The sequence below is a fragment of the Rutidosis leptorrhynchoides genome, chromosome 1 (assembly GCF_046630445.1).
Source record: "Rutidosis leptorrhynchoides isolate AG116_Rl617_1_P2 chromosome 1, CSIRO_AGI_Rlap_v1, whole genome shotgun sequence".
Taxonomy (NCBI): domain Eukaryota; kingdom Viridiplantae; phylum Streptophyta; class Magnoliopsida; order Asterales; family Asteraceae; genus Rutidosis; species Rutidosis leptorrhynchoides.
In genome coordinates, this window is record NC_092333.1 from 659,869,536 (window position 1) to 659,941,624 (window position 72,089).

Consider the following 72,089-nt stretch of genomic DNA (forward strand, 5'->3'; position numbering starts at 1 on the left):
AGTTTGGATCGGGCTAGATCTAAAAAAGATCGGAAAATATCCGGCGACTTTTGGTGTTCTTTGAGGCTGAAAATTTTGGTTTTGATTCGGATTATAATTCCGAACTTAGTATAGTTTGTAATTTCCGCTGATTTGAGGTAGTTGATCTTCAGTTACATTTTCGTCACTGAAGATCATGGCGGTGGGTTTTTGTGATGACGGGTTTGGGTGTTATGACCCTAAAGCCTCATTTCTGATGTGAAGGTTCAGGCAAGGCTGCAACCACAGAGCATACTACGAGTTTTTAAGGTCAGTTTCAGTTTTTTTTTTTTTTTTGGGCCGGAATTGTTGCCGGAAAATAGCTTGGATGCCGGAATTGTTGCCGGACTTAGGCCTTTACAGATCTTGATACCATATTAACTATAAGAGATAAAGAAAGAAAGAACTGTGTTATTGTCTATGCATGTTATACCGGTACATGAGACCTTCTATTTATAAAAGGTATACTTACATTAACAATCCCTAAACTATGGTTACAATGCTATATTATAATATAAGTAGTTGTCTAATATACTTGAATATATATGTAATTTTAGCACTCAATAGGGGATATATGTTTTTTTTTTTTTTTGCAAAAAAACTACGAACTTTTATAACAATAGGGTTTTCATCAAAATGATGAAACCTCGAAACAACTCAAAACAAATAGGGGATATATGTTATTCACTTTACTAAAAAATTCACCATTACTTTTCAAAGCCCTAAAAACTCTAGAAAGCCTACCTATCATCTCTAACCTGTAGCCTCTCACCTGTATAATAAATATGATAAGTCCCACATAAACCTTGGCCTTAATTATAACAAGTTCGATTCATTTAATTGTATATATTGGCTATATATAAAATTGCACCATTTCTCACATGACCTAAACTCACATAATATAGCTCTTATTTTCACTCTTTCAAATTTTATCACCAATTAAGGCCGGATTTACTCTGTTTCCAAATGGCATTGTCTTATAGGTACATTAATAATAATATTATTTGTTACTTTTATAGAGGATATATAGATACTTGTTGCAGGGTAATTGTAATTGTTTTGGTGCAGGGTTGTTATGGGTAGTTTTTCACGTGGATATGATCAGTTGCACTCAATATCTGCAGTTGGACGGTTTGCGATTAGGAAGCATGTCGGACAGTGTCATAATTTATCAAGCTCTAGTTTGATCAATTGCCCACCCTCTACAACATTAGTGAAAACCGACGATCCTCATATGTCTAAGTTCATGCAAGTTTATGATTCATTGAAATGGGACCTACTTCATGATTGTTCGTTGTTTGAGTTTGATGTTGATTCTCGTCAACGGGTCGAGCGGGTGATTGACTACAATGTACCTAGAGGTAAAATGACCGTCTTCATTCATACATTCAAATCATATATCGAGGATAAAATGAATATGACTTCCAAGCACTAGACTACCTGTTAAGTTGACTGTGATGTGGAGTCATTTTTAGAGTTTTTGGAGTGGGATGATTATGACGTGTCAAATCTTATCGTGTGTTATTCTTGCCCATCATACAAAAGCCCAATGCCTAAAAATATTCATAAAATGACGCTTCATAAGCAGGGGGGACCTACATTGTCACCGGTATCATGTGCTACCAGTGAAATACGTAATCCAATTGAACTTTTATTTATTTTTGGTTTTTAACCTGTAGATATTGTAATTTTTTTTAGTGACATCAATGAAATAAGTTATTTAGTAGAAAACCTTTTGGGCTTTTAACCAGTGACTACCATTTCTAAATCCGCTACTGGTCATAAGGGGCTTCGTGGGCTTCGAATTGCTCCACGTACGAGATGACGAAAAAATACACCCCATTAAGGGGTCGTGTTAATGTGATGCAGAGGCGAATCTAGTAGTATGCCCGTGGGGTCACGGGACACCAATAGATTGAAATTTTTTAGTAAAAATTACTCTTTAAATTGTATAAGACACCACCAAATTTAACTATAGGACTCCATATATTTTCCAGATTTATATGTTTTCTTTTAAATTGTATTGGACACCACTAAATTTAACTACTTGGACCCCATATATTTTTTTGAATTTTTAGTTTTTTAAAAGTAAACTATCAGTAAAATAACATTCAAATATAAGTGGTACCGAAAAAAATTCGGGACCCCATTGACCTATAATCCTGGAATCGCCACTAATGTGATATGATGTTTACGTATTTGCAGGGAAATTTATCAGCGCGCTCTGTAGTTGAGAACTACAAGATGCTAAAGGAAGAAGAACTAACAGATGATGAGTTTTTTCTAGCATGTTCCCTTGGATGGTGTAATGAATGGGTACTTATCTAACAACATAATGTAAATACATATCTTTTTAATCAACTTTGTATTAATTGTATTCTAATCGTTCATTATGATCTATGCTTGCTGCAGCTTCAAGCATATTTTCTTGTTATAGATGACGTAATTGATGAGTCTAATATGCCAAAGGTCAACCATGTTGGTTCAGATTGTTGGTTCAGTGTGCACGTCATAACACAAATCTATACTACCTCTTATATACAGACCTATGGGGTCACACACATTAGCATTTAGACACCAATTATTATATATTGATGATATATAATTATAATCTATAATTTGAAAAGTATAATTTTTTTAATTAAATAATTGTTATTTAATTAATTACTTGTCATCCAATTTTGACTAGAAATATATAATTAAATCAAATCTTTTGAAAAGATTTTTTGCTTCTTTTTGGTTTTCATAGGGCACATTTAAAATAAAGGATGCATTATTTAATTTGTCTTTAAACTAATGGACATGCTTTTTAAAAAAGTTAACAACTTCAATTGGATGTCCACATCCATATGAAAACAAGAAAGAAGAGAAAATTAAAATTGACTATTGATTTTCTAAATTCTATATATACAACACAAATTACGGCAATTGATGAGAGAGATAAGAGACACTCAAAATTATGACGATAGTTATTCTTTTGAGATGTGCATGAGGCACAATATAAAGAATAACAAGATTGCTTGTATTCGTGAGATATGGCACAACCTTTTTTTCTCATCATCGTCACTGTTAAAAGGTTTTATATAATCAATTGTTAGTTTGATTATATAACCAATCATAATATTGGAATTTGGCATTGTGTCAGTATAATGAAAGGGCCACGAAGATGTTTTTTATTTACTTGCTTTTCAAAGTAACAAAACAATATTTGATATTGTTTACGGGTTAATTTCGAACTAGCATTCGATTGGTGTTGATTGATGTGCTGTGTGGATCAACCATGGAGATATTTATACACTTTGAATATATGTTTCAATCTAGACGTGGACAGTTGTTTCTGCCATTCTCACATCGCTTGCTAAAGGTATATCTAAACTCCTCTTTGTGAATTATTTACTTGACAATTATTAGTGGTGTAATTGGATCTTGTTGGGATCGTTAATCGTGTGAATGTTTTACTTGAAAGTTTATAATAAAATAAATGTTGTTTATTTTAAAGTTAATAAAAGATGTTTATTTTTCATGTTCCGCTGCGTTTTTAAAATTTAAATGTACACACGGTTTTTCATCAGTGGTATCAGAGTCGCTTTTACACCGTTTTAATTGTTGGGTGTTTATTCTTTAGATCTAGCTTTGTGGTGTATTGGTGAAAGTCGAAACCTTTCTGGTTTTTAAATTCAACGCGGTTGATTTAGACTTAACCTCATGACGCACAAATATGATTGAAAGAATATCACTATTTTAAATTGTAGATTTAATTGTTATGGCTTGAATATTTATTATAATTGTTGATTTTTGTATTCCATGGTTACACACATGCATTGTAACCATGGACAAGTCATATATAGGTTTTAATAATGTAGTTATTAAAATTGTGATTGCATATATAGCCCGTAATGCCCCGACCTATGTGTTTGATTATATGTGATTGTTGATTACGGCAATATTATATCATGTTGATTATTTGATTTATTAGAAAGGCCATTTTGAAGCCAAAGTTGTATTATATTTATTTTTCATTTTCATAGTATTGTATTTAAGTTTATTTCAATTTGTAAAAGTACTAGTTTATTTGTATTTTCAAATTTAAATAAATGTAACAAGATGAAGATTAAAGATAAAGATGCAACACAGAGATTGGCTTAAAAGATGGCGAATAGATCAAGTTAACAACAATGGAGTTCGACAAGTTTTCACTTGGTTCTTGAATCAAGTGGGAGCTATAATTTTGTCCTTAGTTTGACCTCTTGATCTCATGTCCGCTCATGGGATCAAGCATAGGATTTTTGGGCTAGGCTATGTGTGTGTGATGCATGATTGTGTTTTATTTTTCGCATTTATATATATAATTGTTGATTATAGTATATGCTAAATGTTTTTGATGAAAACGTTAAATAAAACAAGTAATGAGTTTAAAAATTAAAATTGCTGATTTTAAAAGTTAAACGCTTACGAGTTTAAAATTGATGATTTTAAAACTCACATAATATATATGGGTGACATCTTTTAAAATTGTTTTAAAACGATACACGTTTGTGTATTTGTTATTTTTATCCTATAAAATAAATAACAAATTACACTCACAAACATATTGACATATGCAATTTGTTAAAATGTTTTTAACTAATAGTGTAGCGAATCTTGTGTGCATGCATTATTCGTTGACACGAACTTTTTCTAAAATACCCGTCAAATTTAAGTCATGTCATCCAATGAGCTTGCAAACACTCCTCGTTATTTTTCTGATCTAGTGAGACTAGGCTGAATTATAGCCACGAGGTGGATTTTTCGATCTAGTGAGACTAGCGTGAATTTCCACTGTTTCCAAATTGGATGACTTAATCGTATTCACGGTGAGACCTGAGTTCGAGGCAAGGATGGGACAAACATGCCAATAGATAATAATTGTTTGTTGGACTACACATATCTCAAGGTCCCATAAAGATCTAAGAGTTGCACTTGTAATGCAATTGGTACCCGCTACCTACCAATAGATTCCGTAAGTGCTAGCTGATTAACAGATGTGGCTATGAAACCTCTATGTGAATCTTAGGCTTTCGTAAATTAATTGTTTTTAAAAATATTATAAAAACTTGGGTAGTTAATTTATTAAAGCTCAATATCAAAAATACTAAATTGAATCTTATATCTGTTATATCTGTTATAGATGTCAGATAATCAAAACGTAAACCAAAACACACATCCTTCTTTGTTGGAGAAAGATAAACTCAATGTTCAAACTTCCTAGACTGGCAATACAACCTGAGAACTGTTTCTCAAGCATAAATGGAAGTCGAACAAAATTAGAACCTTATCCAATCCTCCGGTTTGCGCAGCTCATGCTGATCAGCAAAATGCTTATCGGAAGCTATTCGATGAGTATGAGAAGTAGGATGAAAGGGTGAAAAAGAATAAGCCGAACATTTTGTAGGAAGGAAATGAAAAATCATTTTCAGGAAAATTATTCCACCTTCCAAGAAGGAAATCCCAACAAAAGACGCCGAATGTTTCTATCGTGGAAAGGTTGGCAATTGGAGAAGGAAGTTGTCCTACCTACCAATCTGAGCTGAGAAAAGGTAATGCTGGTAAGACTAGCAAACTCAGGTATATTTCATATACAGTTATATACTTTTTCTAGTGATTCCTGGATCTTTGTTAACCAGTTGTGGCCTTCACACCTGTGACAATATGAAAGGAATGAGAAGAAGTAATACACTGAAGAAAGGCACACTAGATTTGCGAGTGGGTAATGGGAATCAAGCTTCGGGTCACTATGAGCATACTCTTGCAAGTGATCTTATTGTTTTGTTGGAACAAATGTTATAATGCTCCTAGTATTATAAGCAATATAGTTTGAAAGATGTTGGTTTTGAACTTGCATTTATGCACTTTGATATTTCAATTTCTAAGGATAATATTTTTTTTTTATCTTAATGCTTATCCAAGTGATGGTATTTTTGAAATTGATATGCATAGTGTGATTTCAAATGAGAATTCTATGTATACATGTACCGCCAAGCGATTCAAGCAACGCTTGAATAAGACCTATCTATGACATTGTCGTCTTGGTCATATAAACAACGCATTTCAAAACTCCATTCTTATGGACTTTTGGAATCAAATGGCTTTGATTCATTTGATGTATGTGAGTAATGTTTATGTGAAAGGATGACAATGGCTCTTTTCTCCAATTTAGGTGAAAGAGCTACATATCATTTAGGTCTAATACATATTGATGTATGTAACCTTTTTGAACAATGTCTAGAAATGGTGAATCTTACGTCATTACAATAACTGATGGTTATAGTATATATGGTTATGTTTACTTGCTGAAACATAAACATGGAATTTTTTGAAAGGTTTGAAGTCTTTCAAAATGACGTATAGAATCAGCTTAGAGAGACCATTAAATCACTTCACTCTGATGGAGGAAGTAAGTATATGAGTTAAGAGCTTTTGGACCACCTGTAGAATTGTGGGATTGTCTTACAATTCACTCCACCTCACACACCATTACTCAATGGTGAGTCTGAATGGAGGAATCGAACTTTACTTGATATGGTTTGATCTATGATAAGTTTGACTACTCTACCACCGTCTTTTTAGGGTTATGCATTAGAGTCTGCTGCAAGCATACTCAAAATGATTTCAACCAAGAAGGTAGAAAAGACACTATATGAAGTATGGCATGGGAAGATTCCCAAGTTGTCTTATTTGAAATTCTGGGGTTGTGAAGTTGTGATGACCCGGAAAATTTCGACTTATTTAAACCAATTCTCTATATGATTTAATATTTTCGACATGATAAGCAATGAATTTTGACAAGTTTTAAAACTTTTGAAAATGATTTTTTATATAACGGTTGACCACCCTGTTTGTCCAACGATTCACGAACGTCATAACATGTATTATATACATATTTTAATAAATATAAGAGTTTTCGATATATACGGAATCATGCGAATAACATTTATATACGAAATGATTAAAAATTTACTATTAAACGATGCTATTTCAAATTAAAAATTTTACGTATTAAGTCATTTTATTTTTATGATATAATTTTTGTATTTTTTTTAAGAAACGAAGTTAAATTAATAATGTACAATTTGTAAAGCACAACGTACAACGTGTAGCTTAAATAGTTGAATTTAAATTAATTCATTTACTATTCACATGAAAACGACATGATAGAAATTATTAATCATAAGTTACATAGAATACCCCTGAAGTATTTAATAAAAACGACTTTTTAAAATTTTAAATTCGATTTACGTATTATATTATTATGTCGACAAGCGTAGGACAAAAAATATGTGAGCTGTAAAATGAAGCCATGCGATCGCATGGCCTACACACTAAAACCCCATGCGATCGCATGGGGACTGATTCCACAAAACATCTATAAAGTTGATCAGTTTTGGCTTCGAGACACATACACAAATACATCTATCTCTCTCTGTAAACATATATATATATATATATATATATATATATATATATATATATATATATATATATATATTATTTATATTATTATTAAGATTAATATTATTATTAATCTTATCATTATTAGTAGTATTAGTATTATTATTATTTATACATAAAATACTATGACGAGGTTATGAGCGTGTCACTTTCAAAATGGGTTTTCAAACGGGATAGAGCTAAGGAAATTATGGGTTATAACTATGGAAGTTATGGGTAATATTCATGGGTATTGTTTGCAAATCAAACCTAGTGTTTATCATCTCTGTTGCGTCTACGTACTTTCCTGCAATATTGAATCACAATATTGATACGTAAGCACTCATATTTTATCTTTTATATATTAATTGTGTATCCATGTCTAGTGCTCGAGTATATATATTTATGCATGCTAGTATGCTAAATTTCGTCGTTAAACAGTTTATGATGAATCACGAATTAAATACATATATTACTGATAAAAGGTATATGATATGCATGTTTTTGGAAAGCTGGTGAAAAATCAATAACTTTTCATTTAGAAATCGTGTAATTTCGATGAACGAATCAAAAGATATGGTCAACTGAATTATGATTGACGTTAATCGGAATTGCTTTTGAATCTGCAATTAATATTTAAAGAACTTGTTTGTAAGATTGATAAATTGGATTTTTGAATATTACCAACCGAGTAAATGAATCCTTATATAAGGTACGTCTCGTTTTGTTAAACAACTGTCAAAATTGACTTTTTGAAACGACTTTGGATAACTTTTGTATGTCGATATCGAGCATTAGGATTGTGATACACTATGACCAGTCCTAGCTGGATAAGACATTTATTGACCAACATATGTTCTCTAGGTTGAGATCTACGGTTAATTGGTATTCCGAGTTTCGGTCACGTTTCGGTGAACGACTTTATGTGCTCCTAAGGTGAGTTTTATTTGCTCCCTTTTTAATTGCTTTTGCAATCTATATTTTTGGGCTGAGAATACATGCACTTTATTTTAAACGCAATGGATACAAGTACATACTAAATTCTACACTGAGTTTGAACCGAAAATCCCTTAGCTTTGGTAACTGTTAACTGCCAGTTATAAGAACTGGTGGGCGCGAGTAGTAGTATATGGATCCATAGGGCTTGATATCCCCGTCCGAGCTAGAGCACTAGCCTTTTAACGGACGTATGCTATTTGAGAAGCGTACACGTTGGTTTGCGTGTATTATTAAGATGATTATACAAAGGGTACAAATTATATATACGTTAAGTTTAGTTACCAGGGTGCTCAATTTCGTAGAATATTTTGATAAACGTTTCAGATGAAACAACTGAAATCTTGTGACCCACCTTTATGTACAGATTATGCAAAACATTAAAACTATGAACTCACCAACCTTTGTGTTGACACTTGTTAGCATGTTTATTCTCAGGTTCCCTAGAAGTCTTCCGCTGTTTGCTTATATGTTAGACAAGCTATGTGCATGGAGTCTTACATGGCATATTTTTCAAGGAAACGTTGCATTCGCCAAATCATCACCATGTATCTTATTTTGACTGCATTGTCAACGGAAGTACTATTGTAAACTATTATTTACGGTGATTGTCTATATGTAGAAATCATCAGATATCGAAAACCTTTGATTTAAATATTCATTTATGGTGAGCCTTTTCAAAAGAATGCAATGTTTACAAAACGTATCATATAGAGGTCAAATACCTCGCTATGAAATCGATGAATGACGTGTTCGTCCATATGAATTTGGAGCGATCGTCACAGTTGGTATCAGAGCGTTGGTCCTAGCGAACCAGGTCTTGCATGAGTGTGTCTAACTGATAGTTGTTAGGATGCATCAGTAAGTTTGGACTTCGACCGTGTCTGCATGTTAAAAGTTTTGCTTATCATTTCTTGTCGGAAATTACATGCTTATCATTCTTAAGTCTAGACACGTTTTCCTGCATTTATTGCATAAATAGTGTTTAGACAAAAATTCATATCTTAGCGTATCTGTTACTATAAACTTTTCCTGACATCTTTCGAAAATTTTTTCGTAATTTATGGAATTTGGTATTATATATACATATGTAAATTATGTATTGAAGAATACCAAACTAAATTCTATAATCTAATTCATATCAAAAATCATCTCCCTAATTATACAAGATGGATCCCGTATCTAGTTCAAATTCCTTAAACTCTGACAGCTATTCCGATATGGATATTCACCTGAATTCCGAAGACAGTGTAACCGGAATGGATCAACCAATTAGCCATCATCTATTCTGGATGAATTGGGGATGGGTTCGTAGCCTACTTAATTATTGGAGACAAGAAGAAGGCGATCCCTTCCATCCACCACATTGCCCTCTTGGCGAAGAACCTGAAGCACTTACCGGCGAACCTGTTCGAGACACCATTTTCTCTCTCATTTCCAGAGTATCTCATCACGATAATATACTATCTCAAATTCTGGATCTTATTCATCCGCTCGTCCGAACCGCCAATCATCCCGGTGTAGTAGAAGAAGTCAACGAGCTTCGCGCTCGAGTAGTGGCTTTGGAGAATATGGTGCAAAGGTTACAAGCACCAGCAGAATCACCGGCATCAACAGTACCACCAACAACAACACCAACAGTACCATTACTACCACCAACAACATCCGCATCGCAAACCTCAACTTCACAATCTGTTCCACGAGCATCAACGTCATACGCACCGTAGTTACCAAGAAATACCAGCAACAATAACCGATGAAGTATTAACTCCTTTCCTCTGAAGAAATTTTATGTATATTTAATATATATGAATTTTGAAATCAAAATAAATCTTTTCGTACTAAGCTATTACATGTGAATCTTAACTGGTAGGTACTACTCGGTTAGTTCATATTACTAATATGCAATGATGTACATCCTTCCTTAACAACTTAACCATTGTTAACTACAATCTCTGTTTCAATCCAATGAATTCCATTTCATAATAAACCAAGTGTATTAATCAATTACATAATTGATTTTACATTTTCAATTTCGATATACTCGAAACTTTTCAGAAAACATCATCTGTGTCTTGTAAGGTTCACAAAAATTCCATGAGCACCAACATCCTTCACCGAGGAATATCAATAAGAATAAATAATAAAGTGTTGATTTCATTAGTGAAAAACGCCGCAAAGATTATGTAATCTTTAATGTTTTAGAGATTAATCATTTCTAAGTCAAGCCGAAAATCAAATGAGCTTAATATGATATTAACTCATTAAATCCATATTACATCTGAAGAAATATACATACATATATTTTCATAAAGACTGTAATGAAAATTCTTTTGTACAAAATATTACTTGTGAAATCTTTAACGGGTAGGTAAATCCCGGGAAATATATAAGTTCACAATTAATATGTTATACTGTACATTCTTCAACTTTGAAAAAAAAAAATTATTAACTATGCTCACAGCGATATACAATCGTTTTCATACAAATTCAATTACATATTATGATATTGACGGATCAGAATCTAAGTCAAGATTTAACAGGTAACATCATTCTTAGATTCCTACATCTTTCGAAGCTATACTTTGACTTCAAAACTGTGCTAGAACATCATAGAACCCAGAAAAGTATTTGTATCATTCAAATTCCTAGAACATCATATGAATATTAACGATTACAATCTATGTTCAAATCCCTCAAAATTCCTAAAGACACTTCAAATAATGAATCATCGAGATGATGATCCAACCACATGTTACCGCAGTCTTGTACCTGAAAAACTCTCAAAATCAAAGTCATAGTTTAACACGTATCCGTGTCAGACCCTTTGGCATTTATTAGCTAAAATAACTTTTCAATCTCTTTTCAAAATAGACAGTTTTGTCACCGCTCAAGCAAAATCACCTTCAATTGTTCATTTGAATAAGTCTTATTATAACGATTAACCCTTCATCATTGTTACCGGGGAACCTTTCATATTCCACCACATTAGCAGTAAACTTATCAACAACTTCATTGATCATTAAGCCTCTCCGAAAAATCACGATAATTATTCATTGAAACTCTATCAAGTACCCATATACAACTTGTAACAACAATTGTCATACCAACTACTGGGAATTAGCAAATCAGTATTTCGAATTTCACAGCAATTCTACGCCAACAGTTATATATAAACATATAATGTCTATCTCCTAGACTTATTTACTCCGAATGTGAAGTTTCTGAAAAACATCCCAAACTATGAACTAGTTCTCTGAAATTGGAACAATGCTGATGAAGCAGCAAAAACTGTAAACGACCTTAACAGTCAAAAGTTTGATGATAAAGAATAGTATGGTGGTAAAGCTGAGAAAAAGAGAAGGTTTGAAACTGAAAAATGGATTGAAAAAAAACCATGAAGGAGGCTGTGGACAAATCACAAGGACGAAATCTACCTTCAAAGGATCCAAATGAATCAGTGTCTGCCAAAGTCGCTAGCAAACACCTTACTCCTCATTCTAAACCTTCACAGACAGATTTTCTGCATCATCCTCTGATATTAGAAATTCTAAGATATCATCGTATCTTTCATTATAAATATCCTCGATATTTCTGGAGATATCTTTATAACTATTCTTATCTGAAATCATTCATCTCTTCGCGCTATCTGTATTACATCATAAAAGAAACTATTTTAGTTTCTAAATTCTGAAACCTTCAAGTTTAAAATATGAATGTTTTGAAGTAGTGTTGGGAACTGAAACATGAATTAGTATAATATAATGACACTTGATCAACGTGATTATATTACAGTAAGTCATGCTGAGTTTCTAATAGAACGTGATAAAGGTTCACAGATCCCACCCTCATTATGAACCATGTTACATAACTCTTTTATTCTATATAATCTCTAAATATATCAAGAAAATATATTTTTTGATGATTCGGTCTTTTCCGGATATTCTAGTAATTTGACAAATCAAGATCGTGCCATTACAATTCCCTTCTTAGAACATTAACTATGTTCATTTTAAAATCCATACCTACGAATTCTGGAGCATTATTCGCTTGACTTGAAGGCGGGAAGAGAGAACGAAAGCATGAAGCTTCGAAATATAACCGAGAATATAAAGCCCGATAAAAACACATAAATTACAAACCATGAATATCAATAAGTATTGCAACGTAAAGACACGGGAGAACTAAAAACACTATAAAGCCAAGAGTATAGTAAAAGTGAATAGATTCCTCCGGCGGCAGATGAAAAAGAAGAATGATAGATATGAAAGTTAGGAGTATATCAAGAATCAGAACTGGATGAAGCATTTACACAATCTATTAAGAAGTATTAAATAAGTAAGAAGATTATAGGAGTAGTGAAAATGAATGAAACGGAAGAGGTCAATTTATAGTGAAATATCATACATAGCAATCGAGGCAGATTACGCATTTAAAGAAAATCTTAATTTTCGCAAATTCCGAAGAATCAAATCTTATTTAGATTATGAAGATTTTCTATTCTTTAAATTCCAGAAATCAATCGTTACTACGTCAAGAGATAAGACGCATCTCTATTCTTCATTTCACTCTTTTACGATAACTTCCCCTCATACGCTTCGAGTAATTGGATTGTTTTATCCATATTATTCAACGGTGATAGAAATTCTATTTATCAACTCATATTCGTCATAAAAACATTTTTACTGTTAACCATGACGACCTCACTCAAATTTCGGGACAAAATTTCTTTAACGGGGAGGTACTGTGATGACCCGGAAAATTTCGACTTATTTAAACCAATTCTCTATATGATTTAATATTTTCGACATGATAAGCAATGAATTTTGACAAGTTTTAAAACTTTTGAAAATGATTTTTTATATAACGGTTGACCACCCTGTTTGTCCAACGATTCACGAACGTCATAACATGTATTATATACATATTTTAATAAATATAAGAGTTTTCGATATATACGGAATCATGCGAATAATATTTATATACGAAATGATTAAAAATTTACTATTAAACGATGCTATTTCAAATTAAAAATTTTACGTATTAAGTCATTTTATTTTTATGATATAATTTTTGTATTTTTTTTAAGAAACGAAGTTAAATTAATAATGTACAATTTGTAAAGCACAACGTATAACGTGTAGCTTAAATAGTTGAATTTAAATTAATTCATTTACTATTCACATGAAAACGACATGATAGAAATTATTAATTATAAGTTACATAGAATACCCCTGAAGTATTTAATAAAAACGACTTTTTAAAATTTTAAATTCGATTTACGTATTATATTATTATGTCGACAAGCGTAGGACAAAAAATATGTGAGCTGTAAAATGAAGCACCCCATGCGATCGCATGGGGACTGATTCCACAAAACATCTATAAAGTCGATCAGTTTTGGCTTCGAGACACATACACAAATACATCTATCTCTCTCTGTAAACATATATATATATATATATATATATATATATATATATATATATATATATATATATATATATATATATATATATATATATATATATATATATATATATATATATATATATATATATATATATATTATTTATATTATTATTAAGATTAATATTATTATTAATCTTATCATTATTAGTAGTATTAGTATTATTATTATTTATACATAAAATACTATGACGAGGTTATGAGCGTGTCACTTTCAAAATGGGTTTTCAAACGGGATAGAGCTAAGGAAATTATGGGTTATAACTATGGAAGTCATGGGTAATATTCATGGGTATTGTTTGCAAATCAAACCTAGTGTTTATCATCTCTGTTGCGTCTACGTACTTTCCTGCAATATTGAATCACAATATTGATACGTAAGCACTCATATTTTATCTTTTATATATTAATTGTGTATCCATGTCTAGTGCTCGAGTATATATATTTATGCATGCTAGTATGCTAAATTTCGTCGTTAAACAGTTTATGATGAATCACGAATTAAATACATATATTACTGATAAAAGGTATATGATATGCATGTTTTTGGAAAGCTGGTGAAAAATCAATAACTTTTCATTTAGAAATCGTGTAATTTCGATGAACGAATCAAAAGATATGGTCAACTGAATTATGATTGACGTTAATCGGAATTGCTTTTGAATCTGCAATTAATATTTAAACAACTTGTTTGTAAGATTGATAAATTGGATTTTTGAATATTACCAACCGAGTAAATGAATCCTTATATAAGGTACGTCTCGTTTTGTTAAACAACTGTCAAAATTGACTTTTTGAAACGACTTTGGATAACTTTTGTATGTCGATATCGAGCATTAGGATTGTGATACACTATAACCAGTCCTAGCTGGATAAGACATTTATTGACCAACATATGTTCTCTAGGTTGAGATCTACGGTTAATTGGTATTCCGAGTTTCGGTCACGTTTCGGTGAACGACTTTATGTGCTCCTAAGGTGAGTTTCATTTGCTCCCTTTTTAATTGCTTTTGCAATCTATATTTTTGGGCTGAGAATACATGCACTTTATTTTAAACGCAGTGGATACAAGTACATACTAAATTCTACACTGAGTTTGAACCGAAAATCCCTTAGCTTTGGTAACTGTTAACTGCCAGTTATAAGAACTGGTGGGCGCGAGTAGTAGTATATGGATCCATAGGGCTTGATATCCCCGTCCGAGCTAGAGCACTAGCCTTTTAACGGAAGTATGCTATTTGAGAAGCGTACACGTTGGTTTGCGTGTATTATTAAGATGATTATACAAAGGGTACAAATTATATATACGTTAAGTTTAGTTACCAGGGTGCTCAATTTCGTAGAATATTTTGATAAACGTTTCAGATGAAACAACTGAAATCTTGTGATCCACCTTTATGTACAGATTATGCAAAACATTAAAACTATGAACTCACCAACCTTTGTGTTGACACTTGTTAGCATGTTTATTCTCAGGTTCCCTAGAAGTCTTCCGCTGTTTGCTTATATGTTAGACAAGCTATGTGCATGGAGTCTTACAAGGCATATTTTTCAAGGAAACGTTGCATTCGCCAAATCATCACAATGTATCTTATTTTGACTGCATTGTCAACGGAAGTACTATTGTAAACTATTATTTACGGTGATTGTCTATATGTAGAAATCATCAGATATCGAAAACCTTTGATTTAAATATTCATTTATGGTGAGCCTTTTCAAAAGAATGCAATGTTTACAAAACGTATCATATAGAGGTCAAATACCTCGCTATGAAATCGATGAATGACGTGTTCGTCCATATGAATTTGGAGCGATCGTCACAGAAGTGTATGTGAAGCATGACACTTCAATCAAATTAAAACCCTGAATTATTAAATTTCACTTTATGGGATACCCAAAGGAAACAATGGGTTACTACTTCTACTACGAAGCTGAAAACAAAGTGTTTTTGGTCTACTGAATTCTTAAAAAGGAGATCTTCTCTTCTAAAAATTTGGTGGGAGTAAAGTATATCTTAAAGAAATTCAAGAACCATAAAGTAACATACATTCTATAAGCACTAGCTATCTACACGTTGAATCTGAGCGCATTGTTGGTGAGCCAGAATGTGTTGCACCTGCACTTAATAGATCTGGTAGAACTCTTCATCGGCATAAGAGGTTTGATTATCTGATTAATTCAGATGAACCTCACCTAGAGGATTATGAACCCTCTAGCTACTGTGAGGCCATATAAGATCACGAATCTTAAAAATGACGAGCTACTATGAATGCAAATATGCAGTCCATGAAAGATAATCAAGTATGTGACTTGATTGATCTTCCACCCAATTGTAAGACAATGGGGTGTAAATGAGTCTTCAAAGATAAGAATAGCATGGACGGTAATGTAAACACTTTTAAGGCTCGATTCGTGGCAAAAGGTTATGTTGAAACTTTTCCACTGATCGCGAGCTTTATAATTTAGGATACTTATTGCCATAGCTACTTTTCATGATTATGAAGTATGGTAAATGGATATCATAATCGCTTTTTTAAATGGCGACCTAAGCGAGGACGTATACATGGTTCAGCTGAAAGGATCTATATATCCTAAGCATCCTAATAAAGTATGCAAGCTTCTAAAATCCATTTATGGATTAAAGCAAGCATTCAGGAGCTAGAATTTTAAGTTTGATGAAAATATCAAAGAGTTTGGTTTTTCTCAAAAACAAGATGCGCTCCGTGTTTACATTAAATCTAGTAGGAGCAAAGTAGTCTTCTTGATCTTGTATGTTGATGACATACTTCTTATTGGAAATAACATTTCAACTTGCAAGATATCAAGTCTTGGCTTGAAAACGTTTTTCCATAAAGGATCTTGGAGAAGCTACTTATATACTTGGAATCATAATCTATAGAAATAGATTCAAATGGCTTATTGTTTTGAATTAATGTACATATCTTATCTTGCAGAGATTTAGCATGCATTACACCAACCTTGAAGCATTGCATGTTCAAAAGGACATATCCTTGAGCAAGTCTCAAAGTCTTATCACACATGATGAGATAAGACGAATGAAATGTATCCCATATGCTTTGGCTATAGGATCCATTATGTATGCCATGTTATGTACTAAAATGATGTCTCGTTATTTTTAAGTTTGACGAGTCATTATCAACAAAATCTAGGTTAAGAACACTGGATTATTGTTAAGAACATTCTTAAGTATTTATAGAGTACTAAAGATATGTTCTTGGTTTACGATTGCTTGGAAAAGGAGTTTTAAGTATTAACCATAATACATATGCTAGTTTCCAAACTGATCGAGATAATTCTCGATCTCAGTCAGGTTGTGTCTTTGTCATGATGGACGAGACAGTTAATTGGAAGAGCTCAAAGTAGAGCATTGTTGCACATTCTACAACAAAAGCTGAATATATTGTTACCTGAGATGCTGCTCAGAAAGTTTTTTGGATAAGGAAGTTTATTGTTGAACTCAGAGTAGTACACAACAATAAATCTTCTATAAAGACGTATTGTGATAGTTTGGTTGTTATAACACTTCCGAAAGAATTACATGTACATAAAAGTATCCGACACATTCTTCGAAAGTTTGACTACATTCGTGAAGTCATTGTGGGGAATGAAATTAGTATTCTTAAGGTTCAAACAGATGATATCATGGCTGAACCGATCACGAAGCCCTTGATGCACAACTAGCATGATGATCATGCTAGTAATATTGGACTTCATTAAGCTACTAATCTTTTTCATTTGTAATTTAGTATTTGGATGTCTCTGGAACATTAAACAGTTTTATCTAAATGAATTGAGATACTCGGTATGGTCGTTTTCATTTATATTATTGTGTTCTATATTAGCATGTTTAATCCATGAATAATTGTTGATTATTCTAAATATCCATAATCGGTCATGTTATGGGAGTAACATGAATTAAGATTATTATGAAATTTGGTTTTATTCACTGATGGTGAATAATTAACTAGCCAAGGCCAAAATTCATATGTATTCATTGATGATGAATATTGGAATGACCTAATCATGAGATGTCACTACATGGATCGTCGTCAATAGTGAATCTCATAATGGTTATGTCTTTGTGTCCTTAGACCTAAGATGTATATGTTGATTTCCGATTGTATGACATATTATACTTTGATATGGTTAAACGCTATCCTGAACAAGGTAGTTATAAAGGTCATCATTGGGTATGATGTCAAGCACATGACGAACGCATGTAATTAAAATGGAATTTATTCCTCTACATGAGAGTATGATACCACTGGGCCCCTCGATGAAAATGAATGGATATTTACACGGTCGTGTCCAAGCAATATTGATTGATGATCAATTTAAACTTGGTGATCACATTCAGATTTTCTAGATCGAGAAACAGACTTCGTTGACAAATGAGAATGACTAGATCCATGTCTCACATCAACAAGGTATCGGTAATAAAGGGATAATAGACACTCAATCATTACATCATTTTTAATAATAATAATGATAGTTCGTTTAGCTGAAACAAACACTTGTATATTTTCGGGGGCATTGACGTGTTGCTAGACGCTAATATATGTCGGTATAGTTTTCTAGATGTTATGTCATGCATAAGTGGGAGTTTGTTGGTCCAGTGTGCACGTCATAACACAAATCTATACTACCGCTTATATACAGACCTATGAGATCACACACATTAGCATTTAGACACCAATTATTATATATTGATGATATATAATTATAATCTATAATCTATAATTTGAAAAGTATAATTTTTTTAATTAAATAATTGTTATTTAATTAATTACTTGCCATCCAATTTTGACTAGAAATATATAATTAAATCAAATATTTTGAAAATATTTTTTTTCTTCTTTTTAGTTTTCATACGACACATTTAAAATAAAGGATGCATTATTTAATTTGTCTTTAAACTAATGGACATGCTTTTTAAAAAGGTTAACAACTCCAATGGGATGTCCACATCCGTATGAAAACAAGAAAGAAGAGAAAATTAAAATTGACTATTGGTTTTCTAAATTCTATATATACAACACAAATTACGGCAATTGATGAGAGAGATAAGGGACACTCAAAATTATGATGATAGTTATTCTTTTGAGATGTACATGGGACACAATATAAAGAATAACAAGATTGCTTGTATTCGTGAGATATGGCACAACCTTTTTTTTCTCATCATCGTCACTGTTAAAAGGTTTTATATAATCAATTGTTGTTTGATTATATAACCAATCATAATATTGGAATTTGGCATTGTGTCAGTATAATGAAAGGGCCACGAAGGTGTTTTTTATTTACTTGCTTTTCAAAGTAACAAAACAATATTTGATATTGTTTACGGGTTATATTCGAACTAGCATTCGATTGGTGTTGATTGATGTGCTGTGTGGATCAACCATGTAGATATTCATACACTTTGAATATATGTTTCAATCTAGACGTGGAAAAGCTAAAGGTATATCTAAACTACTCTTTGTGAATTATTTACTTGACAATTATTAGTGGTGTAATTGGATCTTGTTGGAATCGTTAATCGTGTGAATGTTTTACTTGAAAGTTTATAATAAAATAAATGATGTTTATTTTAAAGTTAATAAAAGATGTTTATTTTTCATGTTCCGCTGCGTTTTTAAAATTTAAATGTACACACGGTTTTCCATCACAGACTACATGAGGTATACCGTATATGTGACACTCAAGTGATCATCATGAATATGTTATTACGCGTATAAACGAAAAAGATTTTCATTGTTCAACATAAACGGGCAAGGAGCGTAATTATTACTCAGAGATATATGCGATGTAACCGATTCATCCCGTGACCACTTTGTGACCCTTTTCTCTGACAACCCAAAATATGTTGTTAGTGAGATTTGAACCTGAGCCTTCATATATGAGTAAATTAGGACCCTAACCCTTGGTCCCTTTTGGGATAATCTATTAAGCATATATATCATGAACTCATAGAGTTGAAAATATGATGAAGGTTGGTATGTGTAGTGACCCGAACTTTTCCATGTTTATATATATATATATATATATATATATATATATATATATATATATATATATTAAATGAAATTGTTATTTACATGATTAAGTGTTTCCAACATGTTAAGCAATCAAACTTGTCAAGACTTGATTAATTGAAATAGGTTTCATATAGACAATTGACCACCCAAGTTGACCGGTGATTCACGAACGTTAAAACTTGTAAAAACTATACGATGACATATATATGGTTATATATATAGTTAACATGATTTTATTATAAGTATGTATCTCATTAGGTATTTTAACAATGAGTTATATACATAAAAATCAGACTATTAATTTAAGAAACTCGAAAACGATATATATAACGATTATCGTTATAACAACGTCTTACTAGGTACATATGAATCATATTAAGATATTGATACACTTGGTTAACTATGTTAAATGATAAGTAAATATATTATTAAGTGTATTAACAATGAAATACATATGTAAAAATAAGACTACTAACTTAATGATTTCGAAACGAGACATATATGTAACGATTATCGTTGTAACGACATTTAACTGTATATACATCATACTAAGATATATTATATATCATAATATCATGATAATATAACAATTTAACATCTCATTTGTTATAATAAACAATGGGTTAACAACATTCAACAAGATCGTTAACCTAAAGGTTTCAAAACAACATTTACATGTAACGACTAACGATGACTTAACGACTCAGTTAAAATGTATATACATGTAGTGTTTTAATATGTATTCATACACTTTTGAAAGACTTCAAGACACTTATCAAAATACTTCTACTTAACAAAAATGCTTACAATTACATCCTCGTTCAGTTTCATCAACAATTCTACTCGTATGCACCCGTATTCGTACTCGTACAATACACAGCTTTTAGATGTATGTACTATTGGTATATATACTCAAATGATCAGCTCTTAGCAGCCCATGTGAGTAACCTAACACATGTGGGAACCATCATTTAGCAACTAGCATGAAATATCTCATAAAATTACAAAAATATGAGTAATCATTCATGACTTATTTACATGAAAACAAAATTACATATCCTTTATATCTAATCCATACACCAACGACCAAAAACACCTACAAACACTTTCATTCTTCAATTTTCTTCATCTAATTGATCTCTCTCAAGTTCTATCTTCAAGTTCTAAGTGTTCTTCATAAATTCCAAAAGTTCTAGTTTCATAAAATCAAGAATACTTCCAAGATTGCAAGTTTACTCCCAAGTTTTCTAAATCCATTCCAAGTAATCATCCAAGATCAAGAAACCTTTGTTACTTACAGTAGGTTATCTTTCTAATACAAGGTAATAATCATATTCAAACTTTAATTCAATTTCTATAACTATAACAATCTTATTTCGAGTGGAAATCTTACTTGAAATTGTTTTCGTGTCATGATTCTGCTTCAAGAACTTTCAAGCCATTCAAGGATCCTTTGAAGCTAGATCTATTTTTCTCATTTCCAGTAGGTTTATCCAAGGAACTTGAGGCAGTAATGATGTTCACAACATCATTCGATTCATACATATAAAGCTATCTTATTCGAAGGTTTAAACTTGTAATCACTAGAACATAGTTTAGTTAATTCTAAACTTGTTCGCAAATAAAAGTTAATCCTTCTAACTTGACTTTTAAAATCAACTAAACACATGTTCTATATCTATATGATATGCTAACTTAATGATTTAAAACCTGGAAACACGAAAAACTCCGTAAAACCGGATTTACGTCGTCCTAATAACACCGCGGGCTGTTTTGGGTTAGTTAATTAAAAACTATGATAAACTTTGATTTAAAAGTTGTTATTCTGAGAAAATGATTTTTATTATGAACATGAAACTATATCCAAAAATTATGGTTAAACTCAAAGTGGAAGTATGTTTTCTAAAATGGTCATCTAGACGTCGTTCTTTCGACTGAAATGACTACCTTTACAAAAACGACTTGTAACTTATTTTTCCAACTATAAACCTATACTTTTTCTGTTTAGATTCATAAAATAGATTTCAATATGAAACCATAGCAATTTGATTCACTCAAAACGGATTTAAAATGAAGAAGTTATGGGTAAAACTAGATTGGATAATTTTTCTCATTTTAGCTACGTGAAAATTGGTAACAAATCTATTCCAACCATAACTTAATCAACTTGTATTGTATATTATGTAATCTTGAGATACCATAGACACGTATACAATGTTTCGACCTATCATGTCGACACATCTATATATATTTCGGAACAACCATAGACACTCTATATGTGAATGTTGGAGTTAGCTATACAGGGTTGAGGTTGATTTCAAAATATATATAGTTTGAGTTGTGATCAATACTGAGATACGTATACACTGGGTCGTGGATTGATTCAAGATAATATTTATCGATTTATTTCTGTACATCTAACTGTGGACAACTAGTAGTAGGTTACTAACGAGGACAGCTGACTTAATAAACTTAAAACATCAAAATATATTAAAAGTGTTGTAAATATATTTTGAACATACTTCGATATATATGTATATATTGTTATAGGTTCGTGAATCAACCAGTGGCCAAGTCTTACTTCCCGACGAAGTAAAAATCTGTGAAAGTGAGTTATAGTCCCACTTTTAAAATCTAATATTTTTGGGATGAGAATACATGCAGGTTTTATAAATGATTTACAAAATAGACACAAGTACGTGAAACTACATTCTATGGTTGAATTATCGAAATCGAATATGCTCCTTTTTATTAAGTCTGGTAATCTAAGAATTAGGGAACAGACACCCTAATTGACGCGAATCCTAAAGATAGATCTATTGGGCCTAACAAACCCCATCCAAAGTACCGGATGCTTTAGTACTTCGAAATTTATATCATATCCGAAGGGTGTCCCGGAATGATGGGGATATTCTTATATATGCATCTTGTTAATGTCGGTTACCAGGTGTTCACCATATGAATGATTTTTATCTCTATGTATAGGATGTGTATTGTAATATGAAATCTTGTGGTCTATTGTTACGATTTGATATATATAGGTTAAACCTATAACTCACCAACATTTTTGTTGACGTTTAAAGCATGTTTATTCTTAGGTGAATACTAAGAGCTTCCGCTGTTGCATACTAAAATAAGGACAAGATTTGGAGTCCATGTTTGTATGATATTGTGTAAAAACTACATTCAAGAAACTGATTTCGATGTAACATATTTGTATTGTAAACCATTATGTAATGGTCGTGTGTAAACATGATATTTTAGATTATCATTATTTGATAATCTACGTTAAGCTTTTTAAACCTTTATTTATGAAATAAAGGTTATGGTTTGTTTTAAAAATGAATGCAGTCTTTGAAAAATGTCTCATATAGAGGTCAAAACCTCGCAACGAAATCAATTAATATGGAACGTTTTTAATCAATAAGAACGGGACATTTCAGTTGGTATCCGAGCGTTGGTATTAGAGAACCAGAAAATTTGCATTAGTGTGTCTTATCGAGTTTGTTAGGATGCATTAGTGAGTCTGGACTTCGACCGTGTTTTCTTTAACAATGATTGCTTAACATTTTTGTTGGAAACTATATATTATTAACATGTATATATTATGTGATATATTAATCTCTTAACATGTTTGATATTGTGTGATAGATGTCTACCTCTAGTACAAATGCCATTGACTCATCTAATAATAACGAAGAGTCGAATATATATTGGACTGATTTACAAGTTCCCGAAGAAGAACCGGAAGAAGAATCAGAACCGGAAGAAGAATCAGAACCGGAAGAGGAGGAACCGGAGGAGGAAATAGAACCGGTGGGGGAAATAATAAAACGGTTATGTAAAAGAAAATCCTCAACCAACCGAACAAGGTTAATTATGGTCAATGGTGTTTCCGCCAAGGAAGCAAAATATTGGGAGGATTACCAATTCTCCGATGAATCGGATTCCGACGAGAATTCCGATGATGTTATAGAAATTACCCCAACTGAATTTAAAAAGGCAAAAGAAAATAATAAGGGAAAGGGCATAAAAATAGAGAAATCTAATTCCAACCCCGATGAACTTTATATGTATCGTCAACCCCCGAAGCCCTTAAGTTGTAACAATGACCCGAGAACCACTAAACCACCAGGTTTTTCTAAACCGTTGTGGAAAACGATAGCTCGTATTAGGGGAACATCATATATCCCTAGAAACTTGGCAAAACAAACCAAAACCGAAGAAGAAGAAACGAGCGAGTCGGAATAAGATAGTTGTATTCGTGTGGTGTAATATATGTAATATAGTGTGCTTATGCTTTATGATATATGTAAAAATTGCTTGTATTAATAAGTATTTTTTTTTATGAATCTAACTATTGTCTATTTTACAGTATAGAAACACAAAATGGATAGACAACCCAATATTTTAAGAGACCTACCCGGAGACATGATTGATGAAATCTTATCTAGAGTCGGTCAGAATTCTTCGGCACAACTATTTACGGCGAAATCAGTTTGTAAGGCATTCGAAGAACGTTCCAAGAATGTCTTGGTTTATAAGAGACTTTCATTTGAAAGATGGGGGATATCACATTGGGAAACCCATAAGTTACGATGTATTTACTTTGACGCATATATTGCGGGGAACCCAAATGCTATTTTACGCAACGGGTTAAGAAATTATTTTGACTCAATGTATCCGAATATAGGACTTCATGATTTAGAAAAAGCGGCTAACATGCAACGTAAAGAAGCATGCTATGCTTACGGGTTAGTAATGTTCGCTTCTCACCAAAGTGAGAAAAAGAACATCTGGCTGCAACTATTAAACAAAACGTTCCGACAAGTGACGGAGTCGGTAATTGGGGTAAGAAATGAGGTTTTTAGGTTATTACGAGACTGTTGGTCATTACGTAACCCTCGTCCCTTTGACGACGTTACAACACGCTGTCTTATCAACGGCCATAACGGTTATGTTCCACAAGACCAAGGATGGGAAGTAGTCCTAGTAAAACCAGAATGCATGACTTGTTTCTGGACGTATGAATTACGTGTCTTTATTGCCTTTGCTGAACGACTTGTGTACTAGCTAGAATTATCTTCACAACTATCTTGTATCAAATTTATCGTGTGCTATATTTCATGATTTATGTAAAATAAGCGGTATTGTAAGTTTGTAAAATATTGTATAAAAGTTTGAACGCGAAATATTATTATAATCAGTTTTTCATATAGAATTGTAGTAGTTGAATTGTATATTAGCTACTAAGTATGAACTTAACGGGTAGTTACTACCCGAATTTAAACTTATAAAACGCTAATATGAAGAAAAAGCTTTTATAAATGAGTTCATATTATGCTACGAAATACTATTAACTACTCTTAATATTCTGTATGATTAACTTGTTCCATTTGACTATTTTGAAGGAAATGGCACCGAATACTCGACACACTGTGAATATGAATGAAGAGGAATTCCGTACTTTTCTAGCTTCAAACATAGCCGCAGTACAGGCTGCGCTACATACTAACAATAACCTTGGATCTAGCAGTACAGGAAATCATGTAGGATGCACCTACAAAGAATTCACTGCCTGCAAACCTTTGGAATTTGATGGAATCGAAGGACCGATCGGATTGAAACGGTGGACCGAGAAGGTCGAATCGGTGTTTGCCATAAGTAAGTGTACTGAAGAGGACAAAGTGAAGTACGCTACGCATACCTTCACAGGTTCCGCGTTAACATGGTGGAATACCTATCTAGAGCAAGTGGGACAAGATGATGCTTACGCACTACCGTGGTCAGCATTCAAGCACTTGATGAACGAGAAGTACCGTCCCAGAACCGAGGTCAATAAGCTCAAGACAGAACTTAGAGGGTTACGAACCCAAGGATTTGATATTACCACGTACGAAAGACGATTCACAGAATTGTGCCTATTGTGTCCGGGAGCGTTCGAAGATGAGGAAGAGAAGATCGACGTGTTTGTGAAAGGATTACCGGAAAGAATCCAAGAAGATATAAGTTCACACGAGCCCGCCTCCATACAACAGGCATGTAGAATGGCTCACAAACTAGTGAACCAGATTGAGGAAAGAATTAAAGAACAGACGGCTGAAGAGGCCAATGTGAAGCAAGTCAAAAGAAAGTGGGAGGAAAACGGTGATAAGAATCACCAATGCAACAACAACAGCAATTACAATAATAATCGCAACAATTATCCCAACAATCGCAACATCAATCGCAACTACAACAAACGGCCCAACAACAACAATAACAACAACAACAACAACAGCAACAACAGCAACTACAACAATCATCCCAACAACAATAACAATCGCAACAACAACAACAATCAGAAGCAGCTATGCCAAAGGTGTGAAAAGTATCACTCGGGGTTCTGCACCAAATTTTGCAACAAGTGTAAAAGCAATGGTCATAGCGCGGTGAAGTGTGAGGTCTACGGACCAGGGGTTAACAGAACGAAAGGAACAAATGGTGTCGGAACGAGTAATGGCGGAGCAAGTAGTGTCGGAGCAAGTTATGCCAATGTAGTTTGTTATAAATGTGGAAAACCGGGCCACATTATTAGAAATTGTCCGAACCAGGAGAACACGAATGGACAAGGCCGCGAAAGAGTTTTCAATATTAATGCGGCAGAGGCACAGGAAGACCCGGAGCTTGTTACGGGTACGTTTCTTATTGACAATAAATCTGCTTACGTTTTATTTAATTCGGGTGTGGATATAAGCTATATGAGTAGAGATTTTTGTGCTAAATAAAGTTGTCCATTGACGCCGTTGGATAGTAAATTTTTACTCGAATTAGCAAATGGTAAATTAATTTCAGCAGATAATATATGTCAGAATCAAGAAATTAAACTGGTTAGCGAAACATTTAAGATTGACTTGATACCAGTAGAGTTAGGGAGTTTTGATGTGATAATCGGTATGGACTGGTTGAAAGAAGTGAAAGCAGAGATCGTTTGTTTCAAAAATGCAATTCGCATTATACGAGAAAAAGGAAAACCCTTAATGGTGTACGGAGAAAAGGGCAACACGAAGCTACATCTTATTAGTAATTTGAAGGCACAAAAACTAATAAGAAAAGGTTGCTATGCTGTTCTAGCACACGTCGAGAAAGTACAAACTGAAGAAAAGAGCATCAATGATGTTCCCGTCGCAAAAGAATTACCCGATGTATTTCCGAAAGAATTACCGGGATTACCCCCACATCGATCCGTTGAATTTCAAATAGATCTTGTACCAGGAGCTTCACTAATAGCTCGTGCTCCTTACAGACTCGCACCCAGCGAGATGAAAGAACTGCAAAGCCAATTACAAGAACTTTTAGAGCGTGGTTTCATTTGACCAAGCACATCACCGTGGGGAGCTCCTGTTTTGTTTGTCAAGAAGAAAGATGGTACATTCAGGTTGTGTATCGACTACCGAGAGTTGAACAAACTTACCATCAAGAACCGCTACCCACTACCGAGAATCGATGATTTATTTGATCAACTACAAGGCTCGTCTGTTTATTCAAAGATTGACTTACGTTCCGGGTATCATCAAATGCGGGTGAAAGAAGATGATATTCCAAAGACTGCTTTCAGAACACGTTACGGTCATTATGAGTTTATGGTCATGCTGTTTGGTTTAACTAATGCACCAGCTGTGTTCATGGACCTTATGAACCGAGTGTGCGGACCATACCTTGACAAGTTTGTCATTGTTTTCATTGATGACATACTTATTTACTCAAAGAATGACCAAGAACACGGTGAACATTTGAGAAAGGTGTTAGAAGTATTGAGGAAGGAAGAATTGTATGCTAAATTTTCAAAGTGTGCATTTTGGTTGGAAGAAGTTCAATTCCTCGGTCACATAGTGAACAAAAAAGGTATTAAGGTGGATCCGGCAAAGATAGAAACTGTTGAAAAGTGGAAAACCCCGAAAACTCCAAAACACATACGCCAGTTTTTAGGACTAGCTGGTTACTACAGAAGGTTCATCCAAGACTTTTCCAGAATAGAAAAACCCTTGACTGCATTAACGCATAAAGGGAAGAAATTTGAATGAAAGGATGAACAAGAGAAAGCGTTTCAGTTATTGAAGAAAAAACTAACTACGACACCTATATTGTCATTGCCTGAAGGGAATGATGATTTTGTGATTTATTGTGACGCATCAAAGCAAGGTCTCGGTTGTGTATTAATGCAACGAACGATGGTGATTGCTTATGCGTCTAGACAATTGAAGATTCACGAGCAAAATTATACGACGCATGATTTGGAATTAGGCGCGGTTGTTTTTGCATTAAAGACTTGGAGGCACTACTTATATGGGGTCAAAAGTATTATATATACCGACCACAAAAGTCTTCAACACATATTTAATCAGAAACAACTGAATATGAGGCAGCGTAGGTGGATTGAATTGTTGAATGATTACGACTTTGAGATTCGTTACCACCCGGGGAAGGCAAATGTGGTAGCCGACGCCTTGAGCAGGAAGGACAGAGAACCCATTCGAGTAAAATCTATGAATATAATGATTCACAATAACCTTACTACTTAAATAAAGGAGGTGCAACAAGGAGTTTTAAAAGAGGGAAATTTAAAGGATGAAATACCCAAAGGATCGGAGAAGCATCTTAATATTCGGGAAGACGGAACCCGGTATAGGGCTGAAAGGATTTGGGTACCAAAATTTGGAGATATGAGAGAAATGGTACTTAGAGAAGCTCATAAAACCAGATACTCAATACATCCTGGAACGGGGAAGATGTACAAGGATCTCAAGAAACATTTTTGGTAGCCGGGTATGAAAGCTGATGTTGCTAAATACGTAGGAGAATGTTTGACGTGTTCTAAGGTCAAAGCTGAGCATCAGAAACCATCAGGTCTACTTCAACAACCCGAAATCTCCGAATGGAAATGGGAAAACATTACCATGGATTTCATCACTAAATTGCCAAGAACTGCAAGTGGTTTTGATACTATTTGGGTAATAGTTGATCGTCTCACCAAATCAGCACACTTCCTGCCAATAAGAGAAGATGACAAGATGGAGAAGTTAGCATGACTGTATTTGAAGGAAGTCATCTCCAGACATGGAATACCAATCTCTATTATCTCTGATAGGGATGGCAGATTTATTTCAAGATTCTGGCAGACATTACAGCAAGCATTAGGAACTCGTCTAGACATGAGTACTGCCTATCATCCACAAACTGATGGGCAGAGCGAAAGGATGATACAAACGCTTGAAGACATGCTACGAGCATGTGTTATTGATTTCGGAAACAGTTGGGATCGACATCTACCGTTAGCAGAATTTTCCTACAACAACAGCTACCATTCAAGCATTGAGATGGCGCCGTTTGAAGCACTTTATGGTAGAAAGTGCAGGTCTCTGATTTGTTGGAGTGAAGTGGGGGATAGACAGATTACGGGTCCGGAGATAATACAAGAAACTACCGAGAAGATCATCCAAATTCAACAACGGTTGAAAACTGCCCAAAGTCGACAAAAGAGCTACGCTGACATTAAAAGAAAAGATATAGAATTTGAAATTGGAGAGATGGTCATGCTTAAAGTTGCACCTTGGAAAGGCGTTGTTCGATTTGGTAAACGAGGGAAATTAAATCCAAGGTATATTGGACCATTCAAGATTATTGATCTTGTCGGACCCGTAGCTTACTGACTTGAGTTACCTCAACAACTCGCGGCTGTACATAACACTTTCCACGTCTCGAATTTGAAGAAATGTTTTGCTAAAGAAGATCTCACTATTCCGTTAGATGAAATCCAAATCAACAAAAAACTTCAATTTATCGAAGAACCCGTCGAAATAATGGATCGTGAGGTTAAAAGACTTAAGCAAAACAAGATACCAATTGTTAAGGTTCGATGGAATGCTCGTATAGGACCCGAGTTCACCTGGGAACTAGAAGATCAGATGAAGAAGAAATACCTGCATTTATTTCCAGAAGATACGTCAACACCTCCAACTGCTTAAAATTTCGGGACGAAATTTATTTAACGGGTAGGTACTGTAGTGACCCGAACTTTTCCATGTTTATATATATATTAAATGAAATTGTTATTTACATGATTAAGTTTTTCCAACATGTTAAGCAATCAAACTTGTTAAGACTTGATTAATTGAAATAGGTTTCATATAGACAATTGACCACCCAAGTTGATCGGTGATTCACGAACGTTAAAACTTGTAAAAACTATACGATGACATATATATGGTTATATATATAGTTAACATGATTTTATTATAAGTATGTATCTTATTAGGTATTTTAACAATGAGTTATATACATAAAAATCAGACTATTAATTTAAGAAACTCGAAAACGATATATATAACGATTATCGTTATAACAACGTCTTACTAGGTACATATGAATCATATTAAGATATTGATACACTTGGTTAATTATGTTAAATGATAAGTAAATATATTATTAAGTGTATTAACAATGAAATACATATGTAAAAATAAGACTACTAACTTAATGATTTCGAAACGAGACATATATGTAACGATTATCGTTGTAACGACATTTAACTGTATATACATCATACTAAGATATATTATATATCATAATATCATGATAATATAACAATTTAACATCTCATTTATTATAATAAACAATGGGTTAACAACATTCAACAAGATCGTTAACCTAAAGGTTTCAAAACAACATTTACATGTAACGACTAACGATGACTTAACGACTCAGTTAAAATGTATATACATGTAGTGTTTCAATATGTATTCATACACTTTTGAAAGACTTCAAGACACTTATCAAAATACTTCTACTTAACAAAAATGCTTACAATTACATCCTCGTTCAGTTTCATCAACAATTCTACTCGTATGCACCCGTATTCGTACTCGTACAATACACAGCTTTTAGATGTATGTACTATTGGTATATACACTCCAATGATCAGCTCTTAGCAGCCCATGTGAGTCACCTAACACATGTGGGAACCATCATTTGGCAACTAGCATGAAATATCTCATAAAATTACAAAAATATGAGTAATCATTCATGACTTATTTACATGAAAACAAAATTACATATCCTTTATATCTAATCCATACACCAACGACCAAAAACACCTACAAACACTTTCATTCTTCAATTTTCTTCATCTAATTGATCTCTCTCAAGTTCTATCTTCAAGTTCTAAGTGTTCTTCATAAATTCCAAAAGTTCTAGTTTCATAAAATCAAGAATACTTCCAAGATTGCAAGTTTACTTCCAAGTTTTCTAAATCCATTCCAAGTAATCATCCAAGATCAAGAAATCTTTGTTACTTACAGTAAGTTATCTTTCTAATACAAGGTAATAATCATATTCAAACTTTAATTCAATTTCTATAACTATAACAATCTTATTTCGAGTGAAAATCTTACTTGAAATTGTTTTCGTGTCATGATTCTGCTTCAAGAACTTTCAAGCCATCCAAGGATCCTTTGAAGCTAGATCTATTTTTCTCATTTCCAGTAAGTTCATCCAAGGAACTTGAGGTAGTAATGATGTTCACAACATCATTCGATTCATACATATAAAGCTATCTTATTCGAAGGTTTAAACTTGTAATCACTAGAACATAATTTAGTTAATTCTAAACTTGTTCGCAAATAAAAGTTAATCCTTCTAACTTGACTTTTAAAATCAACTAAACACATGTTCTATATCTATATGATATGCTAAATTAATGATTTAAAACCTGGAAACACGAAAAACACCGTAAAATCGGATTTACGCCTTCGTAATAACACCGCGGGCTGTTTTGGGTTAGTTAATTAAAAACTATGATAAACTTCGATTTAAAAGTTGTTATTCTGAGAAAATGATTTTTAATATGAACATGAAACTATATCCAAAAATTATGGTTAAACTCAAAGTTGAAGTATGTTTTCTAAAATGGTCATCTAGACGTCGTTCTTTCGACTGAAATGACTACCTTTACAAAAACGACTTGTAACTTATTTTTACGACTATAAACCTATACTTTTTCTATTTAGATTCATAAAATAGAGTTCAATATGAAACCATAGCAATTTGATTCACTCAAAACGGATTTAAAATGAAGAAGTTATGGGTAAAACAAGATTGGATAATTTTTCTCATTTTAGCTACGTGAAACTTGGTAACAAATCTATTCCAACCATAACTTAATCAACTTGTATTTTATATTTTGTAATCTTGAGATACCATAGACACGTATACAATGTTTCGACCTATCATGTCGACACATCTATATATATTTCGGAACAACCATAGACACTCTATATGTGAATGTTGGAGTTAGCTATACAGGGTTGAGGTTGATTCCAAAATATATATAGTTTGAGTTGTGATCAATACTGAGATACGTATACACTGGGTCGTGGATTTATTCAAGATAATATTTATCGATTTATTTCTGTACATCTAACTGTGGACAACTAGTTGTAGGTTACTAACGAGGACAGCTGACTTAATAAACTTAAAACATCAAAATATATTAAAAGTGTTGTAAATATATTTTGAACATACTTTGATATATATGTATATATTATTATAGGTTCGTGAATCAACCAGTGGCCAAGTCTTACTTCCCGACGAAGTAAAAATCTGTGAAAGTGAGTTATAGTCCCACTTTTAAAATCTAATATTTTTAGGATGAGAATACATGCAGGTTTTATAAATGATTTACAAAATTGACACAAGTACGTGAAACTACATTCTATGGTTGAATTATCGAAATCGAATATGCCCCTTTTTATTAAGTCTGGTAATCTAAGAATTAGGGAACAGACACCCTAATTGACGCGTATCCTAAAGATAGATCTATTGGGCCTAACAAACCCCATCCAAAGTACCGGATGCTTTAGTACTTCGAAATTTATATCATATCCGAAGGGTGTCCCGGAATGATGGGGATATTCTTATATATGCATCTTGTTAATGTCGGTTACCAGGTGTTCACCATATGAATGATTTTTATCTCTATGTATGGGATGTGTATTGAAATATGAAATCTTGTGGTCTATTGTTACGATTTGATATATATAGGTTAAACCTATAACTCACCAACATTTTTGTTGACGTTTAAAGCATGTTTATTCTCAGGTGAATACTAAGAGCTTCCGCTGTTGCATACTAAAATAAGGACAAGATTTGAAGTCCATGTTTGTATGATATTGTGTAAAAACTACATTCAAGAAACTGATTTCGATGTAACATATTTGTATTGTAAACCATTATGTAATGGTCGTGTGTAAACATGATATTTTAGATTATCATTATTTGATAATCTACGTAAAGCTTTTTAAATCTTTATTTATGAAATAAAGGTTATGGTTTATTTTAAAAATGAATGCAGTCTTTGAAAAACGTCTCATATAGAGGTCAAAACCTCGCAACGAAATCAATTAATATGGAACGTTTTTAATCAATAAGAACGGGACATTTCAGTATGGTTGCTGTCAATGATGCTATGATTATTCGAAACCAAGTGGCCATAATAAAGAAAAGCCTTATTATGTGGATCTACTGGACCTCTTCAATGTGGTTATTTAATATATTTACATTATTATCTTTGTACCAATATTGATGATTAAGTTATTTTTCTTAACTTACCACATAGGTTGTTGTTTTGATATATGAGCTGCAGGTAGAATATCAAACTATATCAGGACAAATGATTGATATGATGAATATACTTGGAGATAAAAATCTCTCACTGTAAGGATATTAGGACCCAAAACAACGCAAGTGATTCAACAAGATCACTCACCGATAGTAATTCTACAAGATTACTAACCCACTTAATGAACGAAAGATTATAAATGCAAGAAATGTAAATCGACACAAGAGATAACGTGGTTATAAGCAATCGTTGTGATTGCATTAGTCCACGGACCAACTAGAGAATGTATTTACTGAATATTTGTGGTGTGTTTACAATGAGTTACAAGAGGGTCTATTTATAGAATGATTTAAGGACTAAGCTAGAAACAATTCCTTAAAGCTTCATGTGAGTTTCCTGACAGCTTCATGGAGACTACATGTGAGTTTCCTGACAGCTTCATGGAAGCTACATGTGAATTTCCTCACAACTTCGTGGAAGCTACATGTGAGTTTCCTAACAACTTCGTGGAAGCTTCGTGTGAGTTTCCTAGAATCTTCCCTCTAATTTTTTAAAGTTCTCCATATCTCCAACAATCTCCCACTTGGAGACTTTGAACAAACCCAACCTTCGTCAACCCAAAATATCAACGATCTAACCAAGAACGTTAAACCACCATTATACCGCCAAACTCCATTTGGGACACGCACACTCAACACATACTTCGGATGAGCAGACTTTCGATACAAGGTCTTCAACACTACTTGTTAGAATTGAAACATTAACTCTCTAATTCTCTAGTTGGGGTCTTCTCTCATCAATTCATTAGAAGACCAATTGAGGTAATGCAAAACCTCAATTTCTCTGTCGTAACAACCTTAGTAAACATATCAGCAGGATTCTTCGTACCAAGGATTTTCTCCAATAATAAAGTACCATCATTTATATGTTGTCGAATAAAATGATACCTTATATTGATGTGTTTCGTACGAATATGAAACACCGGATTCTTCCCAAGATGAACCGCACTTTGATTATCACAATTCAAGACGCAATAGTCTTGTCTTTTACCCAACTCACCTAAGAAGTTCTTCAATCGAACAAGCTCTTTAGAAGCTTCTGCAATAGCCATATATTCGGCTTCGGTGGTTGATAAAGCAATACTCTTTTGTAGTCGAGACATCCAACTAACCGCCGTCTTCCCTATTGTGAAAACATAACCCGTAGTGCTTTTCCCCAAATCATCACATCCACCCAAATCAGCATCCGCATAACCCCTAAGTATGAGATTCTTTTTGGAGAAACACAATCCCATATTAGAAGTACCTTTCAAATAACGAAGCAACCATTTGACCGCTTCCCAATGCTCTTTCCCCGGATTAGACATATAATGACTTACAACTCCCACTGCTTGAGCAATATCGGGTCTTGTACAAACCATAACATACATAACACTACCCACGGCCGATGCATATGGAACCTTTTCCATCTCCATTTTGTCTTCTTCCATTTTAGGTGATTGACTTTTTGATAGCTTTATCGTGTTACCCAAAGGCATAGAACGAGCCTTTGAATTTTCCATGTTAAACCTCTCTACAACTTTCTCAATATATTTGGATTGAGACAAGTATAGAGTACCCTTCACACGATCACGCACAATACTCATGCCAAGTATTTGCCTAGCACCACCAAGATCTTTCATCTCGAAATCATGGGAAAGTAATCCCTTCAACTTGTTGATTTCGGAAATGTTGGAACCTGCAAGTAACATGTCATCAACATACAACAATAAGATTATATAAGAAGACTTGAGTTTCTTCAAGTAGCAACAGTGATCTGCTTCACATCTTAAGAAACCAATCTTCTTCATAAAATCATCAAACTTCAAGTACCATTGCCGAGGTGCTTGCTTCAATCCATACAAACTTTTCTTTAGCTTACAAACCCACTTCTCTTTAACCTTTACCTCAAAGCCCTCGGGTTGCCTCATGTAGATCTCTTCAACAAGATCACCATATAAGAATGCGGTCTTCACATCTAGTTGCTCTAGATGTAAGTCTTCGGATGCAACCATAGAAAGTACCAAACGGATAGTAGTCATTTTAACTACTGGTGAAAATATCTCTTTGTAGTCAACCCCTTCCTTTTGTTGAAAGCCTTTGACTACCAAACGAGCCTTGTACCTTTTCTTGCCATCCAACTCATTCTTGATTCGATACACCCATTTACTTTGCAACGCCCTTTTATCACGAGGTAACTTTACTAGTGACCAAGTTTTATTCTTCTCATGTGATCCCATCTCTTCTTTCATGGCAAGCTCCCATTGTATGGATTCTTTTGTCTTCCTTGCCTCAAAGTAACTTTCGGGTTCACCATTCTCGGTATAGAGCAAGTAATTTGCTGATGGAGAATACCTAGGATTAGGTTTGGGCACTCTAGTCGAGCGTCTTAGTGTAGGAGCAATCGAAATGGTTGGACCGGTTTCATTTGTGTCCTCCTCATCACTAGAACTCGCACTATGTTCGGAATCATCACCGTTTTCCGAATCATTTCCATCATTAGCATTTTCTGACGCCTCACCGTTAATTGGCAATTCATTGTTACCCGTACTCTCACTAGAACCTGCAAGATCATCAATAGAAATATCGTCAAAAGTAACATGACCCGGTTTAGGACTCCCCGTTTCCGGTTTGCCATAAACCGAATCTTCATCAAAGGTAACATCACGAGAACGAATCACTTTTCTAGCCTCGTTATCCCAACAACGATAACCCATTTCATCCGACCCGTAACCTATGAAAGTACACTTCTTTGACTTAGCTTCAAACTTGTCTCTATCCGCATCTTTGGTCTTCACATAAGCATTACACCCAAAGATCCTAAGGTGATTATAACTCACCTTCTTACCTTGCCATTCTTCCTCGGAAATTCGGAAACCCAACAGTGTTGAGGGTCCCCTATTAATCAAATAAGCCACCGTATTAACCACATCTGCCCAAAACATCTTAGGCAAACCGGCATGTAGTCTCATACTCTTAGCCCTTTCATTTAACGTACGATTCATACGTTCGGCGACCCCATTGTGTTGCGGTGTCTCCGGTACCTTTTTCAACATTCTAATACCGAGCTTTGCACAATGGTCTTTAAACTCAAGACTACCATATTCCCCTCCATTATCCGACTTCAAGCACTTGACTTTCAAATTAGTCTCATTTTCTACCATAGCTTTTCACTTCACAAAAGTATTAAATACATCAGATTTAGCTTTAAGAAAATAAACCCATACCTTTCGAGTGGAGTCGTCAATGAAGGTGACATAATAGCGAGAACCTCCATGTGATTCTACATTCGTTGGACCAAATACATCCGTATGAACAAGCTCCAATTTCTCCAACTTAGGAGCATTCCCCGATTTCCCAAAAGTCACCTTCTTTTGCTTCCCATATACACATGGTTCACAAAACCCAAGTTCTACCTTTTTCAAATCCGGAATTCTCCCACTTGAAACAAGCATCTTCATACCCTTCTCACTCATATGCCCGAGTCTTCGGTGCCATAGAGTTGATTCAGACTCAATATTAACCATAGCAACCACCGTGTCTTCATCAAACACTTCAACCATATAAAGAGTTCCCCTTTTATGTTCACGAGCCACGACATAACTACCCTTAACCACCTTCCATTGGCGGTTTTCAAAAGTAACCGCGTTACCTTCATCATCTAATTGACCAACCGAAATAAGTTTCCTTTTGAATTTAGGAATGTACCTTACGTTTTTCAAGGTCCAATTAGAGCCAAGAGTAGTCTTCAATAAAACATCTCCAATGCCCTCTATATTGAGTTGTTTGTCGTCCGCCAATCTCACCTTGCCTTGATATGAACGAAAATTCTTCATCATGCTTTTGACATGAGTAGCATGAAACGAAGCTCCCGAATCCAAAATCCAAGACTCCGTAGAATTTTCAACACTACATAAAAGTGCATCATCACCATCTTCCGCGGTCAAGTTCACACCTTTCGCCGGACCATTTTTACAATTCCTTTGAAAGTGCCATTTTTGATTGCAACCCCAACAAACAGCTTCACTTCTATCTTTCGATGGATACCTCTTCTTAGACTTCTTTCTACTCTTCTTCTCACCGCGATCAAATTTCCTACCACGGTTGTCGGTACTTAACAAAGAACCGGATGTCGATTCCCCCGAGTTTCTCCTACGAGTATCTTCACCAAGAATCAAATCCCTTATTGCTTCAAACGCTAGCTTAGTAGTTCCCGTAGAGCTACTAACCGCGGTAACCATACCAGACCAACTTTCTGGTAATGATGAAAGCAAGATTAATGCTTTTAGTTCATCATCAAACTTAATCTCTACCGATTCAAGCCTTGAAACGATATTATTAAATTCATTGATATGATCCGTTGCACTCGTACCTTCCTTCATCTTTGTATTGAACAATTGACGCATGAGAAATACCTTATTAGAAGCGGTAGGTTTCTCATACATGTTAGAGAGTGCTTTCAAACAAGCAAACGTCGTCTTCTCATTCACAACGTTGTATGCAACGTTCTTAGCAAGTGAAAGACGAATAGCGCCCAAAGCTTGACGATCCAAAAGCGTCCAATCGGCATCGTTCATGCTTTCAGGCTTGGTCTCTAACAAGGGTTGGTGTAGCTTCTTTTGATACAAGTAATCTTCAATTTGCATCTTTCAGAAGCCAAAGTCTCTCCCATCGAATCGATCGATTCTAAACTTTCCGTCTTCCGCCATCGTTCCCTTAACGAAACCTTGTGCTCTGATACCAGTTGTAGGGATATTAGGACCCAAAACAACGCAAGTGATTCAACAAGATCACTCACCGATAGTAATTCTACAAGATTACTAACCTACTTAATGAACAAAAGATTATAAATGCAAGAAATGTAAATCGACACAAGAGATAACGTGGTTATATGCAATCGTTGTGATTGCTTTAGTCCACGGACCAACTAGAGAATGTATTTACTGAATATTTGTGGTGTGTTTACAATGAGTTACAAGAGGGTCTATTTATAGAATGATTTAAGGAGTAAGCTAGAAACAATTCCTTGAAGCTTCATGTGAGTTTCCTGACAGCTTCATGGAGACTACATGTGAGTTTCCTGACAGCTTCGTGGAAGCTACATGTGAATTTTCTCACAACTTCGTGGAAGCTACATGTGAGTTTCCTAACAACTTCGTGGAAGCTTCGTGTGAGTTTCCTAGAATCTTCCTTCTAATTTTTTAAAGTTCTCCATATCTTCAACACTCACAAGTTTCTTTGTCTAGGTAATTAAGTCAAAATCTTTATCAATTACTATCAGTTACCGTAATTTTTTCTTATGTTTCTGGATCTTGTAAATTAAACTAAAATATAGAAAATTTCATGTACATTCTCTTGTAGTATTAACTGCCGTATCCATCAATACAAATCATCTTATAGCTCTTTCTACCTTCCGGTGAGTAGACCTCATTGCGATCATATCACTACTTTTTTTTTGGACATCTCTTATGATCCCCAAGGGGACTTAACCACCCACGCGTTCATCTCCTACACAGTTATACCCGCCCCCAACTGCGTGCTCAGGAGGAAACCCGCACCAATCCCATACGAAGCATGGACGGTAGAACCCCCCTCCCCTTTACCCCCAACGCGATGTGGGAAAGGTGCCATGGGTGGAACTTCATGACGGTGATGAAATTGTGGGTTAATATGTAGTCAACGGGGGTCGAACTCCTGACTTCCCCTAAAGAAGGCAGGACCGTTGGACCACATCACAACTTCTATGATCATATCACTACTATTTGTTTTTGTCCTTTTTTGATTAGATGACGAACAAATATTACCGGATTATAGGTTGCATGTGCTCTCCTTATGGTGGGAGAGAATTTGAGCGATCATGTGTTAGTGAAGGATGTCCTTATTGAAATGGGCATCTATGATCATCATCTTATCTTATATCTTATATCTTATTTCTTATATCTTATATTATCTTAATAAGAAAATAGTTGATATGATGAATTTTGATTGATTGTATGTAGAATGATTATTTGGACACTTTTGCTGATCCTAAGGTAACTGGCAAGGTAAGTTATTAGCCCATATATACAAAGGCAGATCAGTGTCAGATCTAGAAATAGTAGTCGATCACACGTGTCACTAGTTAAAAATTCAAAATAATTACATTATCTAATGATGTCACTCAAAAAAAATTACACTATCCAGCTGTGTCGCTAGTTAAAAACGCAATTTTTTTTTCCACTAGATTGCGTATTTCACTGGTAGCCCGTGCAACCACTGGTATATAAGTAGATCTGCCCCTGCACATATATCATATATGTATGTGCTTTGTTATGTAAATAACACTTACTACTGAATTATTTTCTGTCATATGAAACACCATATTGGTTCGGATATTCAAGATGGAAAGTGTTCATGGTTGGTTGCGAAAGCACTTGAACTTGCCAACGAGGAACAAAAACAAATTCTAAACGTACGTAGGCACTCCGCGTCTTTCCATCTCAACATAAATATGCTTAATTAATTACGTCTAATTACAACTTATAGCAAAACTATGGGCAAAAGGATCCAGGAAAGGTAGCAAAAGTGAAAGAACTATACCATACTCTCAACCTTCAGGTTACCTTCTTATTGTACTAGTTTTTTCGATTTTTGTAATTTCCTCTTATACCAAGTTTTTTTCTCGCAGGGAGCGTATGATGACTATTGTAATGGCATTTACAACGAGCTGATGAGATCAATTGAAACTCACCCAAACAAAGCAGTACAAGCAGCACTGAAATCTTTTTTACATATGACACATAGAAAGCGGTACAATCGGTACAATCAGTAGTGAAATCTTTCTTACATACAATCCATGTATAAGAGGGATAAATAGGAAAGGTCCCCATGTTTTTATGACAATAGGGCATGTAATCTATATCTATCTATCTATATCTATCTATATATCTATAGTAATTGAGTTTTAAATCATTAAGTATGATTTACCCATCTCATTTATTGTGATGGTAAAGAATGGTAAAAATTGAAATCTATAGTAAAAATCTAGGTCATTGAGTATTAATTGATTTTTAGATTATTAAGTATGTTTTACCCATCTCATTTATTGTGGTGGTAAAGTATGGTAAAAACTTGAAATCTATAGTAAAAATCTAGGTCGTTGAGTATGAATTACCCCTTTCATTTATTATTATTATAGTAAAAAAGTTATAAAAATAATCTACCTATGAATTACCCATTTCATTTATTCATAAACTTATATATATATATATATATATATATATATATATATATATATATATATATATATATATATATATATATATATATATATATATATATATATATATATATATATATATATATATATTATACGGATTTTTTTTAAAATATATTTTATACATATCATCAAAAAAAAAATGAGGCTTAATAAATGTATTTTATTTATGATTTTTTAATATCTTTGAACTATGGTAAAAAAAAATGAAGGTAAAACTATAATCTTCTATTCTTATATATAATAATATTTAAAGTTGATTATATACTTGAGTACGTGAAATTTAACCTAAATATTACTTAAAATTTTGAGTTTTTACTAAAAGTAGAGTTCTATACTTGACTGTGCCCTTGGATCAGTTTCAAGGTTTCCTCCTGGGCAGCGATGGGCGCGGGGTTATTGTCGCTGCATCGGCATAGTCGAAACGGGAGATGATCGCAACAGGTGGTTTAGTTCCCCTCGGATGATCCCAATCGCTGTTCAAAAAAAAAAAAAAGTTCTATGCTATTAAATATGATTTACCTTCATAACATGATATACTAAAATGGCTCATTTTCAATAATATTATGATTACCTAACTATTATAAAATTGTGAGTTTTAATATAATTATGATTACTTATTCATTATAATAGACGAGTTTTAGAAAATAAAAATAAAAATATGATAAAAATAGTTGATTAAGTAATCATGATAACATAATTAAATGTTGTGTGTATAGTCTTTTAGTTTGATTATTAATATTAAGTTATTATTGTCATAAATTCGATCATAAATATTCTTAATAACTAAAATTGATGCATGTTATACATAATAGTAATAATTCTAAACTTTTCATTTTTGCTAACAATTCATAATAACCTTATGTTATATCATAAATAATAGCAATACGGTTAACCTTTTACCTTTCCTTACATTAAGTACTTAATTAAATTGATGGTCATTGCTATCTATATATACTACTTTATCATTTTTCACACTAACATTTTTCAAATGAAATAATTGATAGACTTATATAGATACTCCTTTTCATCATCATTTTTTAAGATGTTTAGTCTTTTAGTGTGAACTATTATCTATCATATGAAGGATGAAGATGTTTGATCTTCTAATGTCGAGTATCATCTATCACATTATCACATGAAGGATGAAGATGTTTTACGTTATCACTTCTTTGAGATATTATTTGAGTACATTTTATTTTTGTGCATTTTAGTTTATAATTCTCCTGTGTTTTCTTTTGTTACATTCGTTATGGATATTTCATTTAGATGTTTGTGTTAATTACCTTTTTAGATTGAAAATCATTTGTATTTCCTTTCAATACTATATATTGTTGCCTATTTGAAGATAAACATTCTATCTTACAGTTGTGATATTTGTGCTATCGATTTGAGTTAAAAGATTGACATATATTGCTACAATAAAGATAAGCTATGGTTAACTAATATTGAAATATGATTGCTTCTATATAGTATTTGGTTGTGTATATAGATAGATTTCATAATGGACGACACAAATTAATATATGTATGTTTATATTCAAATATTCCATATTCGTTTTGTTAGCCTTCGCAATAAAGTGCTTCACGTACCAACAAGTTTTTCCTCTCCATTTAACAATTTGATATGCGATTAATGTAATATTGAAACATGAAACAAAACGTGCAAGGCACAGGCATTGCCATCTAGTGTAATGTAAATTTGTGTATGCATGTTTGTCCATGTGTTATTATAATTAATAAATAAAAATGTAAAATAAGTTTGTTTGATTGGCAAATATTTTTTTCATACACTTCTTTCTCACAAAATAATTTTTTAAAATAAATGTCCTAACTTATACATGTCAAATAATATTCTTCAATTATTATAAATATAAATATTATTTTTCAAATAATAAATGTACCGTCCAGAAACAGTGTTTTTTTAATTGAGTTCGGTCTATTGTCATACATAACAATGATTGACCATATCAAGTAGCACAACGGTTTAGTTTTCCACTTTCTCAGAGTGTGGGGAAAGCATGTTGGGCTGGCCCAACCCATTTGCATATTGATGATTATTGAACTGAATTTTTTGAGTCATACCGTAACGATTATAACGAGTTGGCGGATTTTAAGTATAAAAGATGTTGTAATTGATAAAAAAAAAAACTCATAAGATTTTAGATACAAAATGATATGTCGTCACGAATAAATAAAACAAAAAATAGATAATACTTTTTTTTTTTGCAAAAAAAAAAAAAAAAAAAAAAAGGTATATCATTAATAACCGATCCGGAGATCAACTCGTACAACCGATACAATAGAGTCCTAAACGAGCTCAAACAACTACACATCAATCCTAATCAAACGGCTCACCAGCTGGGTGAGAAAAAGTGCGTTTTTCAAAAGATCAAAATACAACCGAAGCTACAACATAAGGAACACTAAAATACCGGCTACACTACACAAGACATATAAAGTAAATGGACGAATAATGTCACCAGTCGGGAGAACGCCGACCGCCAACACAAACACAGAGCACCACAGGTCATCCTGAGTCGTCAAAAACAGCAACCATCCTTTCAAGAAACGCATCCTCCCCGGGTCAAGACCAGATCTCCAACAATGAGATCGTCGCTTGGTCTAAACCCGAAGAAATCACCTGAGAGGAACATATATGCAAAATAAACACATAATAAATCGAAGCCCCACAACCGCAAGAACCAGCAGCCCGCCAGAATGAAGCCGAACAAGCCCACAGAACCAAGAAACCACTGAACCTGAACCCACGAGCAAGAGAACGTCGTAGTGGAGACAAGAAAGCAGCACCCAGAACAAATCCGACCAAACTCCGACAAAGAAAATCGTCCGCTGGAAAAAGATAAAGATAAAAACGGCCAGCAACACCCGTATCACCTCCAAGATCTAAGAAACCACCACAAAATAACCAAAGCAGAACCCCAAACAATCACCAGAGCACCAACAGGACACTCGTCACCTGGATCATGAACGGGAAGCCTCCGGAGTACGGATTCCAACAGAGCAAAACAAAAATCGATGACACCTCACCAACCCAGCACCTGAGAACCCAACCTGAACTACCAAAGAGCACAAGCAAGACAAGATAGGGCCGAGAGAACGTCGAGCCACATAGCATCGGCTACAGTCACACCTTCGGCGAGATCTAAGGAGGTAGATCGGCTGCAGGAAAGGAAGCAGGCGAGGCAGCCGTAAAAAACGTCTTAGGAGGATGATCCCCACCGTAAAATGCCACACGTCGCCAGATCGACAGCTGTGGGTCGCTATCGGACGGAAAAACATTAATGACGCCGAAGAAGGAAAGGAAAAACAAAGAGGCCTCAACCACCGACGAGATATTGGTGGTTAGTGAAGAGTAATGTACCTGAAGACCTTAAAACGACTGAAGGATCGCTGGAAAAAGTGTATGCGGTGCCAGAAAAGAAAAAAGAAAAAGGGAAGGGTGAGATAGGGTTTTGCCATGGAAGAGAGGGAAAAGTAGGGAGAAGGAGTAGCCAAATGAATTAACTCGTTTTTGTAAACAAGCGCTGTTATATATATATATATATATATATATATATATATATATATATATATATATATATATATATATATATATATATATACATGCGAGTGGGTTCAAATAACTATATAAAAATTTTGTTGTTGTTATTGAACAACAGTACAAGATCATCTAGGGGGACATAACCACTCACACGTTCATCTCCGTGCAGTTGCATAGTTTGCCCTCAACTGCTGCTCAGGAGGAAACCCGGTCCAATCCGAGGGCATGGGCGGTAAAATCCCCTCCCCCACTGACCCCGCAACACGATGTGCGAAAGGCACCCTTAGGTGGAATTCAAGGGTAAAGGCAAGGTTGCAAAATTCGCTATTCGGGGATTAATCGGTCGAGACTTTAAAAGGATTAATCAGTAATTCGGGGATTAACCGGGGATTAATCGGATTGTATTGTATATATTTAAATACTAAATTTTAAAAATTATGTGTAAATATAGAAAAAAAAACCATAAATATAAAAATAAACTCTAACTTAATTGTCTAAAATTATCTATTTTGCTCAAAAACTATAAAGTTCTAGTATAAATTCATGTTAAAATGTTAACCATTTTTAACTTTGACAAACTTTGATTACCAAATTCGATTTTGACCCATCAATTTACGTTGACCGTTTAATTAAACGGATTTTTGGAAATCGGAACGCATTGCTCTTAAAAATGATTAATCGGGTATTAATCGGCGAGTAATCGGGTTTTTTGTAACACTGGGTAAAGGGGCAACCTTGTGTGCAATGCTGCACCCCACGGAAGTCGAACTCCTGACCTCCCACTAAGAAAGATAGGCCACTACCACATGAGCTACAATTAGGGATGGCAAAAAGACCCATACCCGATGGGTAAACCCGAAACCCGACACTTTTGGGCCGGGTTCGGGTCCGGGTATTCGGGTCTTGGGCTGAGTATGGGGATGATTTTAATTATTTTCTCGGGTCTGGTGAGGGGATGTGTTTAGATAAAAACCCGCATGTGACGACCCAGAAATTTTCGATCAAAATTTAACTTACTCTTTATATGTTTTTGACACGATAAGCAAAGTCTGTAATGTTGAGTCTAGAAAATTTTGAAACGATGTTCATATATTCAATTGACCTTCGATTATTCCCGACGATTCACGAACATATATACTAGAAACTTGAAATTCGATAGTAAAATATTATATGACATAAGTTTCAAAATATGAAAACGTTTTGGCTAATCGTATTTACTATATTCGCATTTTCATTTGAATTGCAACATAATCATCTCATTGAGTTGTGTAGGAATATTCATTATATAGAGTTCAATTGATTCTAAACATATACAAATTGCAAAGAGATCTTAAATGTAACAACCCTTGCATGAAGATTATCATTTACTCCATATCAGTTTTAAATGTATTAGGCCTACAGACTATCTTTTATACCATAACATGTGAAGTGTTATTACATGTAATGATTTAACTACCTTTGATATAATCAACTAGAACTACTGCCATTAGTGATATGATTATATTCTTAACTTGAGGTAAGAGTGGTTTCTTTTTACTAAATTCACGGAAAGAAGTATATTATATATTTATAGATGTGGTTTTTTGTCTCCCACTCACAATAAAAGACAACCAATGGAGTGTAGGTAATCTCAAGAAATATCACGGATTAGAATCGTGAGCTGTAAATGCAAATTAAAGTCAAGTGTGGTACGTTTGTTGAATAATTTATTTTATATATATATATATATATATATATATACATATATATATATATACATATATATATATATATATATATATATATATATATATATATATATTTTTTTTTTTTCCTTTCACGTGGGAATATGCATATACATATATGATGAGATGCATGCACCACACTTCTATTATTACTTCTACCTTACAATATCTCATCAAAAGTACAACCCAGATTACTTGCTTATTACTTCTATTTTTGTTAGATCACCAAGAACCACCACTTCCTCCATTAAACTACCACCTATCTCCATCACCACAACCGCCATCTCTTTCATCATCTTTCTCCCGTTCCTTCCCTCTTATTTGTGACCAAGAACAATCCCACCATCTCTTACTTTGAACTTGCTTAATTCATGTTTCATCCTTGGTACACCACCATCCGTCACTCTAGCTTCTTCTACTTCAACCATTTTCACCTTCCAACCAACCATCGTTGCTGCTGCTATTTTTTTTTTGATGAAACCATTCGATTAAACCCAAATGAACATCTATTTACTACTACTTATTGCTAATTGCTACTGCTCGATATACCACTACTATTATTTACAAGTTTCTGTTTCTGTTCCGTTAGAAAACAATTACACCACCACCTTCACTCACAATCCCTCTCTCTTCCATATTTTCTCTCTTTTCTTCCTTATAATTTCTGTTTAAAACCACCATTGAAAAACACAAAACCTGCTGCAATCCTTGCTATTCGCTGCCCTCAAGTCGGTTTCTTCTTCCTGTCCAAGCACGTCACTTTTATATCTCTTCTATTTTCTTTCTTGAACTCACCTTAACCATCATTCTTAATTTTCTTCTTCGTAAACAAACCCACCATCACCACAATAACCCTATCAAGCTACTACACCCAGTTTCTTCTCATGATTAACATCAACCCGCCACAAACCATCACCTAAATCACCTCTCTCTCTCTTTCTCTCATCCTTCTCTCTTCTATTCTTGAGCAAAGAATCACCTTCACAACCACCACACTTACCGAATGTTTTTCTGTATTGAAAGCAGAGATTAATATGGAAGACTAATAATAATATGTGGACCAATTTAAGGAGGTAGTGCTCGACTTGTATCAAATAAATAACACCCCACTTGACTTAAAGGTATGTTATGATTTTGATAAAGTGCCGAATGAATATTGTTTGATGCTGCCGATCCTTTCAAAAGTCGAGCCCCACAATCACTGAAAGTAAACCAACTACAAACTATATCATGAGCTTCTTAATCTTTTTTTATTTTTTTTTATTTTGGTTAGATGCCAAACTCCACCAAGACCGGGCCCTTTTTTTACAAATTTCGTTTTAATAATACAAGTGGTGGAACCAATAAAAGCTACAACCACTAGTGTCACTTTTCTTACTACCTTGTGTCGTGTGGAGTCAAAGAAGGAACCGAATTTTTTTTTAATTAATGGATTAGTTATGAGATGATAGTGATGGTGTTTAGGGTAATGGAAGATGACCATGAGGTTACAGCAAATAATAAGACATATTTGTTACTATATGTTTCATAATTATTTGATAACAAGAATCCACCAAGAAAAGAATTGATGGAACCCCACGTTTTCTATTGTACACCGAATTTTTTTTTAAGTCTTTACAAATGGGGCCGTGAGAATGCTAGGTGTGTTATTGGAAGTGGGATCTCTTTGGTACTTTGGCTGAGAATAAATTTTTAATTTGGGCCGTGACCCATTTTGTTTCATTGGATCGTATATATATTAATTGTTGATTCGAGGACCTGCATTCTTGTTGGACCGTAATGATACGTGATGTTGATATTAAACCAGGAGGATGACGATGATGTTGTTAAAATTATAATGACGAGGGTTAGATGATGATACAAGTTAGGATGAAGATGATGGTGCATGATGATGAGTATGATGGTGATACTTCATGATAATGATAGTCGATGGTTATGTTAGTAATGATGGTCGCATATGATTCCCGAATGATTATGATTCGAGGTTGTAAATGAATGATGAAGATGATAGCAAAGCGTTTAGATGATTATGATTATGATTATGATTATGATATGATTTTGAGAATGGTTATGATTAAGATGGTGGAATTAAAATGTTTAGGATTATGATTAGGATTATAATGATGATAGTTTAATAGGATTATAAAGTTTTACAAGTGATGATGATTCGGGTTAAGGATGTTATCGGGTTAGCGGGACGTCGCGGGTTCAAACCCGGACTTGGGCATTATTGTTAGGGCTACTTCCTTGAGGTAGTTATTTATTTATTTATTATTATTATTATTATTATTATTATTATTATTATTATTATTATTATTATTATTAATATTGTTATTATTATAATTATTAATATTAATATTCTTAAAATTATTATTAATAATATCATTAATATTATTATTAGTATCATTTTTAGTAAAAACTCTCAATTATATTAAAAGTATCATTTTTACTATTATTATTATCATTACTAGAGAAGTTATCATTTTTATCAAAATTATTATTATTGCTATCATTATTATTATTTTGATATTAATATTATTATTTTTATATTATCAATATTATTATCATAATAGCTAATATTATTATTATTGTAAAAATAAAACAACTTTTATTTATTATTATTATCAATATTATTTTATCAAATAACTATTAGTTATATAAAACAATATTTAATACACATAACATAACTATATTAATACTTTTATGATAAATATTAATAAATATAATTAATAAGGTTATTAATGAAAAACCTAATTAAAATAACAATTAAACCACTAATAATATATAAACCTGTTCGATTACTATTTTATGTATATTAATATATATACAAATGTTATAGGTTCGTGAATCCGAGGCCAACCCTACACTTATTCAATGTCGTTATATGTATTTTTACTACAAAATACAGTATGGTGAGTTTTCATTTACCTTTTTACCTTTTGCATTTTTGGGCTGAGAATACATGCGCAACTTTTATAACTGTTTTACGAAATAGACACAAGTAATCGAAACTACATTATATGGTTGAATGATCGAAATCGAATATGCCCCTTTTAGTCTGGTAATCTAAGAATTAGGGAACAGACACCCTAATTGACGTGAACTCTAAAGATAGATCTATCGGGCCTAACAAGCCCCATCCAAAGTATCGGATGCTTTAGTACTTCAAAATTTATATCATGTCCGAAGGAGGATCCCAGAATGATGGGGATATTCTTATATGCATATTGTGAATGTCGGTTACCAGGTGTTCAATCCATATGAATGATTATTTTTGTCTCTATGCATGAGACGTATATTTATAAGAAGTGAAAATCTTGTGGGCTATTAAAATGATTAGTTATGTTAAACTAATGAACTCACCAACCTTTTGGTTGACACTTGAAAGCATGTTTATTCTCAGGTATGAAAGAAACATTCCGCTGTGCATTTGCTCATTTTAAAGACAGTATTTGGATTCGATCATCGCAATGGAACCAGTTGTTGGTGACTTCGTCCAGATGGATTAGGACGGGTCCTTTCAGTTGGTATCAGAGCGGTGGTCATAGCGAATCAGGTCTTGCATTAGTGTGTCTAAGTGATAGTTGTTTAGATGCATTAGTGAGTCCGGACTTTGACCGTGTCTGCATGTCAAAAGTTTTGCTTATCATTTCGTGACGAAAATTATCTGCTTATCATTCTTAGTCTAGACACATCTTACTGCATTGATTGCATGAATCGTGTATAGACAAAATTCATATCTTAGCGTATCTGATAATTCATATCTTAGCGTATCTGTTATTGTAGATCTTGCCTGACAGATTCCGTAGAGTCCTCCGTAATTTATGAGATTTCAGTATTTTATATGCATATGTAAATTATGTATTGCAGGATACTAATCTACATCCTATAATCTATTTCTTATTGAAAATCCTTCATCTGATCATACGAGATGAATCCCTCAACCAGTTCGAGTCCCTCAGATTTCGATAGCTATTCCGATAGTTATTCCGACAGTTATTTCGACATGGATGTTCACCTGAGCTCCGAAAGCATGCATCGCTAGAATGAATCAACCAATCATTCATCCCCAATTTATCTGATGAGTTCGTAGTTGACTTAATCAATGAAGACAAGAATAAGGTGATCCTTTCCATCAACCGAAATCACCTCTTGGCGATGAACCTGAAGTACTTACCGGCGAACCTATTCGAAACACCATTTTCTCTCTCATTTCTAGAGTATCTCGTCACGATTAAATACTATCTCAAATTCTAAACCTTATTCATCCGCTCGTTCCAACCGACAATCACTCCGGAATAATGGAAGAAGTCAACGAATTTCGCGCTCGAGTAATCAATTTGGAGAGTATGGTGCAAAATGTACCAGCTTCAGCAACATCACCAGTATCTACAGTACCATCAATAACAGCACCAGTACCATCAACAATCCATGCTTCAACATCTCATTCTGTACCTCGAGTATAATCATCGTTCTACGTATCATTCTACATTATTTATCTTCGTTCAACATAGCGATTATATAATCCTTAATGCTTTAGAGATTATATATTCTCGTTCTAACGGTAAATCAAATGAGTTTAATATCATATTAACTCATTAAATCCATGATTGCATCTGAAGAAAATATATATATATACAAGTATATTTTCATAAAGATTATAATTAAAAATTCTTTCGTACAAACTGTTAATGGTGAAAATATTTTAACGGGTAGGTAATACCCGAAGAATATTTAGATTTCACATTAATAAGTTACACTGTACATTCTTTCCATCTGATTCAACAGTCATTTACTATCCAACCTACATCCACAGATATACGAATCCGTTCACCGCAGAATAACTATTTTCATTCAATTTCATATTTGGATTTTGATTTACCAGAATCCAACAAGTGGCATAATGAAGAAAACATTGGACAAAAATAAAAATTTGTTAGAAACAAACAAATTAACTATGAGAAATTTTGTTAAGAATCCACGCTAACAAAATCCTAGCTAACTATTTCTAGCTAACTGTTAATTCCGTATTACATTTTAATTATCGTAATTTAATTATCGCAATTTATTTTATCGCAATTTCAATTCTCGCAATTTTATTTATCGTCATTTAATTTCTGTTATTTACTTTACGCACTTTATTTATCGTCATTTATTTTCTGTTATTTATTTTACGCACTTTTAATATCGGGACACGTATACAAGGTTTTGACATATCATATCGACGCATATATATATATATATTATTTGGAATCGCCATAGACACTCTATATGCAGTAATGATCGAGTTCTCTATACAGGGTTGAGGTTGATTCTAAAATAATATATATAGTTTGAGTTGTGATCTAGTCTGAGACATGTACACGGGTCACGATACGTATTAATTAATTCGAATATTATATATTAAATTATATATGAATTATTGGACTATCGACTGTGGACTAATAACATTGGACAATTAAAATGAATTAAAATATTGAATATAACATATGAAACTAAACAATTCTTCAAGTCTGCCACTTGATTTCATCCTAAACCTCATTTGTATCTTAACGATTCCAATCTGCGTTCAAACATTTCATAATTCTTGAAAACACTTCAATTGAGAGGATAAACCAACAGCACTCCATCTACTGAAGAAGAGATTGATGCACATAGTTATGTACCTGAAAAACTCTCAGAAATTGAATGAACATTTAACCTGTAGCAGTGCCAATTCCTTTAGTGTTATTATTACCCAAAATAACTTGATAATTCCTTTCAAAATATCAAATTTTGTCACAGCTTTAGCACAATCAACATCGACATTTCGTTCGAAACAATCTTATTATAACTTTGATATATATGCGTGCTCTTTATTATTACCGGGGAACCTTTCATATTCCACAATATTACCATAAGCGTTTAATCATCTAAAAACACCATTCTCCTGAAACCACCTCGGATTGATAACCGACGATTCAGATATATCTGCATTAAATGCAGAGGAAACAGTAAAATTGTAGATGGTCTAAATGGCCAAAAAGTTTGCTGATGAAGAATGGAGTGTTGGGAACGCTCGATAGAAAATTTGGTACTGAAAAACGGATTGAGCTAACCATGAAGGAGACCAAAGATAAATACAAGGACCAAACCCCATATTTAAAGAATCCAAATAATTCTGGATCCAATGAAATCTTTGGAGAATATCTTTCTCCGAATTCATGTTAAAATCTTGCGGAAAATTTTTCTTCAGCAACTTTCGAATTTAGAAATTCCAAAATATCATCATAAATATCTTCGATATTTCTGAGGATATTTTCATAAATATTCTTGTCCGAAATTATCTAACTCTTCGTGTTTTCGGTATCTCATTATATTAGAAACTTCTGTAAAATCTAAGTATAAATTATGAACGAATTGTGGAGAAGTGTTAGGAACTGATGCATGAGTTAGTATAATATAATGGCGCTTGGCCAACGTGATTATATTTCAGTAAGTCATGCTGAGTTTCTAATGGGACGTGATGATTCACAGTAGATCATACCATCATCATGTGTCATGTTACATAACTCTTTCATTCTGCTTAACTTCTGAACATATCAAGAAAGTATATTTTTGATAGTTCCATCCTCAGGAATTCTGGTAATTTGACAAATCAAATCGTGCTAATACATTCCTTACTGCTTAGAACCTTATAATTATTCGAAACTCTATATCTACAAATTCTGGACCATTATTCGCTTGACTTGAAGTCGGGAAGAGAAAATAAAAGCATAGAGCTTCGAAATATAAGAGAGAATATAAAGCCCGATAACAACACATAAATTACAAACCGTGTATATCAATGTTTATCGCAATATAAAGACACGGGAGAATTAAAAACACTATAACCCCAAGGGCGAAGTAGAAGAAAGCAAATTCCTCCGGTGGTAATTGGAAAAGGAGAATGATTGTTGCAATAGTAAGAATAATAATAAGAATCAGAACTGGAATAAGCATTTTCAAATCTTTTGAATTTGGGAATTGATTATAGAAGTGGTGAAAACTAATGGAACGGAAAAGGTAAATTTATAATGGAAATATCAGACGTGGTAATCGGGACAGATCATCGCATTTAATTATAGAGATTTTAATCTCCTTATTCGTCGAAGAATCAAATCTCCCAGATTTCAAAGATTTTCTTTTAAATCTCTTGAATTCTGGAATTCAACCCTGACTATGTCAAAAGCTATGACGAATCTTTACTTCTTTATTTCGCCCTTTTGTGATAACTTCACTCTACTCTTCGAATAATTAAATTATCTTATCCATATTACTCACAGTAATAAACTCTATTTATCAACTCATATTCGTCATGAAAATATTTTTATTGTTAGCCATGACCACCTCACTCAAATTTCGGGACGAAATTTCTTTAACGGGTAGGTACTGTGACGACCCAGAAATTTCCGATCAAAATTTAACTTACTCTTTATATGTTTTTGACACGATAAGCAAAGTCTGTAATGTTGAATCTAGAAAATTTTGGAACGATGTTCATATATTCAATTGACCTCCGATTATTCCTGACGATTCACGAACATATATACTAGAAACTTGAAATTCGATAGTAAAATATTATGTGACTTAAGTTTCAAAATATGAAAACGTTTTGGCTAATCGTATTTACTATATTCGCATTTTCATTTGAATTGCAACATAATCATCTCATTGAGTTGTGTAGGAATATTCATTATATAGAGTTCAATTGATTCTAAACATATACAAATTGCAAAGAGATCTTAAATGTAACAACCCTTGCATGAAGATTATCATTTACTCCATATCAGTTTTAAATGTATTAGGCCTACAGACTATCTTTTATACCATAACATGTGAAGTGTTATTACATGTAATGATTTAACTACCTTTGATATAATCAACTAGAACTATTGCCATTAGTGATATGATTATATTCTTAACTTGAGGTAAGAGTGGTTTCTTTTTACTAAATTCACGGAAAGAAGTATATTATATATTTATAGATGTGGTTTTTGTCTCCCACTCACAATAAAAGACAACCAATGGAGTGTAGGTAATCTCAAGAAATATCACGGATTAGAATCGTGAGCTGTAAATGCAAATTAAAGTCAAGGGTGGTACGTTTGTTGAATAATTTATTATATATATATATATATATATATATATATATATATATATATATATATATATATATATATATATATATATATATATATATATATATATATATATATATATATATATTTATATATATATATTTTCCTTTCACGTGGGAATATGCATATACATATATGATGAGATGCATGCACCACACTTCTATTATTACTTCTACCTTACAATATCTCATCAAAAGTACAACCCAGATTACTTGCTTATTACTTCTATTTTTGTTAGATCACCAAGAACCACCACTTCCTCCATTAAACTACCACCTATCTCCATCACCACAACCGCCATCTCTTTCATCATCTTTCTCCCGTTCCTTCCCTCTTATTTGTGACCAAGAACAATCCCACCATCTCTTACTTTGAACTTGCTTAATTCATGTTTCATCCTTGGTACACCACCATCCGTCACTCTAGCTTCTTCTACTTCAACATTTTTCACCTTCCAACCAACCATCGTTGCTGCTGCTATTTTTTTTTTTTTTGATGAAACCATTCGATTAAACCCAAATGAACATCTATTTACTACTACTTATTGCTAATTGCTACTGCTCGATATACCACTACTATTATTTACAAGTTTCTGTTTCTGTTCCGTTAGAAAGCAATTACACCACCACCTTCACTCACAATCCCTCTCTCTTCCATATTTTCCTCTCTTTTCTTCCTTATAATTCCTGTTTAAAACCACCATTGAAAAACACAAAACCTGCTGCAATCCTTGCTATTCGCTGCCCTCAAGTCGGTTTCTTCTTCCTGTCCAAGCACGTTACTTTTATATCTCTTATATTTTCTTTCTTGAACTCACCTTAACCATCATTCTTAATTTTCTTCTTCGTAAACAAACCCACCATCACCACAATAACCCTATCAAGCTACTACACCCGGTTTCTTCTCCTGATTAACATCAACCCGCCACAAACCATCACCTAAATCACCTCTCTCTATCTCTCTCTATCTCTCTCTCTCTCATCCTTCTCTCTTCTATTCTTGAGCAAAGAATCACCTTCACAACCACCACACTTACCGAATGTTTTTCTGTATTGAAAGCAGAGATTAATATGGAAGACTAATAATAATATGTGGACCAATTTAAGGAGGTAGTGCTCGACTTGTATCAAATAAATAATACCCCACTTGACTTAAAGGTATGTTATGATTTTGATAAAGTGCCGAATGAATATTGTTTGATGCTGCCGATCCTTTCAAAAGTCGAGCCCCACAATCACTGAAAGTAAACCAACTACAAACTATATCATGAGCTTCTTAATCTTTTTTTTTTGGTTAGATGCCAAACTCCACCAAGACCGGGCCCTTTGCTTTTACAAATTTCGTTTCAATAATACAAGTGGTGGAACCAATAAAAACTACAACCACTAGTGTCACTTTTATTGCTACCTTGTGTCGTGTGGAGTCAAAGAAGGAACCGAATTTTTTTTTTTTAATTAATGGATTAGTTATGAGATGATAGTGATGGTGTTTAGGGTAATGGAAGATGACCATGAGGTTACAGCAAATAATAAGATATATTTGTTACTATATGTTTCATAATTATTTGATAACAAGAATCCACCAAGAAAAGAATTGATGGAACCCCACATTTTCTATTGTACACCGAATTTTTTTTTAAGTCTTTACAAATGGGGCCGTGAGAATGCTAGGTGTGTTATTGGAAGTGGGATCTCTTTGGTACTTTGGCTGAGAATAAATTTTTAATTTGGGCCGTGACCCATTTTGTTTCATTGGGTCGTATATATATTAATTGTTGAACCGAGGACCTGCATTCTTGTTGGACCGTAATGATACGTGATGTTGATATTAAACCAGGAGGATGACGATGATGTTGTTAAAATTATAATGACGAGGGTTAGATGATGATACAAGTTAGGATGAAGATGATGGTGCATGATGATGAGTATGATGGTGATACTTCATGATAATGATAGTCGATGGTTATGTTAGTAATGATGGTCGCATATGATTCCCGAATGATTATGATTCGAGGTTGTAAATGAATGATGAAGATGATAGCAAAGCGTTTAGATGATTATGATTATGATATGATTTTGTGAATGGTTATGATTAAGATGGTGGAATTAAAATGTTTAGGATTATGATTAGGATTATAATGATGATAGTTTAATAGGATTATAAAGTTTTACAAGTGATGATGATTCGGGTTAAGGATGTTATCGGGTTAGCGGGACGTCGCGAGTTCAAACCCGGACTTGGGCATTATTGTTAGGGCTACTTCCTTGAGGTAGTTATTTATTTATTTATTATTATTATGATTATTATTATGATTATTATTATTAATATTGTTATTATTATAATTATTAATATTCTTAAAATTATTATTAATAATATAATTAATATTATTATTAGTATCATTTTTAGTAAAAACTCTCAATTATATTAAAAGTATCATTTTTACTATTATTATTATCATTACTAGAGAAGTTATCATTTTTATCAAAATTATTATTATTACTATCATTATTATTATTTTGACATTAATATTATTATTTTTATATTATCAATATTATTATCATAATAGCTAATATTATTATTATTGTAAAAATAAAACAACTTTTATTTATTATTATTATCAATATTATTTTATCAAATAACTATTAGTTATATAAAACAATATTTAATACACATAACATAACTATATTAATACTTTTATGATAAATATTAATAAATATAATTAATAAGGTTATTAATGAAAAACCTAATTAAAATAACAATTAAACCACTAATAATATATAAACCTGTTCGATTACTATTTTATGTGTATTAATATATATACAAATGATATAGGTTCGTGAATCCGAGGCCAACCCTACACTTGTTCAATGTCGTTATATGTATTTTTACTACAAAATACAGTATGGTGAGTTTTCATTTACCTTTTTACCCTTTACATTTTTGGGCTGAGAATACATGCGCAACTTTTATAACTGTTTTACGAAATAGACACAAGTAATCGAAACAACATTATATGGTTGAATGATCGAAATCGAATATGCCTCTTTTAGTCTGGTAATCTAAGAATTAGGGAACAAACACCCTAATTGACGCGAACTCTAAAGATAGATCTATCGGGCCCAACAAGCCCCATCCAAAGTACCGGATGCTTTAGTACTTCGAAATTTATATCATGTCCGAAGGAGGATCCCGGAATGATGGGGATATTCTTATATGCATATTGTGAATGTCGGTTATCAGGTGTTCAATCCATATGAATGATTATTTTTGTCTCTATGTATGGGACGTATATTTATGAGAAGTGAAAATCTTGTGGGCTATTAAAATGATTATTTATGTTAAACTAATGAACTCACCAACCTTTTGGTTGACACTTGAAAGCATGTTTATTCTCAGGTATGAAAGAAACATTTCGCTGTGCATTTACTCATTTTAAAGACAGTATTTGGAGTCGATCATCGCAATGGAACCAGTTGTTGGTGACTTCGTCCAGATGGATTAGGACGGGTCCTTTCACCGCATACCCGACCCGTATACCCGACCCCAAGGGGATTTCATTTTCATTAATAACAATAGACAAATATTCAAATGACCAACTTTTAAGTTGAGATTCAAGGGATCAATCAGAGCGAGACATGTGGCGCGACAATCACATGTGATTAAAAAAATCAAAAAAAAAAATTTTCGAAATTTTTTTTCAATCACATGTGATTGGATTTGACATGTAGTAAATGTGATTCTCAATGCAAATCACATGTGATTGTAAAAAAAAAATTTGAAAATAAATATTTAGAATTTTTTTTCAATCACATATAATTGGATTTGACATGTAGAATCACATGTGATTGGGTTTTACAATTACATGTGATTGGATTTGGCATGCTAAATTTAAAAAAAAAATTTTAAAAAAATTCGAAAAAAAATTAATTTTTTTTGAAAAAAATAAATTTTTTCTGAATTTTTTTTTCCAATCAAATGCGATTGTCGCGCCACAAGTCGCGCTCTGATTGGTCCGTTGAATTTCAAACAAATTATTGAATTCAAAGGATTACAACTCAATAACAATAGTAAAATTTAATAATAATAATATAAGTTACAATTAGGTATTATACTATTGCTCGATATTTATACATATTTATTTACTTTTGGTACTCAATTTAATAGCATTATTGAAACATAAATTAAGATAAGTGAATGATAAATGATAATGGCTAACAATGGGGATATTTGATACTCACAAGAAAACCCTGATAACCATAGAGTTAGTAAGCAAATGGGGATCCCCGTTTACCCGTGGAAAAAACCGATAACCTAACGGTTAGTAAGTAAATGGAGACCCGACAGGTATAGTACCGGGTTTGGAACATTATTTCCAAATCGGTTTCGGGTATGGGATTACCTAAACCCGGCCCAAACCCGATCCAATGTCATCCCTAGCTACAATACAAGGTTAAAAAAATTTGTGTTGTAACGCAAGTGGCAGTGGCCTCACACTCTTTATTAGAGGTCGGGGATTCGACTCCCGGGGACTAAAACATTGCACACAAGGTTATCCACTGACCTTGAAATTCACCCAAGGTCGTCTTTCACACATTGTGTTCCGGAGGATTTTACCGGTCATGCCCTCGGATTGATCCGCGTTTCCTCCAGGGCAGCAGTTGAGAGCGGGTTATGCAACTGCAAGAGATGATCGCGTGGATGGTTTAGTCCCCTGAGTGATCCCGAACCGTTGTTTAAAAAAAGAAAATATTATATAAACAACACTTTTAACGGCAAAAACAAATCTCCATTAGATAGTTCACGAAAGAATATGTAATTATCTCAATACATAATATAGAATTACAGCCCTTAAGGTTTATAGAGACTATTAGGGTAAAACTCTACAATATATTATTGATACATACAACCTTGCTACAAAGTAGGAACTAGATAGGAAATATTTACGAGATATATACAAAAAGTATTCTATTTTATCCTTAATACGTCCCCCACAAGATAGACGACCTAGATGTAAGTTCAATCTTGAACATAAAATAATCAAATTGCGCCCGGGATAATGCCTTCGTTAAGGGATCAACATGTTGGTCACCAGTATATACATGAGTGACACGAACAGTCCTTAGTTGAACTTGTTCTCTAACAAAATGATAATCTAGAGCAAAATTATTCATATACGAGTGGAGTAATAGAGATTTTGAGATCTTTCAGAAGATTGCATAACCATAATACTTCAAATGTAGTTGTAGCAACACCCTTATATTCCGCTTCAGTTGATAATTATGAAAGAAATCGTTGCTTTTCAGAGCTCCATGAGATTGGATTGCGACATAAAAAGACAATGTGACCCATAGTAGACACATAGTCGTGTTTATCACCAGCCCAATCAGAATATGAAAAAAGCATGAAGATGAAGCGGAGAGTCCCGGTATAATATGATGCCATGTTCAAGAGAGCCTGCTAGGTAACGCAACAAACGTTTCAGGGATTCCCAGTGAGCTGAACAAGGAGCGTGCATGAATTGAGATAATTTTTCACTGCATATGCGAAATCAGGTCGGGTAAGAGATAAATATTGCATGCTTCCAACCAACGGACGATACTCAGTATGGTATGTGATCAAGATGCCAGAAGTACGATGTAGATGATAATTGGTGGCTATTGGTGTAGCCGCATGCTTGGTATGCAACATCTTTGTACGCTCCATAAGATCATAGATATATTTCCGTCGATTGAGAAATAAGCCTTGAGCAACAAAGATTACCTCGACTCCCAAAAATAAGATAACTGACCAAGGTCTTTAAGGGCTAACTTGGTGGATAATTGTTGAACAAATACATCAAGAGCATCCACATCCGGACTAGTGCGGACTATGTCACCTACATAAACAATAAGATATAGAGGAGCCAAGCCCGAGCTGTTGATGAAAAGAGAAGCATCTGAAGCTAATCGTGTAAAGCCACAACCTTGTAAGGAGGTGGTAAGTTCAGTGTAACATGCCTCCAGTGCTTGCTTATGACCATAGATGGCCTTCTTGAGTTACACACGAGTGGAGGAAACCGAGCATCAGGAAATTCAGGAGGTTGATCCGTGTATGCTTGTTCTTGCAATGTGCCATTAAGAAACACATTATTAATATCAAGCTGTCTAAGAGACTAATTATTTGAGAAGCTTCTGAATAGTGGCAGGTTTAACTACGGGACTGAAGGTCTCCGTCTAATCAGTTCCAGGCCGCTGTTAGAAACCCTTGGCAACTAAACGAGCATGGTATTTATTAATAGTGCCATTTGAGTGGTATTTGATTCTAAAAATCCACTTTCATTTGATGAGATTGTGAGATGCATTAGGTGGAACCAAGTCCCACTTGCCAAGGTTGTGGAGAGCTCGGAGTTCAGCCTCCATGGCTGTTTTCCATAGTGGATCGTCACGAGATTGATTTATTTCACTGGTTCGGTAGTGCGAGTTGTAGTGGTGGTGAGATTCGCATGTTTGGGATTGGGTTTATAGATGTGATTGCGTGATCGGGTAGTAACGGTGGAGGTGGGTTTGTTAGACTTATTTATTTATTTACTCCTACATAAATATGTCCTAACCTATTAATCTTATTGAATTGGAGACTCTTGACATGAACTCCAATAATTAACCATATTGAATTGCACTTACTAGTCTTGATGGGAGACTCTTGAGTTGCATACTCCTTAATGCATGGAGTTGATCCCTTACTTGCTCCATATAAATAGAGGTTTATGTTCACCTCATAAGACACACTCATATACAACACATATACACTAATACCATCGTCTTAGTGAGAGGTTCAAGAAGAAGATCAACATCCCTACTTTGAGCTTATGGCTTCTTCATCCTTCCACTCAAGTAAGCCTAATCGATCTCTTACGTGTTAATATTTATGTTAAATGAATTACATGATGATTATGTTATGATTAACACGTGGTATCAGAGCAAATTATCTCATATAAGAAAATTCGAATTATGTTTATGAGTATGATAATCAGAAAGTTCATATTAAATTTTATAGACTTTCACGTGTTAATATTAAATAGTCGGATTCTTATATGTAGATGGTCCTAAAGCTTTGTAATCATGTAATTCTATACTGTTGAGCATGATATCTATATAATTTTTTTCCTAACATGCGTAGATAATTTTATTATTAACACTTTGTCATGGGTAATTAAAATATTGAGACAAATGGAGTTCTGTGTTATTTGTCATGATGCTTAGACATTACACATGTCACATGAAAACGAAAATTTATTTATTTTTTTTATGATGAGAATGATGCAACCGAATTATTCCTATGTTCACTATTGCATATTTGTTTCCAAAGAGATACTACTTATGACTTATGTTCTAGAAGGGATTTTTTTATTTTTAAACTATGACTGATAATTGTCAATACTAAATTTGGATGTTATCATGTTTTGATGGCAACGAGTATTAGTAATAAGTTTATTGTGCCAGAAAGTTCATCTCAAACATTTCATAAACTTTAAAATTTTCATTTGCAATATTTAAATGTTTCTACCAAAACAATTATGAGTTCTTTTCTTATATTATTTTTACATGTTTCTCTTGTTTATTACGTTACTTAGAAACAAAACAAAGAAATTATGATTGATAACTTATAATTAATATCAAAGGAACATTAATGTTAAATGACAGTTACATTATATTATGATGAAATCATGGCAATTAATTATATTATTGAATTCTCATAAGTTAAAACCATTCCGATACTTTACGTATTTGAATTGATTCTTCAGTTATAGAATTAATAATCATGCTACTACTAATTTTAATGTTTTGAGCATTATATATTTAATCTATAATATTAATTTTGATTTGGCATGATCATGGTTAAAGAATGAGTAGGTGCATTTTTTCAAAATGTTTGGTTGTCAAAGATTATTATTTAATTTTAATCGAACATACTTTCTATTACATTGAAATATTTAATTTTCGGCATTTTAATAGTCATATTAACATGATTGTAATTGTAATGACCCAATAAATTTTCAGTTTCACTGACGTGGTCATAATGGCTAGACCACATGAAAAGTTTAATTGTCGAATTTTTCGTTTACTATAGGGCATTACGGAACATGTTTTTATATTTTGTTATTAACATGTTTAATGACTACCTATTTATTAAGATTAGTTGTCGGCTCAAAGGAAGGCTACTAGTTGAAATAATTATGGTGAATGAAAAGTCATATTAAGTTACGTTTGGTGTCTAAGGATTGTGGGATAGCCCAACGGTGATCCATAATTTTAAGACGTCATACGGTATTTAGCAAATTATTTATAATTAGTTTGCTTATAATTCTGCCCAACGATAATTTATTTGTAAACTAATTTTGCATTATTTAATTAAGAAGTTATAAGTGTATTGTTGATGGAATCAACGAGAAGTCAATAATTTCACCCAACTTCTTTGATAAATTTAATTTTGTGTTGTGATTAAATTTATATATACCAACTTTTGCCCTATAGTTGGTGTTATTATTATTATGTCACTAATATAGTCTTATTTTATAAAATTACTCTTTATTGATGTACCGTGGAAATAATTATCGTCCTTAATGAGCATAATAATGAGTGTGAGCATTACATTTCAGCTTTGGCACACACTGCTATTGCAAACTGTATTCCTCGCATAGAACACTTGAACGGAACTAATTTTGAATCGTGGAAAGATCAAATTAAGATTTCTCTCGGCATTACTGATTTGGACTATGCTTTAAGATTTGATCAACCTCAACCTCTTACCGACGAATGTACGGTTGAACAAAAGAGGACTTATGAAATTTGGAAAAGATCGAATTGCATGTTTCTAATGATAATGAAGAATTCTATTTCGACCGCTATTCGAGGAGCCATTCTTGACTCTGAAAATGCTAAGGAATTCTTAGAATTTATCGAAGAACAATTCAAGGGCTCGTCTAAGTCACATGCAAGTACCCTTATTCTTAAGATGCTTACCACAAAGTATGATGGTGTTAGTGGGGTTCGTAAGCACATCATGATGATGAATGACATGGCCTCAAAACTAAATGGCATGGACATGGAAATATCTGAAGGTTTTCTCTTTCATTTCTTTATGACATCTCTCTTGTCTCAGTTTGGTCCTTTTAAGATCAACTAGGAGAAATGGAAGATGAGCGAGTTGATTGTCATGTGTGTCCAAGAAGAGGAAAGGTTGAAAATTGAAAAACCCGATGTTGCTTACCTCACCACCGCTAAGACTACTCGTAAGAAAGTTTTCAAAAGTAACAAAGGTTCATAATGGGAAAAATCCGTAAAAGAAAGTTCATTAAAGGCAAGTGCAAGTAAGGGCACGAAAACGGGTCCAAAATGTAAGTTTTGTAAGAAACATGGACACATTCAAAGAGAATGCCCAAAGTTTCGAGAATGGTTAGACAAGAAAGGTTCGTATATATCCTATATTACTTAACATGAATGTTTTTCAATTAATGTTCCCTCTAATACTTGGTGGGCTGATAGTGGTGCTATGGTTCATGTTACTAACTCATTGCAGGGATTCCTTTCAAAGAAGAAGCTACAAAAGGGGAAAGAATCATTAAGGTCGGTAACGGAGATGAGTTACATGTTGAAGCTATTGGGACTCTATTATTATTTTTAGAGGGTGGTTTCAATTTGTACTTAAATAGTACACTTTATGTTCCATTAATGACTCGGAACCTTATTTCTGTTTCTAAACTTGATCGTTTTGGTTATGATTTTAAGTTTGGACATAATTGTTTGGAATTGTATTTTGATTCTCATGTTGTCGGTACTGGTTCATTAGAAAATGACCTCTATAAGCTTCATTTAGATAACAACTTTGCGAAATCCCTATTGACCATGGACGTAAATGTAATCACTAATGGGAAAAGGAAAAAACTAGAAAATGAAAATTCCTCAAGATTGTGGCATAAACGTTTAGGTCACATATCAAAAGACAGAATGCAACTTCTAACTAAAGAAGGAGTTCTTCCTACTCTAGATTTTTTTGATTATAGCCAATGTATTGAATGTGTTAAGGGAAAATTTGTGAAAACAAATAAGAAAGGGTCTACAAGAAGTAAAGAACTTCTTGAAATTATTCATACTGACATTTGTGGACCTTTCATCACTGATATAGGATGACATAAGTATTTTATCACTTTTATTTATGACTATTCTCGTTATACTTATGTTTACTTGATTAAAGAAAAATCTGAATCTCTTAATGTTTTCAAAATCTATAAGGCTGAAGTGGAAAATCAACTTAAATGCAAGATTAAGATTGTGAGATCGGATAGGGGTGGAGAATATTATGGTAAACACTCTGATGTTGGACAAAGCCAAGGTCCATTTGCCTTATTTTGTCGTGAACATGGAATTTTAAATCAATTTACTATGTCGGGAACACCACAACAAAATGGTGTTGCCGAAAGGCGTAACCCTTATGGATATGGTTCGAAGCATGATTTGTAATTCAAATCTCCCAAAGTAATTCTAGAGTGAGGCATTAAAAATGTGACAACCGTCCTAATCCTCCTGGACGAAGTCTTCAACATTTGGTCCCATTGCGAGGTACTGACTTAAATATGCCATGAACGACTCCATGTAATATGAGCAAATGCACAGCAGAAGATTTCTTTCATACCTGAGAATAAACATGCTTAAAAGTGTCAACCATAAGGTTGGTGAGTTCATAGGTTTATCATAACAATCATTTCAATATATTAATAGACCACAAGATTTCCGTTTATAAATATATGTACACTCGCAAGTGTATAAAAGTATTCTATAAGTTGTTGAGCGCTTCGGTAACCATACTTAACAATTAATGTGGCATATTCCTTTTATTATAAAATCTCCCTACACTGTACCAAGTGTAGTAAAAATGAAGTACTATGCAACCGTTTACGATACTAGAGCGACTAGCCCGGTTGGGGTGGTCAAACCCGATAGATCTATCAATAGGATTCGTGCTTACATGTTCTTCCAACATGTAAATATTAGTTACCAAGCTATTAGGGAAGATATGCAAGGTGGTTCAACTCAACGTAGAATATATTTTAAGTACTTGTGTCTATTTCGTCAAACATAAAAGCAGCGCATGTATTCTCAGCCCAAAAATATATATTGCAAAAGCAATTAAAAGGGAGCAAATGAAACTCACGATACTGTATTTCGTAGCAATAATGCAAATGACGGCACTGAACAAGTGCAAGGTTGGCCTCGGATTCACGAACCTATATCAGTTATATATATTAAAACATATAATAACAACAAGCATATTTATATATTAATAGTTTACATATCGTATTACTAAATAAATTATATTTATCCTATATACTTTATATACTTTGAGTAGTTAATATTTATTTCTATAATACATTTATTAATATTAATATAATAAATACTTATTAGAGTAGTTTAAAAATAGAAATTTATTTCAAGATTTATATATGATAAGAATATATATATTTATATTAATTAATATTTTTTTTATATATAGCTTACTAAATGTCATTTTAATAATAAAAGTCTAGTAATTTGTAATATTAATATATTTGTAATGTATTTTTGTAAAATAATATCTATTTGTAATAATAACAATAATAGTGATAATAATAATAATGATAATAATAATAACAAAAAGCTACCTTAAAAGGCTTTTAAAAAAAAAAACTAATTGCCCCCTGGTTCGAACCCGCGACCTCGCAGTAACTCACAAGACCCATAAACCATTCTTCTATAATTGTTTTTCTGAAATAATATTGGACCCAGATATATATAACTTGATATTTTCAGCTTCTCTTCCTTCTTCTTCTTCGTCTAAAATTTGAACATATCGATTCCATTTAACAATTAAAATCCCAGTATCGTTTTATAAATCATACGGTTATCATCATCATCAAACCATCTTCATCATCATAATCGTTATCATGTACATACCATCATCATCGTTTCTACTTCTATTTCACGATCACCATTCATCCTATATTAAAAATCTTCATTACCATGTACATCATAGCGGTTCTGGGTGGTGGTGTTTTCGACAGGAAACATCGAAACAGAAAAATAGCAGTGATCCTTTGCGAATTGGAGAAGAGAGAGAGGAAAACAGAGAGAGAGAGAGGGAGGAAAGGTGGTGATGGGTTGGTGTTTGATGGTTCTTGGTTTATGGTGATTGTAGGGTGGCGAGTGGTGGTTAGTTGTGGATATAGAAAAACCAAAGCACGAGGGAGAGATTGAGATGGTGACCGTGAGTTTGTTAATGGAGAGGGTGGCGGTCCTCGTGTAAACAAAATACTCGATGGTGGTGATCAAGCAAGTGGGTGGTGGTCTTTAACAGGAATTAGCAGTGGTACATCGTAATAGAAAACGAACTAAATCGAGCAGCATGTTATAGTGATCATAGATGGTGGGTTTGGTTGTGGTTCATTTATCGAGCATCAGAAGTATTTGCTGTAGTTGCAGCTCGAATATAATGCCAGAATGATGGTAATAATTGACCAAAGTGGAGGTGATATGGTGTTTGGTTCGTACTGCAGTAAATAGGTGATGATGTCGTGGTATGGTTCACGATCAAAAGTTTTTAGAGAGAGAGGGAGAGAGAAATATGGAGGATGGAGGTGGCGGTTTATGGTGAGTTGAGGTGGTGGTTCTTGTGATTCCCGGTGGTGGTTGGCGACATGGTGTAATTGGTGGCTATGGTGATGTGGTGTGGTTTCGGGTATAAGTTTTATGCATATGTAAATGTATCTATATATAAGTTTGATAGTCATATAGAAATATAATATTTAATTATGATAAGAAACGTGCACCATGTTATAATTCAGTAGGCTTATAACTAACTTTAGTGGTTTGATTCTTGATGTTATAATTCAGTAGGCTTATAACTACCTTTAGTGGTTTGATTCTTGATTAAGAATGCTAATAATGAAGTGTAAGAACAAAGATGATAATGGAGAGAAAGAAAGAAACACTTTGTAAGTGTGAGAAAATGGTGCAAGTTTAATGCTTGCATTCATGGCTATTTATAGCAAAAATATCACAAGTTTAGGAAATACAATAATATTACTTTTGTGTATCAATAATTGACTATCCATTTATATATATATTTATATATTATAACACTCCCCCTTGGATAGCAATTTAGTTTGTTGAAGATCAACTGTAAGTTACTGCCTCGTTAAAAACCTTGCTAAAGAAAACTCAGTAGGAAAAAACTTTAGCTAAGGGAAAAAGAGTGCAGCATGGAGTTGACTCCCCCTCAAGTAGACATCGCTTCAGTTGTTACATCTTTTGAACATGTCTCATGCCAATGTTATGAACGTGTGTTCTGAAAATAGCAGTTGGAAGTGCTTTCGTGAAAAGATCAGCAGAGTTTTTGCTGGATTGAACATATCTCATTTCAATCTCACTGTCCTTAATGAGATTTTGAGTGTATGAGAAGAATCTAGGAGGTATGTGTTTGGTTCGGTCACTTTTGATATACCCTTCTTTCATCGGTGCTATACAAGCTGCATTATCTTCATAGATAATTGTTGGACTTTTATCGCGTTCTAGTCCACAAGAATCAGTAATGATTTGTGTCATTGATCTCAACCAAAAACATTCCCGAGTAGCTTCATGTAATGCAATCACTTCTGCATGATTTGATGATGTAGCAACAAGTGTTTATTTTTGAGAACGCCATGATATTGCAGTACCTCCATTTAGGAATACATATCCAGTTTGAGATTTAGCTTTATGTGGATCAGATAAATAACCTGCATCAGCATAACCAACCAAATCTTGTTTTGATTCGTTAGAATAAAATAATCCTAAATCAGTAGTTCCTCGAAGGTATCGAAATATGTGTTTGATCCCATTCCAGTGTCTTTTGGTAGGAGCAGAGCTGAACCTTGCCAAAAAATTAACTGCAAAAGAAATGTCAGGTCTTGTACAATTTGTAAGATACATAAGAGCTCCAATTGCACTAAGATATGGTACTTCTGGTCCAAGAATATCTTCATGATCTTCACATGGACGAAATGGATCAGTTTCAACATTGAGTGATCTAACAACCATAGGAGTACTTAATGGTTTTGCCTTGTCCATATTGAAACGTTTCAAAATCTTTTCAGTATATGTTGTTTGATGTACAAGTAAACCATTAGGCATATGCTCAATTTGTAAACCAAGACAATACTTGGTTTTTCCGAGATCTTTCATTTCAAATTCTTTCTTTAGAAGTTGAATGGCTTCATGGATCTCTTTATTTGTACCTATGATGTTAAGATCATCAACATAAACAGCTATGATCACATATCCGGATGTTGTTTTCTTAATGAAAACACAAGGACAAGTAAGGTTATTTGTATACGCTTTGCTTATCAAGTAATCACTTAATCGGTTATACCACATACGTCCCGATTGTTTTAACCCATATAAAGATCGTTGTAATTTAATCGAATACATTTCTTTGGGTTTTGCATTTGATGCTTCTAGTACCTTAAATCCTTCAGGTATCTTCATATATATATCACTATCAAGTGATCCATATAGATAAGCAGTCACAACATCCATGAGATGCATTTCTAAATTTTTAGAAACTGCCAGGCTGATTAAGTATCTAAAAGTAATTGCATCCATAACAGGGGAATAAGTTTCTTCATAATCAATTCCCGGTCTTTGAGAAAAACCTTGAGCTACAAGTCTAGCTTTATACCTTGTAACTTCATTTTTCTCATTTCTTTTTCGGACAAAAATCCATCTGTATCCTACAGGTTTCACATCTTTAGGAGTGAGAATGATGGATCCGAAAACTTTTCTTTTATTGAGTGATTCTAATTCAGCTCGTATTGCTTCTTTCCATTGAGCCCAATCATGTCTATTTTTACATTCAACCATAGATGTTGGTTCTGGATCATCATCATTATTCATGATGTCATATGCAACATTAAATGAAAATTTCTCATCAAGATTTTTCATTTCATTTCGGTTCCATAATATTTTTGAATGTGCATAATTGATTGCAATTTCTGTATTGACATCATCAATCTCCTCTGCAGTAGGAGTACTGATTTGTGGTTCTTCTTGAACACTTTCTTTTACCTTATTATCAGCTGATTTTCTTTTTCGAGGATTTTTATCTTTGGAACCAACTGGTCTTCCATGTTTCAGACGTGGCATAGATTCTTGAGTGACTACATTATCAGTTTTACGATTTAAAATCTCAACTCTAGCTGGAGTATTAACTGCTGGTATATATGATTTAGTCACCCTTTTTGTATTTGTGAATGCATCAGGCAATTGATTTGCAAGTTCTTGTATATGCATTATCTTTTGAACTTCTGTCTCGCATTCTTTTGTGCGAGGATCAAGATACTTTAATTGAGGTTCACACCATGAAACATCATTTTCTTTATTTTTTATTTCTCCCCCTAATCTAGGAAACAATGTTCATTAAAATGACAATCAGCAAAACGTGCTGTAAAAACATCACCTGTCATAGGTTCAATATACCTTATGATTGAAGATGTTTCATATCTAACATATATTCCCAACCTCCTTTGAGGACCCATTTTTGTACGTTGTGGTGGCGCAATTGGAACATATACTGCACAACCAAATGTTCTAAGGTGGGAAATATTTGGCTCTTGACCAAAAGCAAGTTGTAGGGGGGAATATTTATGACTTGCACTTGGTCTGATGCGAATCAATGCAGCAGCATGTAAAATTGCATGACCCCATATAGATACAGGGAGTTTTGTTCTCATTATCAATGGTCTAGCGATTAACTGTAAACGTTTAATCAGTGACTCTGCTAAACCATTTTGTGAATGCACATGAGCAACAGAATGTTCAACAACAATTCCTATAGACATGCAATAGTCATTAAATGCTTGAGATGTAAACTCACCAGCAGTATCAAGTCTCACCTTTTTAATGATGTAATCAGGAAAATGTGCTCTCAATTTAATAATTTCGGCAAGAAATTTTGCAAATGCCACATTACGGCTTGATAATAGACAAACATGAGACCATCTACTAGATGCGTCTATTAGGACCATGAAATATCTAAATGGTCCACATGGTGGATGAATTGGTCCACAAATATCACCTTGAATTCTTTCAAGAAACATTGGTGATTCTTTCTCAACCTTAAGTGGTGAGGGTCTAGTTTTCAATTTTCCAAGAGAGCAAGATATACATGGAACCATTGTATTATGAAGGATTTTTCTATCCTTCAGTGGATGTCCATGTGTACATTCAATAATTCTTTTCATCATTGTTGATCCTGGATGGCCCAATCTGTTATGCCATAAATTAAATACACCAGGATCAATATACTTTTCTTTAATCACCATATGTGCTTCTGGTACATTTATATGTGTATAATGTAATCCAGAATTAAGTCTTGGCAGTTTTTCAATCACGTGATTCTTGTTAGTGATACTTAAATATTTCTCATTTTTTGCCGTTACTGATTGATAATCATATCCATTAAGGTATATGTCAGAAAAACTCAATAAATTTCTGCTTGACTTAGGAGAGAATAAGGCATTATTAATTAAAAATGTTGTACCGTTTGGTAATATGAATTTTTCCTTTCCTATCCCTTCTATCAAGTTAGCAGCACCTGATATTGTATGTATAGTTCCTTCCGTTGGTTTTAAATCAATGAAATATTTTTCAGATTTAAGTATAGTGTGTGTAGTACCACTATCTGCTATACAGAGATCTCCACTACTTGATTGTTGTTGTGTTCCAGCAGAATTCATATTAAACTTCATATATAAGAAACAAACAGTAAGTATATAAATGTTACACAAAATGTTTATTACACACAAATAGATAAAACTGAAACATTTGACATACATAGAATTGAAACATCAAACATAGAACTGGAACATTTGATAAAACATATAGAACTGAAACATTTGAGAAAACATGATGACAAAGGTTAAATCGTTTTATTTATAAAAGAAACATATTAATTTAATTCAAGAAATCTTCATATAAATCAGATGGTTGCTCAGTGACTGTTGGATCAATATTATCCACAAAATTTACTTCCTTTTCTTTACCTTTCAGCGAATCCTGATACATCTTAACAAGATGTTTAGATGTTCGGAAAGTATTAGCCCAGTGGCCCATTCTACCACATCTGTAACAAGATTCTTCAGAATTTTTAGAAGAATTTTCTTCAACATCTTGTTTAGTGGGCTTGTTTTGTGGTTGATATTTATATTTTCGTGGATTATTATTTCTTTGACCACCACGGCCACGACCACGGCCACGTCCACGCCCATTCCCATTACCATAAGGATGGTTTCTACCATAGTTATGGCTTTTGGCATGATGATGGCGATGGTTATTATAACCACGACCTTGCCCGCGTCCTTGTCCCTGTTTATAATTATTTGCAGTATTTGCTTCAGGGATTGCAAGTGTACCAGTAGGACGGGATTGCTGATTTTTCATTAATAGCTCATCATTTTGCTCTGCAACCAAGAGATATGAATTAAGTTCAGGATATGTGTTGAACTTTAGCATTTTCAAATTTCTTTGCACTGTGATGTTGGCAGCATTCATTGTGGAGAAAGTTTTCTTCAACATGTCTGCATCACTTATTTCATGTCCACAAAATTTAAGTTGTGAGACTGTATTATACAGAGCTGAGC

At 33.5% G+C, this 72,089-nt stretch overlaps 1 protein-coding gene and 1 pseudogene across 1 annotated transcript; both read left to right on the forward strand.

Moving 5' to 3' along the window:
- Positions 1-984: 984 nt before the first annotated feature.
- On the forward strand, positions 985-40,512 carry LOC139850299 (farnesyl diphosphate synthase 2-like; annotated as a pseudogene).
- Positions 40,513-60,424: 19,912 nt separating this feature from the next.
- On the forward strand, positions 60,425-63,565 carry LOC139850309 (uncharacterized). The gene is made up of 2 exons (XM_071839896.1): positions 60,425-60,491; positions 63,039-63,565. The coding sequence occupies exons 1-2, from the start codon at positions 60,425-60,427 to the stop codon at positions 63,563-63,565; spliced, it is 594 nt and encodes a 197-aa protein (XP_071695997.1).
- The last annotated feature ends 8,524 nt before the right edge of the window (positions 63,566-72,089 follow it).

Excerpts from the sequence above, each read along its gene's own strand:
- LOC139850309 (XM_071839896.1), top strand. The coding sequence starts at position 60,425 with ATGGCCTTCTTGAGTTACACACGAGTGGAGGAAACCGAGCATCAGGAA. Across the intron at positions 60,492-63,038 it reads AATTCAGGAGGTTGATCCGT|CTTTGGCACACACTGCTATT; the intron begins GTATGCTTGTTC and ends ATTACATTTCAG.